The sequence below is a fragment of the Hemiscyllium ocellatum genome, chromosome 10, assembly GCF_020745735.1.
Source record: "Hemiscyllium ocellatum isolate sHemOce1 chromosome 10, sHemOce1.pat.X.cur, whole genome shotgun sequence".
Taxonomy (NCBI): Eukaryota; Metazoa; Chordata; class Chondrichthyes; order Orectolobiformes; family Hemiscylliidae; genus Hemiscyllium; species Hemiscyllium ocellatum.
This window is the reverse complement of record NC_083410.1, coordinates 89,767,934-89,840,022: the sequence shown is the minus strand read 5'-3', so window position 1 is coordinate 89,840,022 and position 72,089 is coordinate 89,767,934.

Here is a 72,089-nt window from a genome sequence, read left to right as displayed (position 1 = left end):
ATCACATTGAAAATAATGACCAGGAGATCAACTGTCGTCATAGCCACCAAATAAAGAGTGATCCCTTTGGAGAGACCACAACCTCCACGAATTAGAAGGACAATTGTCAGGAGGTTAGCTACAGAGGAAAGAGCAGAATCCACAGATTATTAATACAACAATGCTTGGAAGTTATGACACGAAACCAGGTCATTTTGTCCAATAAATCTACGTTGAGGTTCACACTGCACATGTGTTTCCTCCCACTGACTTCATCTTACAATATTGAGATATTATTTGTTTCAGCCTCATGTAGTTACTGAGATTTCCCATCAGGCAAACTCACAAATGTGTAGAAATATTGCACAGATTGGAAGGAAGAAAAAGTTTCTCAAACCAGAATCCCTTTGCAGAGATGGATTGAGTGAGTGCACTTCCCACCACATTGCCTTATGCCAATCTATAATTAAACAGAAGGGTGGGTCGGGGGGGAGGGGCTGCCTTCTTTGAATATTTACTAATTTACAAACACTGAAGCTCATTGTGAGTCCAATTGACCACAATTGTATGGGATCCATTTTCCTTTCTAGAGGTTGCACAGACAACAACAGTGTGGGTGGAGGGGTTTCCAGCAGTGTTATGTCAGGGGCACTGAGACAAAGGTTGGATGTAGTCAGTGATTTTCTGTGTGAAGGTGGAAGCATTGAGCTCCCATTTTGTTTCAGCAACTTTGTGTTGTTCCGTTGGTTAAATAAATAGCAGAGCAGAATACAGAGAGGACTTGTGGCCTCGGGGTAGGGGTGTTGTTATGTCTGAGACTCAAACAGGAGTCCAATGGCAACTGTCCCCATAGGGATTGTAAAAGTGGGAGGAGGTCACGGCAAGAAGGTTCAAGAGGGCAGATAGCCAGGGGCAGGTTGGCTCTGTATAACAAGGACAGAATGGACCTCGTTCTGTGTAAGGAAACCATTGAGAATAACTGCAGCCTGAAAGGAGAATGTACAATCAGTGCCTTGAGTCTGTAAACAGAGAACAAACTACATGCTGCATCTGGAGCCCCATGGTTTGTCTTTCCAGAGAGTCAGTGACTTCTCTCTGTGACTAATCAGTTCCATTTGTGTGTCTGGCTATTCAGTGTCTGTCGCTTAAAGGTTACTCATGGCTTTGACTATTTCATGAAAGTTACCAGCAATACCATTCCTGTAAAGCCAAAATAAATTATTCCCCGCATTCTCCCATATGGACTCAGTGTGATTTCTTACATTGTTCCTGCCTGCTGCACTGTAGCCTTCCCATGTGCTGCCAGTGGTCCTGGAGGCAGGCGGCTGACTCTCATATCCCTTTGTCTGGAATGGCCTTGGGGGTGGTCTTCTGTTTGGCTGAGTCTATCTGGACCCTGACATGGTGAGGCTCTCCTGCACAGTGTCAGGAACCTCCTTCATCACCATGGCTCTCTGAAGCACTGGTGTCAGTGGCAGAGGGTAGAGGAGTAACTGTCCCCATCAGGAGTGCCCTGACAGGTACTTTCCGATGGTGACTGCCTCTCCCCATGTCCCACTCTGAGGTTCACTTGGCTCTCCCGACCTTCCTGACTGAGGGGAAAATTGTCTCAGCAATGACTTGAGATATCTCCATCCTCTTTACTTTTTCACATTGAGCTCAGTGACAATACAATGCATCACATGAGCACAAACCCTAACACTCACCATAATCTGAACCCTAACCAAAACTTTAGACCTAATCCTAATCCTAATCCTAAAACTAAACAAACCGACACAATCCCGAAAGCTAACACTAACCCTCAACCCTAGCCTAATGTTCCCCTAATAGCAAAATAAAAACGAACGTGAACCATAACCCTATCCCTAACCATAACTGTAGACCTAACACTAACCCAAATCCTGGACCTAAACCTAACCCTTCAATCTAACTCCCACTCTAACTCTATTGCTATTCAGAGTGCATATTCCACAGCACCTGACTGATCAGCCCCAACCAGAGTTTGGGAGTGATTTTGACTGCGAAGATCATTCAGGTGTGTGAGCACGTGGACTGGGTACTATCCCATCAACCTGCCTGATCCCACTGACCAACATCAAATCCAGACCCATGTCCCAGCAACAGACCCAGACACATAACAATAAAAACCCAGTCCAAGAGAGCTTTGGGATCCAGAAATCTGAAAGTACCTGTTCCTCCCAGACAAGGACCATTTAGCACACGTCAGGTCACAGATTCCTCATGTCCTCATGGAACTAAACTAAAATTCACAAATTACAGCATGAGCTGTTTCTTGTAGGAACACCTGAAACTGGATCCAGCATGAGGAGAGAAAGAGGGAGGGTTTATACACTGAGAGATATATCAGGGGAAAGAACAGAGTGAAAGTGGGATTGAAAAGATAACACAACCTGCTTCCGCTTCTTACCAGGAACTCCGAAGATTGCGAGGAAATGGTAGTAAGTGAAAGCTGTCTGTTCAATTGTTGATAATTCCATTTTCAGAGAGGGGATAATGGCAATTGTTGTTGACAGATCTGAATCATCAGACATTCGTCTGTTATATAAAGCAACTAAATCTCCCCTGTGATTTTGTGCAGTTGCAGAGAGAGTGAAATTAGTTTGCAGTCTTTGAACAAACAGGCACAGTTAATTTAATAGATATTACACAATACAATCTTCACCTACACCTGAAGATTGAAGGAGAACAATTGGGCCAGGTCCATCTCAGGGCCCCTTGTTCGCTCTCTTAGTCCTCTCTACATGGATGCTCACACCATCCCTGCCTTGCCTTTCTAACTTTGTCCCCTCACCCACACAGTCAGAGAATCATAGAGCTGTACATCCACCTCGTCCATACCGACCAGACATCCCAAATTAATCTCATCCCATTTGTTAACATTTCACCCATATCTCTCTAAACCTTTCCTATCTGTGTATCATCTGGATGGCTTGTAAATCTAGTAATTGTACCAGGCTCCACCACGTCCTCTGGCAGCTTCTTCCATGCATCAACCACTCGCTCTGTGCAAATGTTGCCTCTTCGATCCATTGTAAATCTTTCCCCTCTCATCTCGAATGTATCCTCTATAGTTTTGCACTCTCCTACCCTCAGGAAACACCCTTGGCTCTGTAAACTTCTATAATGTCACCCCTCAGCCTGCAACTTCCAGGCAAAATAGCTCCAAGCTGTTCATCCTCCCCGATAGCTCAAACCCTCCAATCCTGGCAACATACCTTCAAATCACTTCTGAACCCTTTCAGGTTTCACAACATCCTCCTCTTAACAGGGAGACCAGAATTGAATGCAGTATTCCAACGACCTCCCAATTCCCACACTCAATGTATTGATTCATAAAGGCCAGCTTCCCAAATGCCTTCTTTACTATCCTGTCTACCTGTGGCTCTACTTTCAAGGAATTATGAACTTGCATTCCAAGGTCTCTTTGAACTGCAACACTCCTCAGAACTAGCCCTGATATGCCTTTCCAAACTGCAGCACCTCACATTTATCTACATTAATCTCCATCTGCCAACCCATCAGCCCAACTGATTAAGATCCCGTTGTATTCAGAGATCACCTTCTTAGCTTTCCACCACACCACCAATTTTAGTGTCACCTGCAAATTTACTAACCATACTTGCTGTGTACACATTCAAATTATTTATAATAATAACAAAAAGCAGTTGCCCCAGCACTGATCCTTGTGCATAATGCTTATCACAGGCTTCCAGTCTGAAACGCAACTCTCCACCACCACCCTCTGTCTCCCACCTTTGAGCCAGTTATGCAGCGAATGGTGAGTTCTCCCTATTCCATGTGATCTAACCTTACTAAACAGGTGCCTTGCAAAATGCCTTATTGAAGTCCATATGGATCACGTTCATCACTCTGCCTTCATCAATCCTTTACCTCACTTCTTCAAAAACTCAATCAAGTTAGTGAGACATGATTTCCCAAACACAAAGACATCTTGTGTGTCCGTAATTCGTCCTTGCCTTGCCAAATACATGTAAATGCTGTCTCTCAGGATTCCCTTAAACAACTTGTCCAACACCAATATAAGGTTCACCGGTCTATAGCTTTCTGGCTTTTCCTCACCACCTTTCTTAATAGCAGCACCATGTTGGGCAATCTCCAGTCTTCTGGCACCTCACCTGTGGCAACTGATGATACAAATCACTTCCCTAGCTTCCTACAGTGCTCGAGGTTACACCTGATCAGATCTTGGGAATGTATCCTTCTTTTTGCATGTTTAATTGTCCAGCAACCCATCCTCCGTTATTATTGTCAATTTGCAAGAAATTGCTCTTTATTTCCCCAAGTTCTCTAGTTTCCATATCCTTCTCCACAGTAAACAGTGATGCAAAATACTCAATTGGTATCTCCCTCCTCCCCTGTGGTTCCATGCATAGATGGCCTTGTTGATCTTTATGGGGCCCTAGTCTCGCACTAGTTACTCTTCTGTCTGTAATGCAGTTTTAGAATCCCTTTGGATTCTCCTTAACCCTACTTGCCAAAGCTATCGTGTGTCACCTTTTTGCCTTCCTGATTTCCCATTTCACTAAAAGGCTACTGTCCTCATACTCTTCTAGGGATTTACTCAATCCCTACTGTCTATACCTGACATATGCTACTTTCTTTTTCTTGACCAAACCCTCAATTTCTCTCGTCATTCAGCATTCCCTACTCCTCCCACCCTTATCCTACTCTGTTTAAATGAACCTATTGTCTCTGGACTCGTTGCATTTTTGAAGATTTCCCATTTTCCAGCTATCACTTTACTTGTGAATATCTGTCCCCAATCACCTTTTGACAGTCCTGGACTAATACTGTCAAAATTGGCCTTCCTCCAGTTTAGAACGCTAACATTTAGATGCAGTTTATTCTTTACCATCACTGCTTTACAATCATGGAATTATGATGACGAGCTCCAAAGTGAACCCCCACTGACACCTCAGTCACTTACCCTGCCTTATTTCCCAAAAGAAGGTCAAGGTTTCCTCCTTCTCTGGTCGGTACATCCACATGTTGAATGAGAAAAAAGGTTTTGACCACACTTAACAAATCCCACTCCATCCAAGCCTTTAACACCAAGACAGTCTAAGTCTATGTTTGGTAAGTTAAAATCCCCGAACATTACCATCCTACTATTCTTACAGATAACTGTGCTCTGAAAGTAAGTGGAGAGCCTGGAGATGCAGCCTGGTCCAGACCATGAGCTGGGTGTGTGGCCCTGAATGTACAGGGTCCTTGCTGCAGCGTTACAATGAGAGTTGTCAGTGAACACCAAGGGGCAACATTGAAGGGCAGAAGGGTTCTGTAAGTGGGCGCGATATATGACATGGGGATTTTTTGAGGCTGCCACATGTTGGAATTCAATGTCTGAGGTGGGGAGCCTGTGAGCAATGCCCATGGACTGTGCCCTGAGATGTTGGTTTCCAGTCTCCAACGTGAAGTTCTTTCAGAGCAAGTGGTGAGCTGCATCCATGAATGGATGAGGTTTTTTTTTTGTTTGACTTAAGTATGTTTGAGAGTCTGGAAGTTAGAAGTCAGTACTATTTATTGCACTTTAGAATTCAGAGTATCATTATAAAGCCCCCTCCAAAGACAGGACTGCTCCTTGTCCAACCTCATGACGTTGGAAATCTGTGTGTTTTCATCCAGGGTCCTATTATGGAGAATTGAAGACACCATTGTCAAATTACCAGCGACTCCCAGATTCCACAACTTAAAGAAAATAAAATCAGTTTATTTTTTAACTCGAAAAAATCGGACAGTGTATTTGGTTCAATGTTGGCGAAAGAATAAATTCAAACTCGATTGGGTTTTAATATCTCCTCAGATGCTGCCTGACCTGCTGTCCTTTTCCATTGCCACACTTTTTGACTCGCATAATTTCAACTGATTGGTTAAATGTGAATTGTGGTCAAAACAGCAACCAACTCAGGTATCCATTTCAAATCTGAATATTACATATTTTCAATTTTCCAGTATACTCTGCGATTGCCATCCACTCCATCAACACAGGTGTTTGCAATCTCTCAATTCAGAACAGCATTCACCCTCTCTTCAAGGTCCAGTACATGCCTTCAACTTCATAACAGATTGAACACCAGGATACTTTGAAATGATCTGCATCACCATGTGTGAAAAGTGCCTCTGGTTACTCAACGTCAGTGTTCTGAGCATTGAGTCTCTCCACGGCATACAAGATGAGAATTTCCTGCAGAATACTTTCCATGAAGTGGTTCCCCCTGAGAATACTGAAGGGGTGGCCTATCTGTCAGCGGGCTAGCCAGTAAAAAGTCACCCATCCTGTTAACGTATAATATGGTGATTTGAACTGAGCACCCCACTACACCGACAGGCTCAAAAGCAAAGTACGGGGAAAGATTTTGAAGCAGAGCACAATACAGACAGTTGCTATAACCACAGCTGTAGTCTTCTCCCTGTAATATATCTCGGTGAACTTTTGACAACAAATGAGGACAAAGCGAACTACAGTGAAAGTGACTGTCAGCCAGACAGAGAAGTCAAGGTCCACATAATTGGTCACCTCATTGATACTGTGTATAGGAGTGTAGTTGAGAAATGAGACTGGTAAGCAGCATCCAAGCATGGAAAACATTATCACATTGAAAATTATGATTAGTAGGTCTGCTGTTGTCATACCAACCAAGTAAAGGGTGATTCCTTTGGACAGACCACATCCTCCTCAGGACAGAAGGACAACCGTCAAGAGGTTAGCTACAAAGAACAGAGCAAAATCTCCAAATTAATGACAGAGCATTGCTTGGAGGTTATAGCTCAGCATCAGGTCATTTATTCTAACATACCTGTGTGGTGTTTATGCTCCACAAGAACCTGCACCCTCTCATATATCAAAATGTCATATAAATGTCATAGGAAATGCTGGAGAAACTCAGTAAATCTCATGGCATTTGTGGAGAAAGAAACAGAGTTAATGTTTCAAGTCCAGTCCAGTAAGACTCTTCTTCAAAAGACTTCCTCAGGTTTCCAGCATCTGCATTATTTGACTTTGATATCAAAATGTTACTTTCCTCTTCACTTCCACAGTGACGAGCCCCTAACTGATAAATTCACCATATCCTTATTAGGGTGGCGATACTGCACAGATTACAATGCAGTACATTCCTTCCCCAAACTGGGAAGTTTTATGAACATAACATGGGAGACAGGAACTTATAGACAGAAGAGCAAAGACTATTGAGTTTGCCTTCTCCCATCCTAATATTTGCATGTTCCAGGATAATGAGGTTGTTGATTAATCATAGCGATCAATCTTTGTCCATGGATTGACAGCAGACCCAGACATATATGACGCAAGGAAAACCCTCAGTGATAGAGTCCTCTCAAGGTTGGTTAATTTATCATTAATCTCCTCCTAAACACCTGATACTAAATGCCAAAATGTTTGCTGAGAGAGAATAAATTTAATAAATAGCAGAAAGAATTGTTAATTGAAAGAATATCCTGAAAGTGAACTCAGCGCAGAGAGAGAGAATGAGGTGTCGTACGTTGAAAGATACATCAAGAACAATAACAGAGTGAAAAAGTGATTCAGATAAAAGCAATCAGGTTTAGCTTCTTCCCAGGGACTCAGAAGATACTAAAAAATTATAGGAAATGAAAGTTGTCTGTTCGATTATCGAGAGTTCCATTAGACCGAGTTTTTCGAGAGCAGAGATGACAGAAATTAATGAAGACAGACCCTGAATCACCAGATGTTCTCTGTTTGTGACAGTTCCTTAAACATTTGGATGTTGTGTTTCTGAACAATAGAAATAGTCTGAGAAATGAACAACAAATAGGACCATGTTTCTGTTCCCCGAGACCATTTGCTCACCTCATATCCGCAGCATCAGTGCAGGAACTCTCCACATGCCACGATACATACAGAGGTTACTGCCATGTTGTTACAATACAGTTTAACACTGTTATTACTCATTTATCTGAGACTGTTTATTCTGCTCTGTTCACCTCTTTCAGGTCTTTTTGATTGAATTGATAAAAATGAATTTGAACATGAAATAAAACTGAAGTTTCAATTTGAGGAACTGATTTTCCCTGATCTTCATTTACTCATTAGAAAAGAATCTATTTGGCTTGGGCTGGTTTTATGAAAGAGTTATCCAGTCTTTCCCACTCCCCTGTTCATTCCCTGTAAATATTTCCTTTCCAGGTGTAACTGTGTCTCAATTGGGATCCCCTCTGTCTAAATCACAAGGCTCTGGGTTCCAGTCCCATATGATGAGGAAGCAATTCATCACTGAGAGGCTGGTGACCCAATATCATTCTCTCCCACAGGAGGCAGTGGAGGCCAAGTCACTGAATATCACCAAGAAAGAGATTGATAATGGTTCAGGTAATAAAAATATTAAGGAGTATGGGGACAAAGTAAGAATATGGCATTGGGATAGGGACGAGGTATGGTCATATTGAACAGTGTCCTGGATCTCCCAGTTTCTGTTTCAGAGCTTGTGGTGAAATGTCAAGATTGATCGTCCAGTGCAGAATTGAAGGAATACTTCACTTTTTGAGCTTCCATTTTCCATATGAAGCACTAAACAAGGCGAGTTGTTGTAAATGATCCCATGGCACTGCTTGAAGATTATGCTCAGAGGGAGACAAGCCTTGGTTTATATTCCTGCAGCCAACTCTGTTCCTGAGCTTCTGACTCTATCCCTCTGACAACTGTTTAATAATAAAGCAGGCTTCCTGTAAACAGAGTCATATTTGACTCATCTCTTGCTGAAACCCTCACTTGTTCCCATTGCCTCTTGACCTAACTAGACCAATGTACAGCTTGTTGGCCTCCCATGTTCTATTCTTCATAATCTTTTGGCCGTCAAAAACATTGCGGTCCATATTTACCTTGCACCATGTCCCATTCACTTATCAACTGACCTAAAACAACCCCCAAACACTTTTAAAAGTATCGTCTTTGTTTTCACGTCCCATGTAAATCCCAGTGGGAAATGGTGATGATGCTCACTTGTACCAATGGCAGAGACTCCACAAACATACCATTCTCAATGATGGTGAGCAGTGCAGTGGAGCACTGAGTTTAAACCCGCAGAGCACTGCAACTTCAATGCAACACCCAGAACAGCGATGATCCAGAGATGCAGAGCCGAAGGAAATCCATCACTTTACTGTTTGCCATCTTTTTCACTTTCATCATGCTGTGGATGCCAAATGTTGTATTTTCCTCATTTCCAGGATTAAAGAGCATCATTATGGAATGTCATTGTGAGCCAGATCAATCCACAGATCCATTACTGCACCACAGATATGTTTCTATTGCTGAGCTCCTGTACAACACACGCGTTTATGCATTGGCCCAGACTAAATTCAGACAAAAACTGAGAATTGTGATACCATATCCATTTATTACAATTATTGTCGATACAAAATAATCATTACATGATATAAAGAAACACAGATTCAATCATTTTTACTGAATTATATCTTAATTTCTGTCCTTGAAGCTTAATATTAAAAGTGACCATGAGGCAGTATTCTTCTCTCTGTGCCTGACGCCATGTTCTTCAATACACAAACACACTCACTGCACTGTCAGAGGTGAAGAGCCAATCAGATAGTTGTTGTGAAGCTGATGGCCTTTGGTATCCACAAAAAGTCATAACCCCCTTGGTATGCTTCCCTATATTGTTCAGAGCATTGAGTACAGGAGTTGGGAGGGCATGTTGCAGCTGTACAGGACATTGGTTAGGCCACTTTTGGCATATTGTGTTCAGGTCTGTTCTCCCTCCTATAGGAAGGATGCTGTGAAACTTGAAAGCATTCAGAAAAGATTTACAAGGGTGTTGCCAAGATTGGAGGATTTGAGCTACAGAGAGAGGCTGAATAGGCTGTGGCTGTTTTCCCTGGATCATCAGAGGCTGAGGTGTGAGCTTATAGAGATTCATAAAATCATGAGGGGCAGGGATCGGATCTTTTTTCCTGGGGTAGGGGAGTCCAGAACTAGAGGGCATAGGTTTAATGTGAGAGGGGAAAGGTTTAAAAAGGGCTTTAGGAGAAACATTTTAACACAGAGGAAGGTGCATGTTTGGAATGACCTGCCAGAAGAAGTGGTGGAGGTTGGCACAATTATAGCATTTAAAAGGCATCTGGATGGGTACATGAATAGGAAGGGATTAGAGGAATGTGGGCCAAGTGTTGGCAAATGGGGCAAATGGATGCATTGGACTGAAGGGTCTGTTTCCATGTTGTACATTTCTGTGGCTCTGTGACTCCATGAATGAGATAGTCATGGATCTTTATTGAGCAGGAGCAGATGCCCTCACAACACACTTTTGTTAAATCATTTGTTCACACAGTTTGGGGAACAATCTGATACTCATTTTCAAATCTCTTTGCACATACTGCCTCAACAGCAGCTGAGCTGGAGATGGATAATAATATTCCTTTACGGACCGTGCTTACATTGACCAACTTTGTTCATGTCGTTTAATGGAATTCTGGATGGTGATGAAGGGATATTTCACAGTATTCAGCATCTCCTCTCCGAACTTGCTCTGTGTGACTGCGTAAATAAATGTGCTGTTGCAGGATCTGGATAACTGAAGCATTGCTCCTATGAGATCTCCCACCCAATAACCATCTGATGTTAATGTATACCACCCAGTAAGTCACTGAATCGTGAGAATTATGACACAAGTGATCCATAACAGGATAAAACTGCCCAATATGGCAAAGAGCAAAATGATAGATCTTCTTCAATTCTTCATTTCTGGATCATTCGGCTTATCCCCGTTTTGTTGTCCTCTCAGCTTCCTGCGGACTGCACTAGCCAGAAGGATGTGTCTGACGGTGACAGCATTGAGCAGCAGGATCAAGAAGAAAGGGAGCACTGGAGTTAACATATGATTCCCCCAGTCAAAAGCTATCCATGCAGGGTACTGCATGTATTTACAGGTGATTATACAAAAGTATGTTTCATACTTAAAATGCAATGGGATTTTGTTTAATAAACTCAGTATACTGACAGTTGTGATAATGACAGCTGCATTTCTCTGAGTGCAGAATTTTGTCTTCAGTTTCTGGAAACAAATAGCCACCATCCGGTCAAAGGTGAAGGTGACTGTGAGCCAGACTGAGCTACTTACAGCTGTGGAACCAAGGACGTCTCTGATGCTACAACCAAGAGGGATGTAGAAGAATACAATGTGTAGATATAAGTAATTCATCTTGTACAGTATGTCCTGAATAACAACAACCAGCAAATCTGCGACAGCCATAACAATCAGGTACCAAGTGACACCTTTAGAAAGACCACACTTCCCTCGTGACAGTGTTATGATTGCGATTAGGTTAGCTGTAAATGTAAAAAAGGTGGCACCAAATTGTAGACTAAAAATGTGTGGAAGTAGTATAAGAGTTATAAAGTTACAATTTTACAGTTGACTTTATAGGGATTTTGTCTGAGTGAGTCAACAAGTAAGTTTCTTAATGAACAGTGTAGATACAAGTTGTGCAAAACTATAAAACTTAGTTTTAGGGAAGTGCAAGTAATGTCAGGGTTTTTGCAGGAATTCTTCATGTGCGGCACTTTGTCTTTTCCCTCCAGAATTTGAGACCATGTGCTTTGTCCTCCATTTTGACTAAACGCCTTCCATATTGTGTCATTCCAGTTCCCCCTTCACTCTGTTAGTTCCTCATTCCATTCCCTCCTCACTCTGGTTTAGACTCACTGTGATGTACTCTCAATCTTGAAAACTCACATCTGCCTCTCTTCATCAATCTCTCACCCTGCATCATAGCCTCTCACTAGGGATTACATTGTAACAAATTTACATTGGCAGCTTCCAATATAAACCTGGATTTAGGAATCTTGTGCAGTTGTGAGGCCATGAGTTGAGATCCACACACATGAGCACACATGGACAAGGGTTCATAGAATTATACAATCATAGAAGCCATATGGTGTGGAAATAGGCCTTTTGGCCCAATGAGTCCACAATGACCCTCCAAAGACAGAGAAAAGGACCAGTGTATTGCAGATGGAGCATCCCAAATGGAATACTGACCAGGGCAGGATGGGTAGATGTGTTTGGTGGGTGCCAGACCCACCCTCTTCTATATCGCTGTAACTCTCCATTTCCTACGGCTAATGCACCTAACCTCCACATCCCGAGCATCGCCAATCCACTCAACCTGCACATGTTTGGACATGGAGCTGTCAGAGTGTGCAGCAACCAAAAGGAAGGAGAATCCATGAAATGTTTCTGAAAAGGACAAAAGTACGGGGAAAGGAGAGCGAGAAATGGGTGTGAGTGGATCATTCTGACAGGAGCCAGGGCAGGTCTGAGAAGTTCAATGGTCATTTTTCTGTTGCCAGTTTCATAATTCAATGTTTTTGCTCCAGTGTTTGGTCTTTACTTTATCAAGTGTCAGTAAATCAGTTCTGTTTCTCTTCACCGCCATACATTAAACTCAGTGAGTTAATCTGTTTCCTCCAGTGGCTGGAACGAGTTACAACAACTCCGTCAGCGTCCTGGGCTCAGTGAGTGTCACTCACCTGGATTCATAAATGGCTTCACTGACTGAGTGAGCTCAGAGCGTTAATGAAACCTGTTTGATGCTGAAGGAAACTCAAATTCCCCACACAACAGGAATCTGGTGGATCTAATGTTTCTGCTCATTGATATTGAACCCATTTTCTATCCCATCCTTGGGGTCACTGGAGTTCTGTGTGAGTTATTGTAACTGTTGCTGATAATGTACTACACCTGTTGGTGTAGAATTTGTTGCATACTTATACATTTAGAGTTTTAGTTCAAATGCTATTGATCATTAACATCCCGTGATGTTTCTCCTTATTTTAGTCATAGTCTCATCACCAATTTGAACATGAAGCCAAACTGGGTTCCATCTGCTCCAGTCAAATTCTTTGCATTTAACTTATTTCAAGTGTTAAATCCTACATCAGGATGTATTTATTAATTTCCAGGACTATTCCATTTATTTCCAAGCTTCAGTGAGGATGCATTGTCTTTGGATGTTGTTTTGTACATTGAAGCAAAATGGGGAGATGCACCTTCACTGCAATGGAACGTGTGCTCTCTCACACCAAAGAATTGCACTCAGGAATGGACTATGTCAGGCCTTTTGCAACATCAGAACATCCTGAAGCTCCTCACACCCTGGAAAAGAGCAGGATAGAAGATGTTCTTTCCTCTCTTGTCCAGAGTAGCACAGTTGGTGCAGTTGGAGACTGATGTCTCGAGGGACCAGGGATTTTTGGGTCATTATTCCTTTCGCTGTGCTCTCTCCCTGTACTTGGAAATACATGGGTGTCTTTGACTACATCCTGACGGTGCTGTTCAAAATATTCCTGTGGCGCCAGGTTTTTTAGGAATACACTCATCTATCTATATCCAATTTTAGTCTCACAATGTCCTCATCACAAATTACTTTCCAACCCATCTTTGTACCATCAGCAAATGTAGCTACCATACTCTCATTCACGTCATACGTCTTTATCTCTGCATTTTAAACAGTTACAGCACCAGCACTGATCCCTGTGGCAAATCACATGATTAGATTAGATTCCCTACAGTATGGAAACAGGCCCTTCAGCTCAACAAGGTAAAAAACAATGACTGCAGATGCTGGAAACCAGATTCTGGATTAGTGGTGCTGGAAGAGCACAGCAGTTCAGGCAGCATCCGAGGAGCAGTAAAATCGACGTTGCGGGCAAAAGCCTTTCATCAGGAATACAGGCAGAGAGCCTGAAGGGTGGAGAGATAAGTGAGGAGGGTGGGGGTGGGGAGAAAGTAGCATAGAGTACAATAGGTGAGTGAGGGAGTGGATGAAGGTGATAGGTCAGGGAGGAGGGTGGAGTGGATAGGTGGAAAAGAAGATAGGCAGGTAGGACAAGTCATGGGGACAGTGCTGAGCTGGAAGTTTGGAACTGGGGTGAGGTGGGGAAAGGGGAAATGAGGAAACTATTGAAGTCCATATTGATGCCCTAGGGTTGAAGTGTTCCGACGTGGAAGATGAGGCGTTCTTCCTCCAGGCGTGTGGTGGTGAGGGAGCGGCGGTGAAGAAGGACCAGGACCTCCATGCCCTCGGCAGAGTGTGAGGGGGAGTTGAAATGTTGGGCCACAGGGCAGTGTGGTTGATTGGTGCGGGTGTCCCGGAGATGTTCCCTAAAGCGCTCTGCTAGGAGGCATCCCATCTCCCCAATGTAGAGGAGACCGCATCGGGAGCAACTCATACAATAAATGATATTGGTGGATGTGCAGGTAAAACTTTGATGGATGTGGTCCCAGGAGGATCAGTTCCACCACAGAACACACCAGATGGCCTCCTTCTTTAGAGAGCGCAATTTCCCTTCCCACATCGTTAAGGATGCCTTCCAATGCATCTCGTCCACATCCCGCACCTCCACCCTCAGACCCCACCCCTCGAACGGTAACAAGAACAGAACGCCCCTGGTGCTCACCTTCCACGCTACCAACCTTCGCATAAACCAAATCATCCGCTGACATTTCCGCACCTCCAAACAGACCCCACCACCAGGGATATGTTTCCCTCCCCACTCCTTTCCACCTTCCGCAAAGTCCATTCCCTCCGTGACTACCTGGTCAGGTCCACGCCCCCCCCCACCCCCCACAACCCACCCTCCCATCCTGGCACCTTCCCCTGCCACTGCAGGAATTGCAAAACCTGCGCCCACACCTCCTCCCTCACCTCTATCCAAGGCCCTTAAGGAGCCTTCCACATCCATCAAAGTTTTACCTGCACATCCACCAATATCATTTATTGTATCCGTTGCTCCCTATGTGGTCTCCTCTACACTGGGGAGTCGGGGGGCCTCCTAGCAGAGCGCTTTAGGGAACATCTCTGGGACACCCGCACCAATCAACCACACCACCCTGTAGCCCAACATTTCAACTCCCCCTCCCACTCTGCCGAGGAGATGGAGGTCCTGGGCCTCCTTCACCGCCACTCCCTCACCACCAGACGGCTGGAGGAAGAACGCCTCATCTTCCACGTCGGAACACTTCAACCCTAGGGCATCAATGTGGACTTCAACAGTTTCCTCATTTCCCCTTTCCCCACCTCACCCCAGTTCCAAACTTCCAGCTCAGCACTGGCCCCATGACTTGTCCTACCTGCCTATCTTCTTTTCCACCTATCCATTCCACCCTTCCCCCACCCCAGACCTATCACCTTCATCCCCTCCCCCACTCACCTATTGTACTCTATGCTACTTTCTCCCCACCCCCACCCTCCTCTCACTTATCTCTCCACCCTTCAGGGCTCTCTGCCTGTATTCCTGATGAAGGGCTTTTGCCCAAAACGTCGATTTTCCTGCTCCTCGGATCCTTCCTGAACTGCTGTGCTCCTTCAGCCCAACAAGTCCACACTGACCCTCTGAAGAGTAACCCAGCCAGACCCATTCCACTACCCTATATACACCCCTGACAAATGTACCTAACACTATGGGCAATTTAGCCAATTCACCTGACTTGCACATCTTTGGATTGTGGGAGCAAACCAGAGCACATGGAGGAAACCCACACAGACACTGGGAGAATGTGCAAACTCCAAACAGATCATCACTCAAGGCGGGAATCATACCCGGGTCCTGGCGCTGTGAGGCAGCAGTGCTAACCACTGAGCCACCACATATGAAATCTTGCCACCCAGAAAATGATTCACTTATGCCCACTCTCCACTTCATGTTATCTTGCTAATCTTCTGTCCATGCCAATACATTGCCTCTGGCACTATGAACCTTTGTTTTCCACAATAGCCTTTGACATGGCACTTTCTCAAATGCCTTCTGAAAATCTAGACATAGGACATCTTTCTTTATATCGAGCACATGGAGCTTCTTTGAAGAACTGCAATATATTGGGGAAACACAATGTCTTTTTCACAAAAACATGTTGACTCTGCCTGATTAGCATCAATTTCTCAAAATGCCCTGCCGTAAAATGTTTAATGATAGATTTTAACACTTTCCTGTGACAGATGTTACACTGATATCTTTGCCATTTCTTGCTGTCTAACTCCTTCCCATTTTCAATAAAGATGGTGCATTTGTTCTCTTCTAATCTCATGGAACCGCACCAGAATCTCAGGAAATTTGAAATATTAGAAACAGCGCATAAAATATATATAAAGACCTGCGGGTAAACATCAGCAGGACTCAGGGATTTGTGAGCCCACAGTTCCAACAATTTGCTCAGTCACACTTTGCTGTTGCTTTCACTTTTTCTGAGTTCATCCTTCCTTTCCTTTTCCTGGTTACAGCTAGTTTTTGGGATGTTAATTGTATCACTTGCATTGAAGACTGATGCAAAAAACCTGTCTATGGGACCAACTTTCATTTTGCCAACTATTTTTCTTTTATAAAGTACTTGTTTTAACACTTAACAGCTTTTATATTTCTAGCTATCTTTCTCTTATACTCTAAACTTTTCCTACTCATTAATCTCTCAGTGGTAATTTGATGCTTTTAATACTCTGTCCAGTCCTCTGCGTTGGTTCCCATCTTTGTGCAATGATATGCTTTTTCTTTAAGCTGTCAATACCTTAACCTGGTTGAGTTACCCTCACCCTCTCTTGTTGGATTGTGTCTATTATGTACATTCTGAAGAATCCCCTCACACATCTGTCACTGCATTTCTGTTGACCTTCCCCTTTCATAATTTGCCACCTTCATTTATCACAACTCAGCTGGGAGCAGAGTGTGGATAGTTGTGTCTCACTCTTACACAAGCTGTTGCAAAATGTAGAAATGTATAAAATCCTGATGAAGCCGCCAAAATCTGGTGAACACTGATTTGACTGACTGACTGACACTCAGGAAAATTCCTGCCAGGTTTTGTCTTTAACAAAAAAGTTACTGTTAATTATAACACAAAATTTTAACAAGAATAGAGAATAAGAAAGGATTGATAATCTACCACCATGTAATTTAAACTATGCCCTTTAAATGGGTGGCTCAATGGTTAGCACTGCTGCCTCACAGTGCCATGGTCCCAGGTTCGATTCCAGCCTCGGGTGACTGTCTGTGTGGAGTTTGCACATTCTCCCCATGTCTGTGTGGGTTTCCTCCGTGTGCTCCAGTTTCCTCCCACATCCAAAGATATGCAGGTCAGGTGAATTGGCCATGTTAAATTGTCCATAGTGCTAGGTGCATTAGTCAGAGGGAAATGGGTCTGGGTGGGTTACTCCTCAGAGGGTCGGTGTGGACTGGTTGGGCTGAACGGCCTGTTTCCACACGAGGAAATCTAATGTAAAATCCAAATACACTCACTCAGTCATGATACAGGCAGACAGAAGAGAAATTGTTAAACATGAACACATGGCAGCAAAAAGAACATCAACAGGGTAAGCAAAATGCAGTCGATCAGAAGTCTAGTTCATTAATTGATTTTGGCAACAAGTACATACCATTTTTGAAATGTTACTGTTCAGGGGCCTCTGCACCACTCACACAAATGTATTGCAGCCTTTCTCACAGACTCATAGAGTCATGGATGTGTGCAGCATTGAAACCGACCTTTCAGTTCAACTCATCTATGCTAACCAAATAGCCTGAATAAATCTTGTCCCATTTGCCAGCATTTGGCCCATATCCCTCTGAACCTTTCCTATAAATGCACCCATTCGGATGCCTTTTATATATTGTAATTGTACCAGTCTCCACCACATCCTCTGGCAGCTCATTCCATATACAAAGCACCTTCTGCATGAAAAAATTGCCCCGTAGTTCCCTTTTAAATCTTTCCTTTCACCTAAAACATATGCCTTCTAGTATTGGACTCCCCCACCCCGGGAGAAAACAAACAATTCTTGTCTTTTTACACTATCCAAGCCCCTCATGTTTTTTTAAACTTGGATAAGGTCACCCCTCAGCCTCCGATGCTCCAGGGGAAATAGCCCCAGCCTATTCAGCCTCTCCCTGCAGCTCAAATCCTCCAACCCAGGCAGCATCATTTTTAGCCTTTCCTTAACGCTTTTCAATTTTACAACATTCTTCCTCTAGCTGGGAGACCAGAATTGCAGGTCTGTGTTATCCCGCAGCTGTGTCTCAGTAATGACTATCAGATCTTACTTATTTATTTCTATTTGAACTCTCAGTTCATCTCTCTTGTTCCAAATGTTGTGCATGTTCAGACACTGAGCCTTCAGATCTGTACTTTTATTACTTTTGGAAACCTCCAGCCTTATCTATTGGTTTAGTCTTGGATACGCGCTCTATCTCTTCCTGCCATGGTCTGTTTATCATATGCGTAATTCGGAATTTTCTCACTTGTGTTATGGTCCAGATCAGACCTTCTCAGAATATATTAAGAAGATAGTCCAGACCCTAACAATTTCTTATCTTAAAGGTAAGTGTAAGGCATTGAATTGCAGATGTAATTTGATTGGTCAAGCTAATTGAAGTTAAACATGACATACTTTATTTTTACTTGACAGTTAAAATACAGACAAAATAAAAATGAAAGAATTGGCTTAACTTTAACACGATTGAAAGGCTTAAATTAATAGATATATTAACTACTGCTCATAAAATGTTCCAATATCATAACATCCCATAAAAACAGCCTTGGCAAAGGTATATTGAATAAAACAGATTGTCTCACATGCAATTCTAATAGCAGGAAGAGATCCCCAGTTTTTAGCTGTAACAGAGACAGAGGGACAAGAGCTTCAAGACCCCAGTTACCACAGAAAGGTAAAGCTAAAAGTCCTGGTGCAGTTGGAACTTGACCCCAACCATTCAGGCTGCTTCTATTATTCCAACTCTGTTGGGTTTGGAGCAGACTTTGCTGCACCTCTGTCTCAACCTTTCTTCATAAAAAAAAGTACAGAATGTATCATTTAAAGAATGCATCATCGCACCTCCCCACTTAAAAATACACCATTAATATACAAAGATGGCTTCATTTTTGAAAACCATTAGTCTGACATTATTAATACCCCAGGATGCATATACATTACACTGACTCTCAGCATTACTACAGTGCATTTCAGTCTGTTTTATCCCACAACAGGACAACTCTGTCTTCATTCATCAAAGTCATGACAACATGTCAGCAATTACGTATGTGATTTCCAAATTCAATGCCTGCAATAGCAAGTTGAATTGAAAGAACCTGGAATTTTGATCCATATTTTTTTCCAAAAACCTTAAGGGATTATGATCAGTATATACAATTGTCTCAGACACATTACTGATAACATAAGTGTTGAAACGTTGCAATGCCATCACCAAGCTCAAGGTCTCCTTCTCAATTGTGGAATATTTCTATTGATTATTCTTCAATTTTGGAAAAATGTCCAATAGATCTTTATATCTTCTTGTTATCTTCTTCCAAGTGTTCAGCATTGACACTCACATGACTCGCATCAATAGCTATTTTGAATTACTTCATGTGATTAGGTGTGGCTAACACTAGGGCAGTGGTTAACACAATTTTCAGGCTGTCAAATGTCTTCTGACAGTCTGTTGTCCAATGAACATTTCTGCACTTCTTCAATAATTCAGCCAGTGGAGCAACCATACGGCTAAAATTTGGCAAGAACTTCTGATGAAAACGATTCAGCCTCAGAACTAATAGTACTAACATCAGTGTAGATGGTATGGGAAACTCCCCAATAACCTTTGTTTTCACATCCCATGGGATGATCTGTCTGTGTCCAATAACATATCCCAAAAACATGACTTGGGCTTTTTGGAACTCACTCACTGGGTTTATCTCCAAGCTTACCTCCCAAAGTCCATTGAACAATTCCGATTGATGGTCCAAATGTTCCTTCCACATGTGACAAAAATCACCAGGTCATCAACACCACTGGACAACCCTGAAATGTCTTTGTTGATTCACCTTTGAAATGTGGCTAGCACATTTTTCATTGCAAATGGCATGACTTTAAACTGATACAATCCATTTGGCATCACAAAAGCCAGAATTTTCTTCACTCTTTCAGATAAAGGTACCTGCCAGTATCCTCTGTGCAAGTACAACTTAGAAATATAAGTTGCTTATCCCACCTGCTCAGTACAGTCTTCCAAACGTGGAATAGGATATGAATCAGACTTTGTGACAATCTGCACTTGATCATCGGGTACCATCTGATTTTGGCAGCATCACTATGGGTGAGTTCCATTCACTGCAACTTGCCTGATTATATTGTCTTTCAGCATGCGTTCACTCTTTTTTTGAACCTGTTCCAAATTTGGAGGGTTAAATCTATGAGCATGTTGTTTAATGGGAACAGCATTTCCTCTATCTACGTCATGCACAATCAGATTAGTACTTCCAAGCTTATTTCCACATATCACCCCATGTGTTTGCAATAACTCTTTCAGGTCATTTTAATTTCCCTCTGGAAGGTATCCAATGACCAATGTCTCAGTAATTAATTTCAGTAGCCGTCTCATCTCATGGCTAAAAAACTCATTGAAATGGACTGAATGTAGTTACTTCATCAGGTGCACTCCTAACTGCAAAAAGTACAAATAGAGTTTCTTTATCACAATCCTCTAAATCATTACTACTATAAGCCATCAACGTGGTCTTTAAAATTCTAATGGTCTCTGTGATTCTCAGTGGACTGAACTTGATAACTTCATTGTATAATTTTGATGTAATATCTGCCCCTTGATCGAATTGTATTTCTGTGAGTAGTCCACTTCTAGTTTTAAAAAAATTGAGTAAATATTCTACAATTCTTCAAGGCAAGATACTGCGTAATGGAATGCCTACTGGAAATCTAGTAGATACATCCATTACTGACACTTATGACAAGACTCACAAATTTTAACCAGTTCGTCATGCAGGCCAATAAAAATGCCTTTGTATTTTGACTTGAGTTCTTCTTACTTCCAAATAGCCTCCAACGGGAAATTCATGTGCTACCCACAACACCTCCTTTTTATAACCCACTGGTAATATAACTTGATGAATTTCTGCCCATTTCATATCCACCTCAATATGGCCTCCATTTCCTCATCAAGATGTCAGTTTTAACACAGTGACATTCTAGCACACATTGAGATTTTTCTCCTGTATGTGCCTTTTATTACAAATCTTTAGTTTTTCATCTTCCTGTTCGAATTCAGTTAATTGCTCTGAAATAAAAGTATCCACTTTTTTCTCCATTTGTTCGTGTTTCTTTTCTCAACTGTTTAATCAAACATGGTTTCTGATAATTGTACTTTTTCAAACTCCGCATCTTTATTCTTTGATTTCTCCTCTTACTTGAACCTGTGGCTTTGTGACCTTGTTAACACGCAGTCAGGAAAAATCCCAGGATATATTTCCTGTAACACCATATTTGTCTGGTTTTCCTCCGGCTTTTCAACCACAGTAGGCCTCACTCGCACCTGTGTTCAAGCTATATCATTCCCAAGGATAAATTGCATTCCTGGAGCCAAGAATTTCTCTATTACTCCAACCAACACTTCTCCATTTGCCACCTGACTCACCAACTTCACTTAATATAATGGAACACTGCTCTTCTCACCATGAATACCACATGTTACCACGTTTCTTGGCATTACTTCTTCTGCGACATACCACATATCTCCTCATCTCTCACCATCAAAGATTGACTTGCTCCTGTATCTCTTAAAAGTTAATTTCTTTACCTGCTCCTCCTAGCATACTGAAGTAAACCTTACCCTTGCAAGAAAATCCTTGAAAGCAATCTGGCAGTTTCTTCACAACCACCCCCTGAACAGGTTGCACATTCTAATACGGCTTTTTTAGCTTCCACATGGAACTATCTCCTTCACTCTTGTTACAGCAAACTGCTGGAATTCCCTCACTTTGATCATCGTGGGTCACCCAAAAGCAGGACTGCAGTAGGTCAATTTTAGTTCACTACCACCTTTTGATGGGCAATTCGAGACAGGCCCAGCCAGCAATGAGTCATTGTTGTAATGCAGCAGTGAATCTGTACACAGAGAGACCTCACATTCAACAATAAGAGAAGTGATCAAACAATCTGCTGACAGTGATGTGGGTTAGAGAATAAATATTAGCCAGAAGACCATGGATGACTTCACTGCTTGTCCTCAAAGGAGGGCTGTGGGAAATGTTACATGCAATGAGGAGCATGGACTGGTGTTGTGTTACCAGCTCATCTGAAGTGGAATTCTGTCAACCTCAGTCATGTGCTTGATCACATGACCCTGTGATACAGAGGCAGGAATATCACCACAGAGACAAGACTATTATTTACAGTTAACATTGAACAATGAGGAACAATTGTACGCAGGATGATATAGATTAATATGAACACTTTGCAAACTTTTTGTCCAGTCATGCAATGAAAAAGAATTTGATGCATTTAATAATTGCACGGAATGGAGACATTATTGCAATTCTCAACTCTTCTCTGAATTTAGACTGAGCCAATGCAAACACATGTGTTTGTACAGGAACTCAGCAGTTGAAACATATCGCCAGTATATTCTGCAATAAGTAAGGGATCCATATAATGGTCTGGTTCATAAAATGTATCTGTAATTCGAGAAATGAGGAAAAATATAGCGTATGGCATCCACATCACGATCAAAGTGCCAGAAATGGCGAACAGTAAAGTGATGGATTTCCTTCGGCTCTGCATCTCTGGATCGTCACTGTTCTGGGTGTTGCATTGACCTTGCAGTGCTCTGGGGTTTGATTCGCAATCACAATGTGTTGGACAGTCAGTGCATTGAGCAGTGAAATGAAAAAATATGGCAAAAATGGGTTAAAAATTGAATCAAGCCAGTCAAAGGTGATCCACCCTGGTAAGATAAAGTAGTCCGGTTTGAAATGAGCGCCCCACTCCACATTGTTAATTATATAGATTGGCTCAAAAGCATAGTATACGGGGATGTTTTTGAATGAGAAAATTAACATCATAATCGCTATAACCACAGCTGCAGTTTCCTCCCTGCAATACTTTGCTCTCAACCTCTGGCAACAAATGAGGACAAAGCGATCGACAGTGAAAGCGACCGTGAGCCAAACAGAGCAGTCAACAGCTGTGTAGTTGATCACCTCATTGATGGTACTTATTGAGGTGAAGTGCAGAAGTGAAAATGGAAAATAGTAGTCAAGCATATAGTAGATTATCACATTGGAAATAATGACCAGGAGATCAACTGCCGTCATACCCACCAAATAAAGGGAGATCCCCTTGGATAGACCACAGCCTCCACGAATTAGAAGGACAATTGTCAGAAGGTTAGCTACAAGAAAAAAAGCAGCATCCCCAGATTAGTAACACAACGTTGCTTGGAGCTTACAGCATGAAACCACCTTTTGGCCCAATGGGTTTACACTGAGGTTCACACTGCACGTGTTTCCTCCCACTGACTTCATCTTACAATATTGAGATATTATTTCTTCCATCCACAGGCATTTACTAAGATTTCCCTTCAGGCAAACTCACAAATGTGTAGAAATATTGCACAGATTGGACGGAAGCAAATTTCTTTCCCAACCAGAATCCCTTTACAGGAATGGATTGAGTGGGTGTTCCCCCCCACCACTTTGCCTTATGTCTGTCTATAACTAAACAGAAGGGTGGGTGTGGGTGGGGTTTGAGAATGGGCTGCCTCCTTTGAACATTGACAAACTTTAAAAAAATCGAAGCTCCTTTTCAGCTCAACTGACCACAATTGTACAGGATCCATTCTATTTTACAGAGATTGCACACACAAATCAGTATGGGGATAGGCTTTCCCAGCAGTGTGCTGTTAGGGGCTTTGAGACACTCTCCAGGGAGTCACTGACCTCTCTTTGTGACAAATCAGTTCCAGTTCTCTGATGGGTGTTCAATGTCGGCAGCATTCATGCCTCCAGCTCTTTGGAATCATTCATTTGAGTTTTTACTGAGTTTTAATGATCACCCGTGGCACTGAGCATTTGTGCCTCCAGCTCTTTGTAAGCATTAGACTGAGCTCTTTACAGTGGGCTGTAAGCTCCTGTACAACACGGTATGATGGTGGGAACATTGGAAAGGGTTTGGTGTGCTCACACCGACATCACTTTCACCACAGATGAGGTTCACCAGGCAGGAAGATGGCCACAGGAATCAGGAATCTTGCTGGATTCTCAAAACTGGAAGGTGTCATCGATTACAAGCATGTTGCTGCTGAGGTTTCAGTGAGATAACCAGGGACATTTGTAAATATTAAAGGGGCTCACTCTCTCACTGTCCAATTAGCAAGTATTGATAAGAGCGTCTCCAGATATGTGTGTGCATTCCAGGGAGGGGTCATGACTCATACAACCTTCAACGCCTCTCGGTTCCACAGTGGGCAATGTACCATAGCCATTGGAGAGATGGATTCTGGGAGGGAATGGCTGTCAATTGCAGAGATGGCTCGTGGACTCAGCGAAACAACACAAATCAGATGTTGTATCAGATTCATGCAAACTCCAAGTCTATCTGACAAAAGGATGACCATCCTGCTCAACATGACAATGTCACCTCAAGTTATGACCAGTGACTGGACCATTGTGTTTATGGCAAAGGGAAGGCAGGTACTGAAAAGGATGCTGGGACACACACCATCAACAAACCCTGGTTAGTAAACCTTCAAGTCAACATCCATCCCTAAGACCAGAAAAATGAATGAAAACAATAACTACACATCCAACCTCATGTGGATGTATATAATGAAGGTTATCAGCAATTTCATTCCTGTAAAGACATCATAAATTATCCACTGTGTTCTTCCATATGGACTCAGTGTGATTTCTTACATTGTTCCTGCCTGCTGCACTGTAGCCTTCCCCATGTGCTGCCAGTGGTCCTGGTGGCAGGAGACTTTCTCTAATATCCCTTTGTCTGGAATGGCCTTGGGGGTGGTCCTCTGTTCGGTTGAGTCTGGACGCTGACATGGTGAGGCTCTCCTGCACAGTGTCAGGAAGCTCCTTCATCACCATGGCTCTCTGAAGCACTGGCGTCAGTGGCAGAGGGTAGAGGAGTAACTGTCTCCATCAGGAGTGCCCTGACAGGTACTTCCCGATGGTCACTGCTCCTCAACATGTCCCACTCTGAGGCTCACTTGGCCCTCTGTACTTTCATAACTGAGAGACAATGACCTGGCAATGAGTTCAGGTAATTCCATCCTCTTTTCTCTTGCTCCTTGAGTTCTGTGACAATGCAATGGATCACAGTAACCTTAACTCGATCCCGGACTTTTACACACATCTTGAACCAAAACAAAACCCAAACCTCATCCTCACCTTCAAGCAAACCCTAACCTTAACCCTCATCCTCTACCTAATCCCAACTGTAACCCCAACTGAACCTGAAACCTAACCTGAACACGAAACAGAATCCCACTTCCAAACCTAATCCTCACCACATTGTTAACCATTACCCTAACCATAGACCTCAAACATTCTTTACCCTTTCCTGAATCCGAACCAAAATCCTAAACATAACCAAACCACAAATGCAACGATATATTGAGGGGTTCCTAACTTTAACAGTGAAACCTAACACTAACGCTAATGGAAATATTCAACCTAACATTAAACCCACCCTAACCCTAACCCTAAACCTAACCCTAACACTGGCCGTAATCTTAACATCTCCCCTAACCCGAACCCTAACTCGAGCACACAGTTTTAACCCTGATCCTAACCATAACCCAAAACATTTCCTCATACTAATCCTACACCTAACACTAATCTTAACACTAACCCAAACACTGCCCCGAACGTTATTGCAATTCAGAATGCGTATCCCACAGCACGTGATGAAGGTGCTGATTCAGAATCTGTGTCAGAATTGCCACTTTCCCAACCGGGGACACTGCATGCTCCTGTGAAACGTGATCACTGTGTTCCTGGCCTGGATCGTCTCCTCCACTGTCCATTTGATGTTGTACAAGCACTTCTAAAGCTCAGCCAATTGCACATCAAGTGTCTGTCACACAACAGACAGCTCCAGAGGCTCATCACCATCAGACTGGGGCACAGCATCTCGTTAGCTTCCACCATTGCTGTCAGTGTCTGAGGGCTGCACGATCAGCTTTCACCCGAGATTGGGATGGGCTTGTGACCACCCCCCAACCCCTACCCCTCAGCAGATATGCACAAACCCATCAAGATGTGATGCTTCATCAGACACAAGCCCAAAGCCCCTGTATAGCTCCCTGTTCCCCCTCAGTTGGCAACGCTGCTCACTGAGGAGTGGTTCTAGAGATCAACTGTTAATCTGTTATTAAAAAAAAGAGATTAATGATGATTACATCTTCATCTGTGATCATTTAATAGGACACACGCCCTCTCTGTGAAATCAGTTGAACAGTGTCACAAACATCTCCATTTCAGAGGAGATGCCAACAATCTCTCTCTGCCAATTGTGACAGTATCTCCCTTCTTCTACCCTTCCTTCCTGGAGTAAGCTTGGTCCTTCTGAATCTTACCTTGTGTACTCCCATTCCTGCCCGTTAGCCTACAGCCGCCCAATGGGTCTCCAGGCGAGTGACCAACTGCAACATCTCCTCCTCCAGCAGAGTCAGTTTAGCCACACCTCCACTGGTCCTCATTCTCTCAATCAGCCTCTTGCAGCATTGACCAGTCACGCCCACATCTACTGCCCACCTCTGCTAACATCTGCTCGATAACTGTGACACAGGGGAGGGCTCACTCCTCGACCTTAGGCCTGCCCTGGACAGGGTGGATGATGTCTCCACTTTGGCAAAGGGTTTGGCAAAAGATGGCGCTGTCACTGGAGACACCAGGGTTTAAGTTCACAGTCTAACCTGCGCCCTCAACAATAAAGATTTGGAACTCTCAATGCTGCCTCCCTACAGCTGAAGGATATTTATACAATCCCACTTCCCCTCAGCTGCCTGCTCATGCCCACAGCCCTGTACAATGATGGCTGGAGCTGACTTGCTGTTCACAGCCTGACCCTTCTGCCAGTGGACACCTGCCCTCACCGTGCGCTTCACTGAGGAGGCCCCTAGCACCATGTGACTTGGGTGACCAGCTCTTGGTCCCACTGTGATGATCATTCATGTGTGTGAGCACGCGGACTGGCACTATCCCATCGACCTGCCTGATCCCACCGACCAACATCAAATCCAGACCCATCTCCCAGCAACAGACCCAGACACATGGCAATAAAAACACAGTCGGAGAGAGCTTTGGGATCCAGAAATCTGAAAGTACCTGTTCCTCCCAGACAAGGACCATTTAGCACACGTCATGTCACAGATTCCTCATGTCCTCATGGAGCTAAACTAAACTTCGTAAATTACAGCATGAGCTGTTTCTTGTAGGAACACCTGGAACTGGATCCAGTATGAGGAGAGAAAGAGGGAGGGTTTATACACTGAGAGATATATCAGGGGAAAGTCTCGTCGACTATTGAGGAGTCTATAGTACAATCCCAATAATGTGACCATCCCTTTCTTTTTTTCAGTTCCACCCACATAACTTGTCTGAATGTACTCCCAGGAATATCCTCCCTTCATACAGCCGTAATGTTCTCCCAAATGAAAATCACCACTCGCCCTCCTCTCTTTACCCCCTTTCTATTCTTCCCACAGCATCTGTACCCTGGAACTTTAACCAACCAATCTTGTCCTTTCATAAACCACATCTCTGTATTCACTTTGATATTGCAGTTCCATGTTCCCACCTAGGCCCTGGGTTCATCTGACCTCTTGCATTTAAATAAATGCAGTTTAATTTATCAGTCCTACTTCCACTCTCTGCTTTGACATTTTTCTTTTCCCAACTGCACCAATCTCAGACTGATCTCTTTTCTCACTATCGCCCTGAGTACCACCCCACCCCTTACTAGTTTAAATCCTTCTGAGCAGCTTGAGCAAATCTCCCTGCTAGTATATTAGTCCTCTTCCAATTCAAATGCATTCATCCTTTTTGTATAGGCCACTCTTAATTCAGAAGTGATTCTAATGATCTGGAAATGTGAATCCTTCTCCCCTGCTCCAGCCCCTCAGACACACTTTCATCTGCTTTATCCGCCTATTCCTACCCTCACTAGCCCATGAGACTGGTAGTAGTACATATATTACTACCCTCAAGGACCTACCTTTTAATTGCTGCCCAACTTTCTATATTGTCTCCTCAGAATCTTGTCCTTTTCTCTTCCTATGTCGTTAGTTCCAGTGGGTACAACAACCTTCTGCTGGTCCCTCTCACCTTTGGGAATATTCTACATCCTCTCCTGCATATCCTTGATTCTGGCACCAGGGGAGTAACACAGCATTCTAATGACTCGCCGTCAGCTACAGAAACATCTCTCTGTCTGTGATTCTGATTGGTGAGTCCCCTATCACAATTGATCATTTGGAACCCGATGTATCCCTTGGTAAATTAGGGCCAGTCTCAGTACCAGAAACCTGGCTGTCAGTGCTACATTCCCCAGAGAGGCCCTCACCCCAGGCATTTTCCAAAACAGCAGACTTGTTTGAGATGGGGACAGCCACAGGAGACTCCGACACTACCTGCCTGCCCCTCCTCCCTTTCCCGGCACTAACCCATCTCCCTAACTGGATCTGCAGTTTTCCTACCTTCCTCCAACTGCCATCCGTCACACCCCCAGCTCCTGCAAATTCCTCATTGCCTCGAACTGCTGTTCCAACTGATCCATGCAATCCAAAAGGATTCACAACAAAACATACCTCCTATAGATATAATAATTAGTAAAATGGAAACTCTTCCAAATCTCCCACATCCGACAGGAAAAGCACATCACTCCACCAAAGGCCACCTTTGCAGCTTAACAATCTACATTCCCAGAAAATAAGACAGACTGACTGCTCTAAAACACCGCTCCAGGCTAACATGGTACATATGTTGTATTATTAAAGTTTGATCAAGAGACAGATCTCAATAAAATCTAAAATAAAAAAGAACATCAATTCGCTATTGTAATTTTAAAAAACAAACAGTAAGGTCACACTTTAAAAACAGACACTTATCTGCTCCCCAGTGTGACCTCCCCCAGACTGGGTTCTCCAAAGGTCAGCTGTGAATTTCACTATTTGCTTGTTTTTCTTAAAAGGAACTCCAATGTACAGAGAAACATGTTTCAAAACAGCAGAAGCAGTCAGCCGTGTGGGGTCACTGCTGGGTCACATGGCTGTGTGGGGTTACTGCTGCATCAAACAGCCTTGTGGGGTCTCTGCTGGGTCACACTGAGCTGTGCGGCGTCACTGCTGGGTCACACAGCCATGTGGGGTCACTGCTGGGTCACACTGAGCTGTGTGGGGTTACTGCTGCGTCAAACAGCCTTGTGGGGTCTCTGCTGGGTCACACTGAGCTGTGCGGCTTCACTGCTAGGTCACACAGCCTTGTGGGGTCACTGCTGGGTCATATGGCTGTGCGGGGTCACTGTTGGGTCACATAGCCTTGTGGCATCACTGCTGGGTCACACTGAGCTGTGCGGGGTCACTGCTGGGTCACACAACCTTGTGGGTTCACTGCTTGGTCACATGGTTGTGCGGGGACACTGCTGGGTTAAACAACCTTGTGGGTTCACTGCTGGGTCACACGGCTGTGCGGGGTCACTGCTGGGACACATGACCTTGCAGGGTGATGGTTGGGTCACATGGCCAAATAGAGTCACTGCTGGGTCACATGGACTTGCGGGGTCACTGATGGGTCATATATGGCTGTGCAGGGTTACGGATGGGTCAAATGTCCACGCAGGTCAGTACTGACTCACACCGGGTTGTGCGGGGTTATGTCTGCGTCTCCTCAATGCACTGAGTCAGTAACAACCTGCTGACTAATACCCCATTTAGATTTGTCTTTGGCCATGCCTGTATGAAAATAACATTTTTTCTGTATTTGTGATTGTAAATTAAAATAGGAAAAGGACTGTTTTACAACAAAAGACTGAGAAAGGTATTGCTGTACTTTTAAAAAGTGAGTTAGTGAAACTCATTGTCAGTGGAGTTTGCACTGTTGCTTTTCACTGGGGAATAAGAGATGAGGAGACGCTGGCTCTGTGTACAAAGTGAGATGCAGCCAGCAGGAGGTTGCTGATTGGTTTGTGGAGTTGTTTCTGTTTGTGGATACCAAAGGCCATCAGCTTCACAACAACTATCTGATTGGCTCTTCACCTCTGACAGTGCAGTGAGTGTGTGTGTGTATTGAAGAACATGGCGTCAGGCACAGAGAGAAGAATACTGCCTCATGGTCTCTTTCAATATTAAGCTTCAAAGACAGAATTTAAGATATAATTCAGTAAACATGATTGAATCTGTGTTTCTTTATTTCACGTAATGATTATTTTATATATCCAATAATTGTAATAAATGGATATGGTATTATGTTTCTCAGTTTTTGTCTGAATTTAGTCTGGGTCAATGCATAAACACATACGTTGTACAGTCGTTCAGCAGTAGAAACATATCTGTGGTGCAGTAATGGATCTGTGGATTGATCTGGCTCACAATGGCATTCCATAATGATGCTCTTTAATCCTGGAAATGAGGAAAAATACAACATTTGGCATCCACAGCATGATGAAAGTGAAAGAGATGGCAAACAGTAAAGTGATGGATTTCCTTCGGTTCTGCATCTCTGGAGCATTGCTGTTCTGGGTGTTGCATTGACCTTGCAGTGCTCTTCGGGTTTAAACTCAGTGCTCCACTCCATATTGTGAATTATATTGTTATGGACTAGGCCAGACCACTCAAAACATTCTTAAGTGGGCACCACAATTCGGTTAGTACTTCCCAGTTTATTTCCACATATCTGCCCATGTGATTGTAATAACTCTTTCAGGTTATTTCGATTTTCTTGTGGAAGGTAACTCAACAATTTATTCCAACTTTTGACAACTTCCTCATTGTCCAATTTGATTTGAGGAATGTCCAATTCAGAATCCTCGGAACTTGGTTCATCCTTCTGTGCTGTAATCATTAACACCTTCTCCTCTTGCTTTCCTTCCCCATCAAAATACCTTTTGAGCATATTCACATGACACACTCTGTGAGATTTCTTCCTGTCGCAGGTCCTTGTCAAGTAGTTCACCTCACTCAATTTCCTCTCGATTTTATATAGTCCAATAAACTTTGCTTTTAAATGGTCATCTGTTACAGGAAGTAATACCAATACCTTATCCTCAATTGCAAAATTGCAAATTTGTAATTTCTGATCAGCTTCCTGTTGCATTGTATGCTGGGATACTTTTAAATGCTGTCTAGCCAACTCTCCAGCTCTATTTAATCGTTCTCTACAATTTAGCACAAAGTCCAAATGGGTGGTCTCTGAATTCTGACTTATTAATTTCTCCTTAATCAATTTTAACGGTCCTCTTACTTCATGCCTAAAAATTAATTCAAATGGACTGAATTTGGTTGATTCATTTGGTGCATCTCTGATCGCAAGAAGTACTCCCTTCTCCCAATCATCTGGATAATCCTGACCATAAGCCCTCGACATGGTCTTTAGTGTTTGATGCCATCTCTCGTGCTCCTGTGATTCTGGATGGTATGCAGTAGATTTGAATTGCTTTATTCCCAAATTATCCATAACCTCTTTGAATAGTTTGGATGCAAAGTTTGATCTTTGATCTGACTGGATCTCTATTGGGAGTCCATATCAATTAAAAAAAAATGTAAGGAATTCTTCTACAACGCTTTGAGCTGTGATGTTGTGAAATGGCATTGCCTCTGGAAATCTAATTGATGCATCCATTATTGTTAATAAATATTTATTCCCACTTTTTCGTTTGAGGTAGGGGGAAGACACAATCAGTCAAAGACTCCTGTGAAAGGTTCCTCAAATTCTGGAATAGTTATTAAAGGTGCAGGTGATATTACTGCCTGTGGTTTTCTGAATAGCTGACGTGTATGACACATCTGGCAAAATTCAACTCCATCCTTGTGTAGTCCAGGCCAGTAAAATTGTCTTTGTATTTTAGCCTGTGTTTTCCTCACCCTTAAATGAACTCCAAGTGGTAGCTCATGTGCCACCCACAGTACCTCCTTTCTATACCCTACTGGCAAAACAATTTGATGAACCTCTGCCCATTTCTCATCTGCTTGAATGTGCGATGGTCTCCATTTCCTCCTTCAGACATCATTTTTGTAAAATAATAGCACACAGGGATGCATTCACTCTCTGTTTATGACCTTTGACATAACTGCTTTAAATTCTCATTTCGCTGCTGTAACTCAACCAGTTGAGCAGAGCTAAAGATACTGGCTTGTTCACTTAGTTGCCCCTGCTCTGTCCCACTATTTGCTCAAGAAAAACTCTGATAAATCTATGTCAGTTTCCTTTTCTGTGCCTTTTGAACTTTCCTGCTTCAGCTTGTGCCTCTGTGATCATGTGACCACACAATCAGGGAAAATTCCTGGATAAACATTTTCGATGTCTTCAGTTGCCTCCATCTCCACTGTCTTTTCAACTATAGTAGGCAGCACACCTAGCAGTGAATCAGCAATATCATTTGCAAGGACAAATTGTATTCCCGCATCTGAGAGTTTGTCCAGACCTCCAACCACAAATTCTCTTCTCTGGACTCTCTGGCCTCACTTTACATAACTGGGCACTTTTTGTCTCACCATTAATTCCTGTGACCAATAGTTTCTGGCAATGGTCCTTCCGGTGTATATATTTCCTCATCCTTCAGCATTACAGACTGAGAGGAACCTGTATCCCTTAATACTGTAACCTCCTTACCTACTGCTCCTGGCCTATGTGAATAAACTTTACCCTTGCATGGATATTTTTTAAGCAGATCTGGCACTTCCTCCTTAACCAACCTCTGATCATCTTGTACACTCTGAGGCAGTTGTCTCACCTTCCTGGTGCTTTTTGTTACAAGTCCAACAAAACCGCCCAGGCTTGTCTGGTTTTCCTACATCAAGCTTTCTCCTGGCCCACCAACACTGTGATTTTGTGTGGCCCACTTTATTACAATGAAAACACAGGAACTCTTTAACTTCTTTGTCCCCCTCAAGGGTTTCTTTTTTACCCCGTGGTAAGTTATCCGTATGATCTTCACTGAGATCTACCTTTCCCATTCCAAGTGAAAATTACTTTTTGTCCCAATTTCTATCCCTCACGGACTGAAATTGATTCTGGAAGCCAAACCAACTTCTATGGACCAGCTCATAACCATCAGCTCCTCCAGATGGCAAGCTTGCCATTGTAACTCTCTACTCTTCCACATGAGTTGACACTACTTCCTCACTAAGGCTACCCTCAACTTTTATCTCCAGCCTTTTAAACTGACTTTCCTTTCTAAGTGTCAGTTTCTGAAGTTCAAATGTTCTCTTTTTTCTTTCTCTCTGCCTATCTCTCTTTTCCCTCTCTCTACTGCTCTCTCACTTTCCCCTCTCTCTGCTGCTCTCTCATTTTCCCCCCTCTCTGCTACTCTCTCATTTTCCCTCTCTTCTGCTTTTAATCGTAAATCAAAGTGTTCCATTTCTGCTGCATTTTCCTTATCTCTCACCTCTAACTCGAGCTGCATCATATGCAATTGAATTCTTGCCATCTCTATAGATTCTGATGGTTTCTCTGACAAGTTTAAATGTTGAGCTCTCCTTTCCTCACAGAAGCAGACAGCTCCAATCCCAGCTGGTCTGCTCATTCCTGCAGCTTGGTCTTATTCACCTTTTGCAAAAACTTCCAAAGTCACCACATCCACTTCCAGAAAATCTTTGGCGACTGAAAGAGCCATTCCTGTCCCAAGCTTTGTCCACTCAACCAAACCAAATAAAGAGTCTAGCACCTGCCACTCGCTGTTTAAAATCCCACAAAGAGCCCCCAGTCTGTTATGGACTAGGCCAGAGCACTCCAAACATTCGTAAGCAGGCGGCTCTGGGAGATGGATTGAAGCAATTGCCAAGTGACGCTGCAGCAGGACCTGAGGAATCGTTGCTGCAGCAGATAGTAACACAAAGCTGATGATGGAACAAAGGAAAGAACTACTCTGAACCTGAATGAATCCATGATAACAAATAATGACATCACGGAGCTATGAAGAAGGAGTTGTGCTCTGGAACATAAAGTGAAGCTTGAAATCAGTGAAGCAATTGATCTTGCGAGAAGGAACTGGACATCTCTTGTCCTGAATGGAAGAATTAAGACAAAAAGTATTTGTGAACTGACGAGAAACAAGTGATCATTGATTACTTGAAATTCTTGTAGTAAATATAATAGATATTATTCATCAAAGCACTGCAGACAAAGAAAACCACAATTTCATATCTCTCCTTTTTGCTAAAGGTTGAATAAAGAGAACTAAATGACAATTAAAGGACAATTCTGCATTTAAACAGGATGAGGTCCATTTGGATGTTTGGATCGTTGAGGTGCTTTTGAAAAATATGGACTTCCAAAGGAAAAAATGTCCCTGCAGACATGGAAGAGAATCAGAAGCGAACCTGAACAGGTCAGCACGGAGATGACAACGTAGTGTCTGTTTTTAAAGAAGTATACATGGAGCTACTGAATTTAGACAGGAAGAGTATTATGATGGCAAATTTCTTTTCGGTTTATAACACACAGCTGCTGTGAAAGGAGAGGGTCTGTCAGAAATAAGCAAATTCTTGATAAATCTAACTGACCAAACCAAGTGAGCAATTTTCTCAGAAGAGGATGGAAAAGCTGTAAAGATTACAGAAAAAGAGAACTGTGATTTGCTGTGCTGGGAAAAGGAAAGTGAAGCCCAGCAGTTCTGGTCTCCTTCCGATTGGAACAATGTTGTGAAACTTGAAAGGGTTCAGAAAAGATTTACAAGAATGTTGCCAGGGTTGGAGGGTTTGAGCTACAGGGAGAGGCTGAATAGGCTGGGGCTGTTTTCCCTGGAGCATCGGAGGCTGAGCGGTGACCTGATAGATGTTTATAATATCATGAGGGGCACGGATGAGATAAACAGACAAAGATTTTTTCCCTGGGGTGGGAGAGTCAAAAACTGGAGGGCAGAGGTTTAGGGTGAAATGGAAAAGAGAGAGAAAGGACCTAAAGGGCAACGTTTTCAAGCAGAGGGTGGTGTGTGTAAGGAATGAGCTGCCAGATGAAGTGGTGGAGGCTGGTACAATTGCAACATTTTAAAGGGTTCTAGATGGGTAGATGAATAGGAAAGGTTTAAGAGGGATATCGGCCAAGTACTGGCAAATGGGACTTGATTAGGTTGGGATATCTGATCGGCATGGACGAGTTGGACCGAAGGATCTGTTTCGGTGCTGTACACCTCTATGATACTATGACTTTAAATACCTTAAGAGCTGTCGAACCATTGCCCTGTGCAATGTTAGTGTGTGTCTCACAGACTGCAGAGTTTGCCCCATTGGTCAGAAGGTCATGTTATATACATAAACAACAAAGGGGGATCACACAAATATATCAAGTGTCCAATCACAAGTAACAAGGTCCACAAGTCCTTTGCACGAAGCAAGCAATGCAGATTACCAACAGAATGGTAAACATTCAAATAAAGTCCATAACCAGCTCATTCATGCCTGAGGCTGATTCCACTCCGATCCCAATGATGCATTGTTCTGTCAGGATTTATTGCACAGCCCTTTGAATGTCCTCATCCCCGGCCTCATCTCCACCCTCAGCAGATTGTTGTTGGTCCCATTTTGTCTGGAGCCAGGACATCTCCCCCTTTTGTTGTTAGCTGTTGGGAGGTGCACAGCATATGGCAATGATGCAGGACAGCCTTTCTGGACTACACTGCAATTCTCCACCAGAACAATACAGGCATTGGAACCTCATTTTAATGAGGCCTGAGCCTATGCCAATATGGCCCTGATCATATGCAGAATTAGCCAATTTACCTGTCTTTTTGACCCAGGTTGACAGAAAGCATGGACTTGGTGTGTGTACTTAACAAGATTATTTACTACAAATAAATAGATTCTAACAGAAGAGAAATAATTATGAACTGCTGATAAACAAAATCTAATCCACCAATGAACTCCCATCTATGTATACAAACAAACAGACAAAATGCATTGGTGTTCTGGTTAGAGGGAAAAGCTGGGTAGGTAGTTTAATGGTCACTGTGCACAGGGTTTGCTGAGATGATTATTTGTTTTTCTAGTTGTTTTCACTATTTTGAAGTAGGCACAGGGTGACTGGTTCATAATTATATAGGTCACTGACATATTAACAGCCACAGCTGCACAGAAACAGGAAAGGAGAATAAAATTGGCTTCTTCAGGCTGAGATTTTTTTTATTGCAGCCCTCTCACCTCCAATATAAGGTCCAATAAATCCTGACCAATCATTCACACCTACAAGTTGTTCAGATACTTCCTTTTTTAAAGTTTGTGAGGTTTCCTGGCTCTACCTTCCAGGTAATCCATTCCAGATTCCCATCACCCTCTGGGAGGAAGAAGTTTTCCTCAAGTCCTCCTGAACCGTCACACCCAAAAAGTATGCCTCCTTGTTTCAGACCTTTCACCTAAGGGCAGTAGCTGCTTCCTCTCCACCCTGCCCACACCGTTTGGCTCATTGAGTATGTGTTCATCAAAAATAATCATCTAACTCTTCTGTTATGGACCAGGCCTGACCCCTGCAAAACACTTCAAGAAAGTAACCCAGACCATAAATTTGCTCGTTGCTTTCAGCAGATGCAACGCGGATATTCCAGGAGGGATGCCGTTGATCAAACCATTCAGTTATAAATAAAACAGAATTATTTCCAAGATTACCAAATGAAACACAAACAAAAGAGAACAGAATACTGACTTAACCAATCTGAAAAACCAGCAGGTTATCCCAAATTAATGATGCTGTTCCCAATCCTTGCAACCATCCCCATAAACACCCCATGGCACAGAAGGTAACATCATCCCAGGGTCTTCCAGGAGAGATGTCAGAGAGAGAGAGGAGCATCAGCCTATACTTGCTTCTTTAGATCCAGCAGCTTTTACAATGACCTGACTGCTTTCAGTGATCAGCCAGACCAAAACCAAACCAGAGTGACACTGAGCTGGGAGAACGGGCCACTCGCCTTGCATTGCACAAGTGTTTTTTTTTAAACTTAAGAGCCTTTTGTCTGAGGCAGTATCTGTGAGCTATCATCAAACTGTCCCTAAAACCCTTCAAACACAGACTTTTCCGAACCTGAATGTTTATGACATCTTGAAAAAAAAACCCAAGGACAACGTAACCTTGTTAAAGGAGCAGCATAATCACAACTGAATGGACAAAACATTGGCAGATGGAACATAATGTGGGAAAATGTAAGCTATGCATTTTGGCAGGAGGAGTAGAAGAGCTGAAGACTACAGGAAGCTGCAGCACATCGGGATTGTTGTATGAATCACAAAAATCAAGCATCTACGTTCAGTAGGCCATAGTGAATCAAATGGACTGTTGGGCCTTTATTTCACAGGGAATGGAGAATAAAAAAAAGGATGCTAAAACTGGGCAGGCCACAGCTGGAATCCTGTGAACCCTTTTGGTCCCCTTATCTAAGGAAAGATATCCTGACATGGGGGGAGGGGGGGGCAGTCAAGAAAGAAGGTTCACAAAAGGGGACCAATGAAGAGGAGCTGATGGTGTCGTGGTGATGTCACTGGGCTGTTCATCCAGAAACCCAGGGAATGTTGTGGGGAGTTGGGTTCAAATCCTGCTGGATGGTGGCAGCTGAGAGAATTTTAATTCAATTTTTAAAATCTGGAATTAAGAGTCTTATGATGACCATGTATCCATTGTTGATTGTTGGAAAATCCATCTGGTTCACTAATGTCATTTAAGGAACAAACTGGTGTCCTCACCAGGTCTGGGTGACATGTGACTGCAGACCCACAGTAATGGTGTTGACTCCTAATTTCCCTCTGGGAATTGGGGATGGTCAATGAATGCTGGCCGACCCAGAAACACCCACATCCCGTGAGTGAATAAAAATCTCGGTTGATTCTCAGTATGGAAACAGTCTCTAATGAGAAGAGGTTCAGTACGTTGGGCTTGTGCTCATTGGAGTTTTGAAGAATGAGAGATCACCTTATTGAAACATACACAATTCTTAGGGGGATTGACAGGGTCGATATGGAGAGGGGGCTTCCCCGGTGGGAGGGTCGAGAAGCAGAGGGCACAGTCTCACAGTGAGGGTCACTCATTTAATACAGGGATGAGGAGGAACTCTGACTGTCAGAGAGCAGTGAATCGATGGGATTCTTTATCACACAGGGCTGTCGAGGCTGGGCCATTCAGTATGTTCAAGGCTGAGATAGACACATTTCTAATCAGGAAGGGAATCAAGGTTTTGGGAAATGGCAGGAACATGGGGTTGAGGATTATCAGATTGGCTGTGATCTCATTCAGTGGCAGACCAGACTCAATGGACAAAATAGACAAATTCTGCTCCTACGTCACATGGTCATTGTTTAAAAAAAAAGGGAGTGCCCACTTAGACAGAAATGAGGAAACTTTTTTTCTTTTAGATCTTCGTGAGTCTTTGGAATTCACCTCCTCAAAAGGAAGTGGGTGTAGGATCTTTCAATGTCCAAAAGGCAGACAGAGAGAGATTTTTGATGACCAATGGTAGGAAAGATTATCATTCTGTTATTGGAAGGATATTATTAAACTGGAGAGAGTTCAGATGGATATACCAAGATGTTTCTGGGAATGGAGAGTTTGAAATACGAAAATACTGGAATGACTGGGACCTTCTCCCTTTGAGCTTAGGAGTTTGAAGGGTGATCTTATTGAGGTTTATAAAGTCATGAAGATCATCAATAAGGAGAATGACAAGGGTCTTTTCCCTCGGGTAAGGCAAGTTCAAAACTGGGGGGCCATATTTTAAGGTGAGAGGGGAAAGATTTAAAAAGGAAATAATGGATAACCTTTTCCACAATGAGTGGTTCGTGTATAGAAAGAAATGCCAGAGAAAGTGGTGGATTCAGGTACAGTTACAATCTTTGGAAGATATTTGGATTAGTTCATGAAGAGGAAAGGTTTGGAGGGATATGGGCCAAGCAGAGGCAAGTGAGACTGGTTTAGTTTGGGAACATGGTCAGTGTGGACTGGTTGAACTGAAGGGTCTGTCTCCATGCAGTTAGATCTTGTCTGCTGAGGCGTGAAGAGGGTAACAGCAGAGTGTGAGGTGTACACCTGTATGGACTGGGGAAGGGTCACATTAGAAGCTGCCTGGACTAACAAATAGACGTTAGTTAAATTCAGTGCAGGGAGGGAGGCCACAAGCAACAGGATCCAATTTATTGGAATAATAGGCCAGCAGGCGATGACAGTCACCATGCTGCTGAGCGAGGACACCAGCGACACCTTCATCTATTCCACTGACATCCAACTGAAAGGGTCTGCCATATACCGGGCGGCCTGGAGCTGAGGCTGCAGCTAAGGCATCTTTGAGGACGTCAAATGACTGCTGAACTTTAAGGGGAGCATTAGGAGAGAAATAAGGAGGAAGATCCTTAGAAAAAGCTGTAACTTTTTTTATTCACAGTATTTACTGTGGAAAAGGATATGGAAGATGTAGACTGTAGGGAAATAGATGGTGTCATCTTGCAAAATGTCCATATTACAGAGGAGGAAGTGCTGGATGTCCTGAAATGCATAAAAGTGGATAAATCCAGGACCTGATCAAGTGTACCCTAGAACTCTGTGCGAAGCTAGAGACATGATTGCTGGGCCTCTTGCTGAAATATTTGTATCATCGATAGTCATAGGTGAGGTGCCGGAAGACTGGAGGTTCACTAACGTGGGTGCCATTGTTTAAGAAGGATGGTAAGGACAAACCAGGGAATGATAGACCGGGGAACCTGACATCGGTGATGGGCAAGTTGTTGGAGGGAATCCTGAGGGACAGGATGTACATGTATTTCGAAAGGCAACGACTGATTATGGATAATCAACATGGTTTTTGTGGTTGGGAAATCATCTCTCACAAACTTGATTGAGGAAGTAACAAAGGATTGATGAGGGCAGAGCGGAGGATGTGATCTATATGGACTTCAGTAAGGCGTTCAACAAGGTTCACAATGGGAGACTTATTAGCAAGGTTAGATCTCACAGAATACAGGGAGAACTAGCCACTTGGATACAGGATTGGCTCAAAGGTAGAAGACAGAGGGTGGTGGTGGAGGGTTGTTTTCAGACTGGAGGTCTGTGACCAGTGGAGTGCCACAAGGATCGGTGCTGGGTCCTCTACTTTTTCTCATTTACATAAATTATTTGGATGCAAGCATAAGAGGTACAGTTGGTAGGTTTGCAGATGACACCAAAAGTGGAGGTGCAGTGGACAGCGAAGAGTGTTACCTCAGATTACAACAGGATCTGGACCAGACGGGCCAATGGGCTGACAATTGGCAGATGGAGTTTAATTCAGATAAATGCAAGGTGCTGCGTTTTGGAAAAGCAAACCTTAGCAGGACTTATATACTTAGTGGTAAGGTCGTAGGGAGTGTTGCTGAACAAAGAGACCTTGGAGTGCAGGTTCATAGCTCCTTGAAAGTGGAGTCGCAGGGAGATAGGATAGTGAAGAAGACATTTGGTATGCTTTCCTTTAATGGTCAGAGTACTGAGTATAGGAGTTGCGAGGTCATATTGCAGCTGTACAGGACATTGGTTAGGCCACTGTTGGAATGTTGTGTGCAATTCTGGTCTCCTTCCTATCAGAAGGCTGTGTGAAACTTGAAAGGGTTCAGAAAAGATTTACAAGGATATTTCCAGGTTTGGAGGATTTGAGCTATAGGGTGAGGTTTAACTGGCTGGGGCTGTTTTCCCTGGAGCGCGGAGGCTGAGGGGTGACCTTATAGAGGTGTTTACAATTATGAGGGGCATAGATTGGATAAATAGGCAAAGTCTTTTCCCTTGGGTCGGGGAGTCCAGAACTAGAGGGCATAGGTTTAGGGTGAGAGGGGAAAGATATAAAAGAGATCTGAGGGGCAACTTTTTCACACATAGGGTGGTACGTGTATGGAATGAGTTGCCAGAGGAAGTGGTGCAGGCTGGTACAATTGTACCATTTAGGAGGTATGTAAATAGGAGGGATATGGGACAGGTGCTGGCAGGTGGGACTCAATTGGATTGGGATATCTGGTCGGCATGGACGGGTTGGACCGAAGGGTCTGTTTCCATGCGGTACATCTCTATGATTCTATGACTCTATGGCTAGTTCTCCCTGTATTCTGTGAGATCTAACCTTGCTAATAAGTCTCCCATTGTGAACCTTGTTGAACGCCTTACTGAAGTCCCTATAGATCACATCCTCCGCTCTGCCCTCATCAATCCTTTGTTACTTCCTCAATCAAGTTTGTGAGAGATGATTTCCCAACCACAAAAACCATGTTGACTATCCATAATCAGTCGTTGCCTTTCGAAAGTTAGAAGCCATTGCCTGCAAAAATGGACCAGCCCTAAAAATGTGAGGGAAGGGGTGCGGTGAGGCTCTCCCAAATTCAAGTTGCTTCATTTCCAGTTGAGTGTTAACCCTTTCCAAAGCTTCCCATCGCATTCCTGGGAATTGTAAACATTGCACGACTGTCACAACTACTTCCCCTTTTCTCACAGACGAAGGCAACACCGAATCCAAAAGCTTGCCTTGCTCACGTTTTGTAAAACTCTCAAAGTGGTCCCTTTCACCCCCAGGAAACTCTGAGTGACTGAACGAGACTTTATTACACAAGGCACACTCTGTTTAAACCAACCAAAGCCAACACCCGAAATTAAAGTCGCTAACACTTACCACTCACTGCCTTTGAGTATAATAATCCTAAACCCATCCTGGATTTAGAGATTTCAATCTTGACAGGAGCCCCCAGTTTGTTACGGACCAGACCAAATCCCCCTCAAAATATTCAGAAGATTGTTCATTCGCGAACAGTTTCTTATTTTGAAGGTCAGTGTAAGGTTTCACATTCGACATGCGATTTGACGGGTCAAACTCCCGGATTTAAAGCAGAATGCATTTTATTATCCACTATAGCTAAAATAAACAAAAGAAAGAAGGAATTGGAATAACTTAACTCTATTGGAAAACTGAACAGAATAACAGCTACAGAAACTATTACTAATGAATATAGTGGGATCCGATAAGCAGAGCTTTGGCAAAAGGCAAATTCAGAAAACAGATTGTCTCACATGCAACTCCTGCAGCAGACAGAAAACCCCAGCTTTTGGCTGTGACCAAGAGGGGTATAAAATAATTCCCACTCTTTCAAAACCCCAATAACAACTGCTGAATGCTAACCTAATGATCCTGGTTCTGTGGGAGTTTGACCACACCCATCCTGGTTGCTTCTATTGTTCCAACTTTAAAGAAATACCCGTGGCCTCACACACTGTTTACTCTCGTGATTCTGTTTCCTACTCAATGCCTCTTTCTCAAAACTTTTCCTCCAAAAAAGGACAAAATAACCTCTTAAAGCCACTGAATCATCACAGTTCACTTTCTGTTCCCCAGCTCCACTGGAAATGTTTCCCATGTGTTGGTGGGGCAGTGCCCAGCGTGGGAACGGCTGGGTAACCCTGGATTTGGTTCACGTCAGCGATGCCAGTCTTTTCATGGGCTCAGTGTTCTTAGTCATGTGGATGTCCACTCGAAGTGGTTGGATGTGCTGAAAGCTCATTCCTCAAATACAGGGACAACAACAGAAAAACTGCCCGTCTTTTTTGAATACACAGACTCCCAGAAGTGTGGATCATAGATAACAGGCAGGTGTTTACCAGCAGGGAACTTGAGTATTTCCTGAAGTCAAATGGTATTCAATATAAACGCACCACTCCAGAACATCAATCATCCAATGATCTGTCAGGGAGGTCAGTCCAAACTTTGAAGGCAGGCTTAAAGAAACAGCCTACAGCTTCACTCGATACCACACTGTCCCGGTTCCAGTTTGATTATGGGACAATTCCTCATGGAACTACAGGGATAGCTCCAACAGAGTTACTAATGTGATGAAGACTCCTGACCAAGGTGAATCTGATCTTCCGGGCCCTGGGGTGGGGAGGGTGAAATGGCATCAGGAATGTCAATGCGGGATACAAGCCTCTGTTAAGTGAGAGATACAGCTCACTTCAGGAGACAAAGTTGAGTGGATGAGCCACAGGAATGTTCCTGCATGGGTAAGAGGCAGAGTTAACGTGAGGTCAGATCCAGTGATGGAAAAAGTTCATGTCGGTGTAACGGTCCTGAACAAGCACGTGGACCATATGAAAGTTGTCAACTCACAAATAAGTCACAGAGCCATAGAGATGTACAGAACACAACCTTCAGTTCAACCTGTGCATGCCAATCCGATATCCGAAATAAATCCAATCTCATTTCCCAGTATTTGGGCCCTATCCTCGAAATCCTTCCTGTTGTTATACTCATCCAGATACCTTTCAAATGTTGGAATTGTACCAGCCTCCACCACTTCCTCTCGCAGCTCATTCCCTCTTTGTAAAAATATTGCCCCTTAGGTCTCTTGTAACTCTTTCCCCTCTCAGCTTAAAACTATGCCCTCTAGGTATGGACTCTCCTATTCCAGGGAAAATACCTCGTCTATTTACTCTATCCATGCCCCTCATGATTTTATAAACCTCTATAAGGTCACCCTCTCAGGCTCCAACTTCCCAGGGAAAATATCCCCAGTCACTTCAGCTTTTTCCAAGAGCTCAAACCCTCCACCCTGCCAACATCCTTGTAAATATTTTCAAGTTTCACAACATCTTCCCGATAGCAGGGAGACCCAGAACTGCACACAGTATTCCAAAAGTGGGCTAACCAATGTCCTGTAAAGCTGCAAGATGTCCTCCCAGCTCGTTTACTCAATGCACTGACTGATAAAGGCAAGCATACCATACATCTTCTTCACTATCCTGTTTACCTGGGACTCCACTTTCAAGGAATTGTAAACATACTCTCCAAGGTCTCTGTGTTCAGCAACACTCCCCAGGACCTTACCATTAAATGAATAAGGCCTGCCCTGATTTGGTTTTCTAAACTGCAGCACATCACATTTCTCTGAATTAAACTCCATCTGCTACTCCTCAGCCCATTGACCATTTTGATCAAGAACCTTTTGCAATCTGAGCTAACATGCTTCGCTGTCCACTGCACCTCCGATTCTGGCGTAATCTGCAGACTTACTAACCATACACTACATTCACACCCAAATCATTGACACAAATGATGAAAAGCAGTGGTCCCAGTACCGATCCATGTGGCACACCGCTGGTCATATGCCTCCAGTCTGAAAAGCAAGCCTCCACCATCTCCCTCTGTCAGAGCAAAACGTGCCGGGCTCCTCAACAACCGATCCCACTGTCTGGAACCCGGGTATTCTCCCTGACCATTAGGTGTTGGAGACTCCTCGGAATCTGATATGGACACAGTGGATGTTGCCTCCTTGATGTCTTTGCCCCCTGAAGCAGAGAATGAGCTTCTTCTGAGACTCTCTGGACACAAGAGGCAAAGCTACTGTGTGTTACCCGCTGTCCGCCCATGTCAGAGGCAGAGTTGGAGGAACCTGAATCAGTGCTAAAGACCCTTAGGAGGACCCACAAAAAATAGAACTGGCTTATGTCTTTGGACTCAGAGGGGACGGTGTAGTGATTGTAACGAGGGCAGTCAGTTCGACACAGAGAATATGAGTTCCCTGATTGGGGCTGTCAATCTGGTCCAATCCGGGAGCCCTGTCTGACAGACAAGAACAGGGGGGTGGGGTCAGACATTCTGCTGACTCTGAGAGCTGGCTCTGAGGGAGCTGGATCAGTGTCAAGGACTCTCCATGTATGAATAAAGGGTGACTTGGTGAATGCATACCGGCCTCTGTGGAGCTATTTCAGGTGTGGTTCTATTTAAAAGGGTCATGACAGTTTGATCAATCATCCCTTTTACTTATATTCTATTGATGTTTATGATGGATCGATATTGTAATGGCTGTTTTGTGTGTTGATCTGGATCCTTTTGTGATAGTTAGCATTAAGCCTTGTGTACCAGACCTCTTTCAGTTTGATCCTTATCTATTTGTCCTCCTCTAACTGAATGCACATTTCCTATATTTCCCCATAATGCTCCACACTGTATGCACTCTACATCTTAGTTGGTCTCACCAGGATGGGAGGCAGCTTTTTAAATTACATCATTATGGAAATGGTCACATGAGAGGGGATGTGGTAAATCAAAAGGAAAATATGAGATAACAGAGGAAGGTAACAGCGTAGGAATAATAATCAGTGAGTGACAGGCTAAACAGGCATTCAAATGTAAAATCAAATAAGGCAAGAAACTCAAAAAATAGGAAAAGGGACAGGCAATAAATGCTGGGCCCAGTCAGAGAGACACAAATCCTGGGAGTGAATAAAGAAACCTGCACAACTCACAAAGTACTTTAAAAATGAGTCATTGCTGTCATGTAGCAGTGAGTCTGTACACAGTGAGACCTCACATTCAACAATAAGAGAAACGATCAAACAATCTGCTGTAAGTGATGTTGGTTAGAGGATAAATATTAGCCAGCAGACCATGGATGACTTCACTGCTTGTCCTCAAAGAAGGGCTGTGGGAAATGTCACATCCAATGAGAAGCGTGGACTGGTGTTGTGTTCCCAGCTCATCTGAAGTGGAATTGTGTCAGCCTCAATCATGTGCTTGATCACATGACCCTGTGATGCAGGGGTGACAATATCACCACAGAGCCAAGATTATTAGTTGGAGTTAGTGTCGACAGAGAAGGACAGAATTGTCGCGTTCAGTGGAATGATGTGAATGCTGTGCAATTGTGTTTCAAGTCACTTGTTTTTAAAAAAATTGACACATTGAATACTTGCAAGAAATGGATACATTATGGCATTTCTCAACTTTTCTCTGAATTTAGACTGAGCCAAGGCATAAACCAATGTGTTTGTGCACGAACTGAGCAGTTGAAACATATCTCCAGTGTAGTCTGCAATAAGTAAGGGATCAGTATAATGATCAGGTTCATAAAACATATCTGTAATTCTGGAAATGAGGTAACACACAGTATATGGCATCCACAGCACGATGAAAGTGCCAGAAATGGCTAATAGCAAAGTGATGGATTTCCTTCGGCTCTGCATCTCTGGATCGTCGCTGTTCTGGGTGTTGCGTTGACCTTGCAGTGCCCTGCAGGTTTGATTGGCCATCACAATGTGGCGAACAGTCAGTGCGTTCAGCAGTAAAATGAGAAAGTATGGCAATAGTGGGTTTAAAATTATGTCAAGCCAGTCAAAACTGATCCATCCAGACAAGATAAAGTAGTCTGGTTTGAAATGAGCGCCCCACTCTACATTTTATTGTGGAGATTGGCTGAGAAGCAAAATATAAGGGAATATTTTGGAAAGTGAACACCACACACACAGTCACTATCACCACAGCTGCAGTTTCCTCCTTGCAATACTTTGCTCTCAACCTCTGGCAACAAATGAGGACAAAACGATCAACAGTGAAAGCGACCGTGAGCCAAACAGAGCAGTCAACAGCTGTGCAGTTGATAATCACATTGGTGGTACTTATTGAGGTGAAGTGCAGAAATGAAAACGGGAAATAGTAGGAAAGCATGTAGTAGATTATCACATTGGAAATAATGACCAGGAGATCAACTGTCGTCATACCCACCAAATAAAGAGTGATCCCTTTGGAGAGACCACAGCCTCCACGAATTAGAAGGACAATTGTCAGGAGGTTAGCTACAGAGAAAAGAGCCGAATCCACAGATTATTAACACAACAATGCTTGGAAGTTATGACACGAAACCAGGTCATTTTGTCCAATAAATTAACGTTGAGGTTCACACTGCACATGTGTTTCCTCCCACTGACTTCATCTTACAATATTGAGATATTATTTGTTTCAGCCTCATGTAGTTACTGAGATTTCCCATCAGGCAAACTCACAAATGTGTAGAAATATTGCACAGATTGGAAGGAAGAAAAGGTTTCTCAAATCAGGATCCCTTTGCAGAGATGGATTGAGTGATTGCACTTCCCACCACATTGCCTTATGCCAATCTATAATTAAACAGAAGGGTGGCTCGGGGTGGGAGGGGCTGCCTTCTTTGAATATTTACTAATTTACAAACACTGAAGCTCATTGTGAGTCCAATTGACCACAATTGTATGGGATCCATTTTCCTTTCTAGAGGTTGCACAGACAACAACAGTATGGGTGGAGGGGTTTCCAGCAGTGTTATGTCAGGGGCACTGAGACAGAGGTTGGATGTAGTCAGTGATTTTCTGTGTGAAGGTGGAAGCATTGAGCTCCCATTTTGTTTTAGCAACTTTGTGTTGTTCCGTAGGTTAAATAAAAAGCAGAGCAGAAGACAGAGAGGACTTGTGGCCTCGGGGTGGGGGTGTTGTTATGTCTGTGACTCAAACAGGAGTCCAATGGCAACTGTCCCCATAGGGATTGTAAAAGGGGGAGGAGGTCACGGCAAGAAGGTTCAAGAGAGCAGATAGCCAGGGGCAGGTGGGCTGTGTATAACAAGGACAGAATGCACCTCGTTCTGTGTAAGGAAACCATTGAGAATAACTGCAGCCTGAAAGGAGAATGTACAATCAGTGCCTTGAGTCTGTAAACAGAGAACAAACTACATGCTGCATCTGGAGCCCCATGGTTTGTCTCTCCAGAGAGTCAGTGACTTCTCTCTGTGACTAATCAGTTCCATTTGTGTGTCTGGCTGTTCAGTGTCTGTCGCTTTAAAAGTTACTCATGGCTTTGACTATTTCATGAAAGATACCAGCAATACCATTCCTGTAAAGCCAAAATAAATTATTCCCCGCATTCTCCCATATGGACTCAGTGTGATTTCTTACATTGTTCCTGCCTGCTGCACTGTAGCCTTCCCCATGTGCTGCCAATGGTCCTTGTGGCAGGCGGCTGACTCTAACATCCCTTTGTCTGGAATGGCCTTGGGGGTGGTCCACTGTTTGGCTGAGTCTGTCTGGACCCTGATATGGTGAGGCTCTCCGCACAGTGTCAGGAACCTCCTTCATCACCATGGCTCTCTGAAGCACTGTTGTCAGTGGCAGAGGGTAGAGGAGTAACTGTCCCCATCAGGAGTGCCCTGACAGGTACTTCCCGATGGTGACTGCCCCTCCACATGGCCCACTCTGAGGTTCACTTGGCCCTCCCGACCTTCCTGACTGAGAAAAAAATTGTCCCAGCAATGACTTGTGGTATCTCCATTCTCTTCTTTTTCACATTGAGCTCAGTGACAATACAATGGATCACATGAGCACAAACCCTAACACTCACCGTAATCCGAACCCTAACGTGAACTTTAGACCTAATCCTAATCCTAACCCTAAAAGCAAACAAACCGACACTATCCCGAAAGCTAACACTAACCCTAAACTCCAGCCTAATATTCTCCGAATAGTAAAATAAAACCGAACGTTAATCATAACCCTATCCTTAAAGTTAACCTTTCCTCGAAACTAAAACAACACCCGAGCTATAACCCTACTGCTAAAGATTATTCTAACACTAACCCAAAATCTAATTCTATCCTCAAAACCAACCTTAGCGCTAACCCTCACTCTAATCCTAATCAAGCATTAAATTAAACCAACTGCTAACTACAACCCTCACCAAAACCCTCGCCCTAATCTGAAACTAAATCCCGAATTAAATCCTAACCTAACCAGAACCCTTACCTAAACCCGAACCCTTCTCTCATCTGAACCCTCATCCGAATCATAATTCAAACGTTGATCCTAACCCTGACCTGAATCCTAATTCGAATCTCAAATTCCATCCTAATTCTAACCCTACTGTAAATCTAACCCAAATCCGAACCACAACGTTAACCAGAAAGCTAAACTGGAGACATGAGCCTCGCCCTAACCATAACTGTAGAGATAACACTAACCCAAATCCGGGATCTAAACCTAACGCTTCAGTCTAACTCCCACTCTAACTCTATTGGTATTCAGAGTGCATATTCCACAGCACCTGGCTGATCAGCCCCAACCAGAGTTTGGGAGTGATTGTGACTGCGAAGATCGTTCAGTTGTGTGAGCATGTGGACCGGGTACTATCCCATCGACCTGCCTGATCCCACTGACCAACATCAAATCCAGGCCCATGTCCCAGCAACAGACCCAGACACATTGCAATAAAAACACAGTCGGAGAGAGCTTTGGGATCCAGAAATCTGAAAGTACCTGTTCCTCCCAGACAAGGACCATTTAGCACACGTCAGGTCACAGATTCCTCATGTCCTCATGGAACTAAACTAAACTTCACAAATTACAGCATGAGCTGTTTCTTGTAGGAACACCTGAAACTGGATCCAGCATGAGGCGAGAAAGAGGGAGGGTTTATACACTGAGAGATATATCAGGAGAAAGAACAGAGTGAAAGTGGGATTGAAAAGATAACACAACCTGCTTCAGCTTCTTACCAGGAACTCCGAAGATTGTGAGGAAATGGTAGTAAGTGAAAGCTATCTGTTCAATTGTTGGTAACTCCATTTTCAGAGAGGAGATAGTGGCAATTGTTGTTGACAGATCTGAGTCATCAGACATTCGTCTGTTATATAAAGCAACTAAATCTCCCCTGTGATTTTTTGCGGTTGCAGAGAGAGTGAAATTAGTTTGCAGTCTTTGAACAAACAGGCACAGTTAATTTAATAGATATTATACAATACAATCTTCACCTAAACCGGAAGATTGAAGGAGAACAATTGGGCCAGGTCCATCTCAGGGCTCCTTGCTCGCTCTCTTATTGATCTCCATACGGATGCTCACAACATCCCTGCCTTGCCTTGCCTTTCTCACTTTGTCCCCTCACCCACACAGTCAGAGAATCATAGAGCTGTACAGCATGGGAACAGATCTTTTCATCCACCTTATCCATACCGACCAGACATCCCAAATTAATCTCATCCCATTTGTTAACATTTCACCCACATCCCTCTAAACCTTTCCTATCTGTGTATCGTCTGGACAACTTGTAAATCTAGTAATTGTACCAGGCTCCACCACATCCTCTGGCAGCTTCTTCCATGCATCAACCACCCGCTCTGCGCAAATGTTGCTCTGAGATCCATTGTAAATCTTTCCCCTCTCATCTCGAATGTATCCTCTCTACTACCCTCTCCTACCCTCAGGAAAAGACCTTGGCTCTGTAAACTTCTATAATGTCACCCCTCAGCCTGCAACACTCCAGGCAAAATAGCTCCAAGCTGTTCATCCTTCCCTGATAACTCAAACCCTCCAATCCTGGCAACATACCTGTAAATCACTTCTGAACCCTTTCCGGTTTCAAAACGTCCTCCTCTTAACAGGGAGACCAGAATTGAATGCAGTATTCCACTGACCTCCCAATTCCCACATTCAATGTACTGATTCATAAAGGCCAGCTTCCCAAATGTCTTCTTTACTATCCTGTCTCCCTGTGACTCTACTTTCAAGGAATTATGAACTTGCATTCCAAGGTCTCTTTGAACAGCAACACTCCTCAGAACTAGCCCTGATGTGCCTTTCCAAACTGCAGCACCTCACATTTATCTACATCAATCTTCATCTGCCATCCCATCAGCCCAACTGATTAAGATCCCGTTGTATTCAGAGTTCACTTTCTTCGCTTTCCACCACGCCACCAATTTTAGTGTCACCTGCAAATTTACTAACCATACTTGCTGGGTTCACATCCAAATTATTTATAATAATAACAAAAAGCAGTGGCCCCAGCACTGATCCTTGTGCATAATGCTGATCACAGGCTTCCAGTCTGAAAAACAATTCACCACTACCACCCTCTGTCTCCCACCTTTGAGCCAGTTATGCAGCGAATGGTGAGTTCTCCCTATTCCATGTGATCTAACCTTACTGAACAGGTGCCTTGCAAAATGCCTTATTGAAGTCCATATGGATCACGTTCATCACATTCATTAATCCTTTACCTCACTTCTTCAAAAACTCAATCAAGTTAGTGAGACATGATTTCCCAAACACAAAGACATCTTGTGTGTCCGTAATCAGTCCTTGCCTTGCCAAATACATTTAAATGCTGTCCCTCAGGATTCCCTTTAACAACTTGCCCAACACCAATGTCAGGCTCACTGGTCTATAGCTTTCTGGCTTTTCCTTACCACCTTTCTTAATAGCAGCACCATGTTGGGCAACCTCCAGTCTTCTGGCACCTCACCTGTAACAACTGATGATACAAATCACTTCCCAAGCTTCCTACTGTGCTCTAGGTTACACCCGATCAGATCTTGGGAACGTATCCTTCTTTTTGCATGTTAAATTGTCCAGCAAACCATCCTCCGTTATTATTGTCAATTTGCAAGAAATTGTTCTTTATTTCCCCAAATTCTCTAGCTTCCATATCCTTCTCCACAGTAAACACTGATGCAAAATACTCAATTGGTATTTCCCTCCTCCCCTGTGGTTCCATGCATAGATGGCCTTGTTGATCTTTATGAGGCCCTCGTCTCGCACTAGTTACTCTTCTGTCTGTAATGCAGTTTTAGAATCCCTTTGGATTCTCCTTAATCCTACTTGCCAAAGCTATCGTGTGTCACCTTTTTGCCTTCCTGATTTCCCACTTCACTAAAAGTCTACTGTCCTCATACTCTTCTAGGGATTTACTCAATCCCTACTGTCTATACCTGACATATGCTACTTTCTTTTTCTTGACCAAACCCTCAATTTCTCTCATCATTCAGCATTCCCTACTCCTCCCACCCTTATCCTACTCTGTTTAAGAGGAAGGTATTTTTTTCTGGACTCATTTTATAGCATTTTTGAAGATTTCACATTTTCCAGCTATCTCTTTACTTGTGAATGTCTGTCCCCAATCACCTTTTGACAGTCCTTGACTCAGACTGTCAAAATTGGCCTTCCTCCAGTTTAGAACGCTAACATTTAGATGCAGTTTATTCTTTACCATCACTGCTTTACAATCATGGAATTATGATGACGAGCTCCAAAGTGAACCCCCACTGACACCTCAGTCACTTACCCTGCCTTATTTCCCAAAAGAAGGTCAAGGTTTCCTCCTTCTCTGGTCGGTACATCCACATGTTGAATGAGGAAAGTTTTTGAATACACTGAACAAATCCCACTCCATCCAAGCCCTTAACACTAAGACAGTCTCAGTCTATGTTTGATAAGTTAAAATCACCGAACATTACCATCCTACTATTCTTATAGATAACTGAGATCTGTTTTCAAATGTGCTTCACAATTTCCTACTGACTGTTGGGGGGACGACAGTACAATCCCATTAAGGTGATCATTCCTTTCTTACATATCAGCTTCATCCATATAACTTCCCTGGATGTACTCCCTGAATTCTCCTCCCTCAGGACAACTGTAATGTTATCCCGAATCAGAAACATCACTCTCCCTCCTCTCTTACCCTCATTTCTGCCCTTCCTATAGTATCGATACCCTGTAACGTTAAGCTGCCAGTCCTGTCCAACCGTGATCCATGTCTCTGCAATAGCTAGATTACCCCAGTCCCATGTTGCTAACCAGGCTCTGAGTTCACCTGCCTTACCTGAGAGACCTCCTGCATTGAAATTAATGCAATTTAATTTGTCAGTCCTACCTCCATTCTCTGCTTTGTTCCTGCCTGCCCTGTTTGACTTGCTCTTTTCCCCAACTGCACCAATCTCAGACTGACTTTGTTTCTCACCGTCTCTCTGACTAGTGTAAATCCTCCAGAGCAGCACTCGTAAATCTCCCCACCATTATATTGGTCCCTTTCCAATTCAGGTGCACACTATTATTTGTATGCAAGTTACTTATACACCAGAAGAGATTCCAGAGATCCAAAAGAGTGAATCCTTCTCCCCTGTGTGAATCCCTCAGCTACACCTTCATCTGCTCTATCCTATTCCTACTCTCATTAGCACATGCTACCAGGAGTAATCCATATATTACTACCCTCAAGGACCTATGTTTTTTAACCTTGTGCCTCATTTCCTGTATTTTCTATACAGACCCTTGTCCTTTTGTCTTCTTGTGCTGTTGGTTCCAATCTGTACAATGACCTCCTGCTGGTTCCTCTTCCCTTTATGAAAATGCTGCACCCTCTCCAAGATAACCTTGACCCTGGCACCAGGTGGGAAACACACCATGTCCCGTTGTCAGCCACACAAATGTCTGTCTGTGCCTTTGACGGCAGGTTTGCTTCAAGGTTCACAATATTTCTGTCGTGTCTTCCCCTTGGTGCAGACACAAAGCCAAATAGGTTGTCATGGTTTCCAGCCGTCATCAGCCAAGGGAGCGGACATGTTGCTGTGCAGCACTGCACTACATCGACCTTATACCCACACCATGTGACAACAATGTCCAGTTTGTATGAATGGTGTCATCCAAAGTGGAATAAAATGAATGGGATGATATAAGTATCATTAATTGTCACACGTTCGAACAGATGAGACACACGTAGACACAAGACTTCTGTGGTGACATTTCTTCTCTCTTCAGTGAACTAATATGCCCTATCTTCTTTGCTAGACCTTGCTCTTTTCCCTGTAAACATAAATTAACTGAGGCCTTTGGTGAAGTACAACAGATCCTGTTTTCAGCAAACTCCAGATTTGGCCTTCCTCTCCTTAAATATGTTCCTTGTTGTAACCAAAATGTACTTGTTTATGTTTACAGAATAGCCACATCTTCAATAATTATCTCCATAGCAACCTCAGGACTGTCTTGCTTCTGGAAGCCTCCCAGCTGGGTCAAAGGTTTAAACATTCTTCATCAGCTCACACAGGCACCATGGAACAAACTCAAAGCTAACAACCTCTAATCTACCTTAAACTGAACCAAATCTCCACATTTTTAGTATTTAATATAATCCACAATAGAGTCAGCTGTAACAATGTGTGTCTTTATAAATAAATAAACATATAAATATTGCTTTATTCACAGTAAATTTTGTTTTACCCGGCACCATGTGAACTGGCACCCTCAATAAACCAGTAACAAGTATATCCCTGAAATTCCTGATGTATCATCACAATCTCCACAATGTTTGAGTCATCATTTGAGTGTCAGAGTGAGAAGGCTGTCTGCTGGTAAGTTTTATTTAAGACTACGTTACATTATCATTTAAATGATTGATGCTGTAAATAAAGGAGAACAGTGATGTGATACACCCTGCATTATATTCCTATAACTCAGTGTGTGTTTTTACATTGATGATGTGAACCTCTTGATCAACCGGAATATTAGATCAACCGGTTCCTTCCTGGTCCCATCGGTGCCGGGTAATAAACCGTTCGCTGTCCTGGTCTGGAATACACAAAGGAAACTTTGGAAGGTGAAGCAGGAAGTCAGGGTTGAAGTGGAGACCAAGCAGGTTAATCAGTCGAGAAGCAGTGAAAATGGATTTCAATTGTGTGGAGAACTAAAGAATTTGGGATTATTCCCTTGCTTAAAGTTATGAGAATTTTTGTGAAATTACAGAGCAAAAATATACTTGGAGTCATGAGTCAATAACCAGAGGTCAGACAAAAATCTCTTCACCCATTCCATTCTTAATTTCTCTCCTGTACTTTCTGTATTCTGCTTGGATCGTGACTGAATGATGAAGCTGTCAGTGTGGAGCTGCCCTGCACAGTTGCTGATATTTGCCCCAGGAATGGCAGACAGGGGGAAATCGGTACCCCACACTGCGGGCAAGCTCCTGCTGGATGGGGTGCTCTTGACACAGGACTTTCTCCAGCTCCAGGGGCAGGAGAGGAGACCCCAAAACCAGACCATGTCAGCCCTGTCTGAGGTTCCCACCCGGGTCAGTGCAGCCTCAGCCGCCTGGAGGAATATCCAGCGCTGTCCGAAGAAGGTCAATGTCCTTCTCCACTCTGCCATGTTACGTTGCACCATCTTCTCTCTAATATCTCACTCTCACTCTGTTTCTGCTCCTGTACCCACCACCCACGAAGGCTCATCCTTTCCCACTCTCACTATTGTCTACAACATCTTCTCCACTGGTAGTTATCCAGCCCAACCCCCAACATCACTAATCCTGCGTGCCCTCTGCACTGCCTACTCACTCAGTCAGGGCACCTTCCCACCCGCACCAACAGCAACAGCTGTGCCACCAACTTTCATCTCCCTTAATACCTGCCTCACTCTCAGTCCAGGAGGAGAACAGCCCAAACAGGACAGGAAGTCTCAAGGCGGGAGGCAGGCTGCCTGCCATTCGATAGCTCTCCCATGATAAGGAGTTGCTCCTGACTCTGACTGCCCTGAAATGGACCGGGACTGGTACTGGAGGCTGTCCCTGACTTACTGCACAGGGCCCCTGAGAGAAAGCTCTCCAACTTGAATTGACTGGAGCCTGCTGACAACTCTGACAAGCTTCCTGGCTTTGTGTCTGTGCTCAATGGCAAGGTCAGACAGCAGTGTATGAGTCTGGCTGAGAGAGAAAATGAGCAGAAAATGTGAGCCAAAGTAATGGGAGGAGGGTTGTTTGAGCATCCAGGTCAGCTCCGAGTGAGTAAGTGCTCTGAGAGTAAGTGGAGAGCCTGGAGATGCAGCCTGGTCCAGTCCATGAGCTGGGTGTGTGGCCCTGAATGTATCGGGTCCTTTCTGCAGCGTTACAATGAGAATTGTCAGTGCACACCAAGGGGCAGCATTGAAGGGCAGAAGGGTCCTGTAAGTGGACTCGATATGTGACATGGATTTTTTGAGGCTGCCACGTGTTGGAATTCAATGTCCGAGGTGGGGAGTCTGTGAGCAATGCCCATGGACTCCGCCCTGAGATTTTGGTTTTCACTCTCCAACGCGAAGTTCCTTCAGAGCAAGTGGTGAGCTGCATCCACGACTGGATGAGGTATTTTTTGTTGTTTGACTTAAGTATGTTTGAGAGTCTGAAAGTTAGAAGTCAGTCCTGTTTATCGCAATTTAGAATTCAGAGTATCATTATAAAGCCCCTCCAAAGACAGGACTGCTCCTTGTCCAACCTCATGACGTTGGAAATCTGTGTGTCTTCATCCAGGGTCCTATTATGGAGAATTGAAGACACCATTGTCAAATTACCAGTGACTCCCAGATTCCACAACTTAAAGAAAATAAAATCAGTTTTTTTTAACTCGAAAAATGAACATTAAAAAACAATTATTGAGTACTCAAAGCCTCCTTTTCTCTTAACTGCTTACTATCTGCCTCCAACTCTATAACTATATGCTGTTCAATAAGACACTCATTAAAATACATCAACTTCATTTCAAAACCCCTGCACAGCCACTCTCATCTTCTGTGACTTTCTCCTCCCAGTTGAGGATTTCCCTGAGTCCTTCTGTCCTTTAACACGAGTATGTTTCACATGTAAAGGTAGATTTGATGGTGAGTGTTTCCTCATTTCTTGGACAGCAAGGTGTTAGCTCTCCATGCGTTTCTTTCTCGACAGTAATTGCTCTCTGACCAATTTTCAAAATGGCCGTATTTTGTACCCACTCAACATTGGATAGTCTATTTGGTTCAATGTTTGCGGAACAAAAAATTCAAACTCAATTGGGTTTTAATATCTCCTCAGATGCTGCCTGACCTGCTGTCCTTTTCCAGTGACACACTTTTCGACTCGCATAATTTAAACTGATTGGTTAAATGTGAATAGAGGTCAAAGCAGCAACCAACTCAGATATCCATTTCATATCTGAATATTACATATTTTCAATTTTCCAGTATACTCTGTGATTGCCATCCACTCCATCGACGCAGGTGTTTGGAATCTCTCAGTTCAGAACAGCATCCACTCTCTCTTCAAGGATACTTTGAAATGACCTGCATAACCATGTGTGAAAAGTGCCTCTGGTTACTTAAAGTCAGGGTTCCGAGCATTGAGTCACTCCACAGCATACAGGATGAGAATTTCCTGCAGAATACTTTCCATGAAGTGGTTCCCCCTGAGAATACTAAAGGGGTGGCCTATCTGTCAGCGGGCTAGCCAGTGAAAAGTCACCCATCCTGTTAACGTATAATACGGTGTTTTGAACTGAGCACTCCACTACACCGACAGGCTCAAAAGCAAAGTACGGGGAAAGATTTTGAAGCAGAGCACAATACAGACAGTTGCTATAACCACAGCTGCAGTCTTCTTCCTGTAATACATCTCCGTGAACTTTTGAAATCAAATGAGGACAAAGTGAACTACAGTGAAAGTGACTGTCAGCCAGACAGAGCAGTCAAAGTCCACATAGTTGATCACCTCATTGATACTGTGTATAGGAGTGTAGTCGAGAAATGAGAATGGTCAGCAGCATCCAAGCATGGAAAACATGATCACATTGAAAATTATGATCAGTAGGTCTGCTGTTGTCATACCAACCAAGTCAAGGATGATCCCTTTGGACAGACCACATCCTCCTCAGGACAGAAGGACAATTGTCAGGAGATTATAGCTCAGCATCAGGTCATTTATTCTAACATACCTGTGTGGTGCTTATGCTCCACTAGAACCTGCACCCTCTCATATATCAAAATGTCATATAAATGTCATAGGAAGTGCTGGAGAAACTCTGTAAATCTCATGACATTTGTGGAGAAAGAAACAGAGTGAATGTTTCAAGTCCAGTCCAGTAAGACTCTTCTTCAAAACACTTCCTCAGGTTTCCAGCATCTGCAAGATTTGACTTTTACATCAAAATGTTACTTTCCTCTTCACTTCCACAGTGATGAGCCCCTAACTGATAAACTCACCATATCTGTATGAGGGTGGCAACACTGCACAGATTACAATGCAGTACATTTCTCCCGCAAACTGGGAGGTTTTATGAACATGACATGGGGCACAGGAACTTATAAACAGAAGAGCAAAGACTATTGAGTTTGCCTTCTCCCATCCTGATATTTACATGTTCCATGATAATGAGGTTGTTGATTAATCATAGCGATCAATCTTTATCCATGGATCGACAGCAGACCCAGACATATATGACGCAAGGAAAACCCTCAGTGATAGAGTCCTCTCAAGCTTGGTTAATTTATCACTAATCTCCTCCTAAACACCTAATACTAAATGCCAAAAAGTTTACTGAGAGAGAATAAATTTAATAAATAGCAGAAAGAGTTGTTAATTGAAAGAATATCCTGAAAGTGAACTCACCGCAGAGAGAGACTGAGGTGTCGTACGTTGAAAGATACATCAAGAACAAGAACAGAGCGAAAAAGTGATTTGGATAAAAGCAATCAGGTTTAGCTTCTTCCTAGGGACTCAGAAGATGTCGGGAAATTATCGGAAATGAAAGTTGTCTGTTCGATTATCGAGAGTTCCATTAGACCCAGTTTTTCGGGTGCAGAGATGACAGAAATTAATGAAGACAGACCCTGAATCACCAGATGTTCTCTGTTTATGACAGTTCCTTAAACATTTGGATGTTGTGTTTCTGAACAATAGGAATAGTCTGAGAAATGAAAACAAATAGGACCATGTTTCTGTTCCACGAGACCATTTGCTCACCTCATATCCGCAGCATCAGTGCAGGAACTCTCCACATGCCACGATAGATACAGAGGTTACTGCCATGTTGGTACAATACAGTTTAACACTGTTATTACTCATTTATCTGAGACTGTTTATTCTGCTCTGTTCACCTCTTTCTGGTCTTTTTGATTGAATTGATAAAAATGAATTTGAACATGAAATAAGACTAAAGTTTCAATTTGAGAATCTGATTTTCCCTGATCTTCATTTACTCATTAGATAACATCTATTTGGCGTGAGCTGGTTTTATGAAAGAGTTATCCAGTCATTCCCACTCCCCTGTTCATTCCCTGTAAATATTTCCTTTCCAGGTGTAACTGTCTCAATTAGCATCCACTCTGTCTGAATCACAAGGCTCTGGGTTCCAGTCCCATATGATCAGGAAGCAATTCTTCACTGAGAGGCTGGTGACCCAATGTCATTCTCTCCCCCAGGAGGCAGTGGAGACCAAGTCACTGAATATCACCATGAAAGAGATTGATAATGTTTCAGGTATTAAAAATATTAAGGAGTATGGGGACAAAATAAGAATATGGCATTGGGATAGGGACGAGGTATGGTCATATTGAATAGTGTCCTCGTTCTCCTAGTTTCTGTTTTTGTGCTTGAACAGAAATGTCAGGACTGAGGTCCAGTGCAGAATTGCAGGAATACTTCACTTTTTGAGCTTCCATTTTCCATATGAAGCACTAAACAAGGCCCTCTCTACCTTGTCGAGTTGTTGTAAAAGAGCCCATGGCACTGCTTGGAGATTATGCTCAGAGGGAGACAGAAGCATTGGTTTTGATTCCTGCAGCAAACTTTGTTCATGAGCTTCTGACTCTATCCCTCTGACAACTGTTTAATAATAAAGCAGGGTTCCTGTAAACAGTCATATTTGACTCATCACTTGCTGAAACCCTCACTTGTTCCCATTACCTCTTGACTTAACTACACCAATGTACAGCTTGTTGGCCTCCCATATTCTACCCTTCGTAATCTGATGTCCGTCAAAAACATTGCGGTCCATATTTACCTTGCACCATGTCCCATTCACCCATCAACTGACCTAAAACAACCCTCAAACACTTTTAAAAGTATCGTCCGTGTTTTCACATCCCATGTAAATCCCAGTCGGGAATGGTGATGATCACTTGTACAATAACCAAAGGAAGAAACTCCACAAACCTCCCCATCCTCAATGACAGTGCTCTAATGGGGCACTGAGTCAGTAACAACCTGCTGACTAATACCCCACTTGGATTTGTCTTTGGCCATGCCTGTCTGAAAATAACATTGTATATTCTTGTATTTGTGATTGCAAATTGAAATGGGAAAAGGACTGTTTTACAAAAAAGACTGAGGAAGGAACTGCTATACTTTTAAAAAGCGAGTTACTGAAACTCATTGTCAGTGGAGTTTGCACTGTTGCTTTTCACTGGGGAATAAGAGATGAGGAGACGCTGGCTCAGAGTACAAAGTGAGATGCTGCCAGCAGGAGGTTGCTGATTGGTTTGTGGAGTTGTGACTATTTGTGGATCCTAAAGCCAGGACATCTCCCCCTTTTGTTGTGAGCAGTTGGGAGTTGCACAGCACATGGCAATGATGCAGGACAGCCTTTCTGGGCTACACTGCAATTCTCCACCAGAATAATCCAGGCATTGGAGCCTTATTTTAATGAGGTCTGGGTCTATTCCAATATGACCCTGGTCATATGCAGAATTATACAGAATACTCCAATTTACCTGACCTTTCAACCCAGGTTGACAGAAAGCATGGACTTGGTGTGTGGACTTAACAAGTGTTATTCTTTACTACAAATAAATAGATTCCAAATGCAGAAAAATAATTATGAACTGCTGATAAACAAAAATTTAATCCACTAATGAACTCCCATCTATGTACACAAACAAACAGATAAAACACACTGGTGTTCATGTTAGAGGGAATAGCTGGGCAGGTAGTTTAATGGTCACTGTGCACAGGGCTTGCTGAGATGATTTTTTTTCTTTTTCTAGTTGCTTTCACTTGTTTGAAGGAGGCACAGGGTGACTGGTTCATAATTATATAGGTCACTGACATATTAACAGCCACAGCTTACAGCAACATGAAAGGAGAAATAAATTGGCTTCTTCAGACTTGAGATATTTTTTATTGCAGCCCTCTAACCTCCAATATAAGGTCCAATAAATCCTGACCAATCATTCATACCGACAAGTTGTTTGTGAGGTTTCCTAGCTCTACCTCCCAGGTAACCCATTCCAGATTCCCACCACCCTCTGGGAGGAAGAAGTGTTCCTCAAGTCCTCCTGAACCCTCACACCCAAAAATTATGCCTCCTTGTTTCAGACACTTCATCTAAGGGCAACAGCTGCTTCCTCTCCACTCTGTCCACACCGTTTGGCTCATTGAGTATGTGTCCATCAAAAACTATCATCTAACTCTTCTGTTATGGACCAGTCCAGACCACCTCAAAGCATTTCAAGATAATAGACCAGATCATAAATTTGCTTGTTGCTTTCAGCAGGTGTAACGCACATATTCCAGGAGGGATGCCATTGATCAAACCATTCAGTTATAAATAAAACAGAATTATTTCCAAGATTACCAAATGAAATACAAACAAAATAGAACAGAATACTGAGAGACTTAGCCAATCTGAAAAACCAGCAGGTTATCCCAACGTAATGATGCTGTTCCCAAGCCTTGCAACCATCCCCATAAACATACCATGGCACAAAAGGTAACATCATCCCAGAGTCTTCCAGGAGAGATGTCAGAGAGAGAGAGAGGAGCATCAGCCTGTACTTGCTTCTTTGGGTCCAGCAGCTTTTACAATTACCTGACTGCTTTCAGTGATCAGCCAGACCAAAACCAAACCAGAGTGACACTGAGCTGGGAGAACGGGCCACTCCCCTTTCATTGTACAAGTGTTTGTTTTTAAACTTCAGAGCCTTTTGTCTGAGGCAGTATCTGTGAGCTATCATCAAACTGCCCCTTAAAACACTTCAAACCCAGACTTTTCTGAACCTGAATGTTTATGACATCTTGAAAAAAAACAAAGGGCAACATAACCTTGTTAAAGGAGCAGCATAATCACAACTGAATGGACAAAACATTGGCAGATGGAACATAATGTGGGAAGATGTAAGCTATGCATCTACGTTCAGTAGGCCAGAGTGAATCAAATGGACTGTTGGCCTTTATTTCACAGGGAATGAAGAATAAAAAATAGGGATGCCTTGCTAAAACTGGCCAGGCCACAGCTGGAATCCTGTGAACCCTTTTGGTTCCCTTATCTAAAGAAAGATACCCGACCTGGGGGGAGGGGGGCAGTCAAGAGAAGCTTCACTAAAGGGGACCAATGAAGAGGAGCTGATGGTGTCGTGGTGATGTCACTGGGCTGTTCATCCAGAAACCCAGGGAATGTTGTGGGGAGTTGGTTTCAAATCCTCTGGATGGTGGCAGCTGAGAGAATTTTAATTCAATTTTTTACATCTGGAATTAGGTGTCAGATGATGACCATGTATCCATTGTTGATTGTTGGAAAACCCATCTGGTTCACTAATGTCATTAAAGGAACAAACTGGTGTCCTCACCAGATCTGGGTGACATGTGACTCCAGACCCGCAGTAATGGTGTTGACTCTTAGTTTTCCTCTGGGAATTGGGGATGGACAATGAATGTTGGCCGACCCAGAAACACCCACATCCCTTGAGTGAATAAAAAACTCGGTTGATTCTCAGTATGGAGATTCTCCTCTTATGAGGAGAGGTTGAGTATGTTGGGCTTGTGCTCATTGGAGTTTTGAAGAATGAGAGATCACCTTATTGAAACATACACAATTCTTAGGGGGATTGACAGGGTCGATATGGAGAAGGGGCTTCCCCGGTGGGAGGGTCGAGAAGCAGAGGGCACAGTCTCACAGTGAGGGTCACTCATTTAATACAGGGATGAGGAGGAACTCTGACTGTCAGAGAGCAGTGAATCGATGGGATTCTTTACCACACAGGGCTGTCGAGGCTGGGCCATTCAGTATGTTCAAGGCTGAGATAGACACATTTCTAATCAGGAAGGGAATCAAGGTTATGGGGAAAAGGCAGGAACATGGGGTTGAGGATTATCAGATTGGCTGTGATCTCATTCAATGGCAGAGCCGACTCAACGGGCAAAATAGCCAAATTCTGCTCCTACGTCACATGGTCATTCTTTAAAAAATAAGGGGGTGCTCACTAAGACAGAAATGAGGAAGCTTTTTGTCTTTTAGATCTTCGTGAGTCTTTGGAATTGTCCTCCTAAAAAAGGCAGTGGGTGTAGAATCTTTCAATGTCCAAAAGGTAGATGGAGACAGATTTTTGATGACCAATGGGAGGAAAGATTATCATTCTGTTATTGGAAGGATATTATTAAACTGAAGAGGGTTCCGATGGATATACCAAGATGTTTCTGGGAATGGAGGGTTTGAAATATGAAAATACTGGAATGACTGGGACTTTCTCCCCTTGAGCTTAGGAGTTTGAAGGGTGACCTTATTGAGGTTTATAAAGTCATGAGGATCATCAACAAGGAGAATGACAAGGGTCTTTTCCCTCGGGTTAAGCAAGATCAAAACTGGGGGGCCATATTTTTAAGGTGAGAGGGGAAAGTGTAAATAGGAAATAATGGATAACCTTTTCCACAATGAGTGGTTCGTGTGTGGAATGAACTGCCAGAGAAAGTGGTGGATTCAGGTACAGTTACAATGTTTGGAAGATATTTGGATTAGTTCATAAAGAGGAAAGGTTTTGAGGGATATGGGCCAAGCAGAGGCAAGTGGGACTGGTTTACTTTGGGAACATGGTCAGTGTGGACTGTTTGAACTGAAGGGTCTGTCTGCATGCGGTTAGCTCTTGTCTGCTGAGGTGTGAGGAGGGAGACAGCAGAGTGTGAGGTGTACACCCGTATGGGCTGGGGAAGGGTCCCATTAGAAGCTGCCTGGACTTACAAGTGGACAGCAGTTAGGATTTGGGTGCAGGGAGGGAGGCCACAGGCACCTGAATCCAGTTTTTGTAATAATTGGCCAGCAGGCGATGACAGTCACCATGCTGCTGAGTGAGGACACCAGTGGCACCTTCATCTATTCCACTGACATCCAACTGAAAGGGTCTGCCATATACCGGGCGGCCTGGAGCTGAGGCTGCAGCTAAGGCATCTTTGAGGCCGTCAAATGACTGCCTGGCCAAGTCAAATAGCTGAACTTTAAGGGGAGCATTAGGAGAGAAGTAAGTAGGAAGGTCCTTAGAATAAGTTATAACTTTTTTTTATTTACAGTATTTACTGTGGAAAAGGATATGGAAGATATAGACTGGAGGGAAATAGATGGTGTCATCTTGTAAAATGTCCATATTACAGAGGAGGAAGTGCTGGGTGTCTTGAAATGCATAAAAGTGGATAAATCCAGGACCTTATCAAGTGTACCCTAGAAATCTGTGGGAAGCTAGAGACGTGAATACTGGGACTCTTGATGAGATATTTGTATCATCGATAGTCACAGGTGAGGTGCTGGAAGACTGGAGGTTGGCCAACGTGGTGCCATTGTTTAAGAAGGGTGCTAAGGACAAGCCAGTGATTGATAGATTGGTGAACCTGACGTCGGTGATGGGCAAGTTGCTGGAAGGAATCCTGAGGGGCAGGATGTACATGTATTTGGAAAGGCAAGGACTGATTATGGATAGTCAACATTGTTTTTGAGGTTGGGAAATCAAGTCTCACAAACGTGATTGAGTTTTTTGAGGAAGTAACAAAGAGGATTGATGATGGCAGAGTGGTAGATGTGATCTATATGGACTTCAATAAGGCGTTCAACAAGGTTCACAATAGGAGACCGATTAGAAATACAGGGAGAACTAGCTATTTGGATACAGGATTGGCTCAAAGGTAGAAGACAGAGGGTGGTGGTGGATGTTTGTTTTTCAGAGTGGAGGTCTGCGACCAGTGGAGTGCCACAAGGATCGGTGCTGGGTCCTCTACTTTTTGTCATTTACGTAAATGATTTGGATGCAAGCATAAGAGGTACAGTTAGTAAGTTTGCAGATGACACCAAAATTGGAGGTGTAGTGGACAGCGAAGGGTGTTACCACAGATTACAACAGGATCTGGACCAATGAGCTGAGAATTGGCAGATGGAGTTTAATTCAGATAAACGCAAGCTGCTGCATTTTGGGAAAGCAAACCTTAGCAGGACTTATACACTTAATGGTAAGGTCGTAGGGAATGTTGCTGAACAAAGAGACCTTGGAGTGCAGGTTCATAGCTCCTTGAAAGTGGAGTCGCAGGTAGATAGGATAGTGAAGAAGGCATTTGGTATGCTTTCCTTTCTTGGTCAGAGTACTGAGTACAGGAGTTGGGAGGTCATATTGCAGCTGTACAGGACATTGGTTAGGCCACTGTTGGAATGTTGTGTGCAATTCCGGTCTCCTTCCTATCAGAAAGATGCTGTGAAACTTGAAAGGATTCAGAAAACATTAACCAGGATGTTTCCACTGTTGGAAGATTTGAGCTAGAGGGAGAGGCTGAACAGGCTGTGGCTGTTTTCCCTGGAGCGTGGAGGCTGAGGGTGACCTTTTAGAGGTTTACACAATTATGAGGGGCATGGATAAGATAAATAGGCAAAGTCTTTTTCCTGGGGTTGAGGAGTCTAGAACGATAGGACATAGGTTTAGGGTGAGAGGGGAAATATATAAAAGAGACCTAAGGGGCAACTTTTTCACACAGAGAGTGGTACACGTATGGAATGAGCTGCCAGAGGAAGTGGTGGAGGCTGGTACAATTGCAACATTTAAGAGGCATTTGGATGGGTATATGAATAGGAGGGATATGGGCCGGGTGCTGGCAGGTAGGACTCGATTGGGTTGGGATATCTGGTCGGCATGGACGGGCTGGACCGAAGGGTCTGTTTCCATGCTGTACATCTCTATGACTCTATGACTCTATTTAGAAGCCATTGCCTGCAAAAATGGACCAGCCCGAAAAAGGTGAGGGAAGGGGTGCAGTGAGGCTCTCCCAAATTCAAGCTGCTTCATTTCCAATTGAGTTTTGGCCCTTTCCAAAGCGTCCGATGGCATTCCTGGGAATTGTAAACATTGCACGACTGCCGCAACGACTTCCCCTTTTCTCACAGTCGAAGGCAACACCAAATCCAAAAGCTTGCCTTGCTCACGTTTTGTAAAACTCTCAAAGTGGTCCCTTTCACCCCCAGGAAACTCTGAGTGACTGAACGAGACTTTATTACACAAGGCACACTCTGTTTAAACCAACCAAAGCCAACACCCGAAATTAAAGTCGCTAACACTTACCACTCACTGCCTTTGAGTATAATAATCCTAAACCCATCCTGGATTTAGAGATTTCAATCTTGAAAGGAGCCCCCAGTTTGTTATGGACCAGACCAAGCCCCCCTCAAAATATTCAGAAGATCGTCCAAATGCGAACATTTTCTTATTTTGAAGGTCAGTGTAAGGTTTCACATTCGACATTGACTGGTCAAACTCCCGGATTTAAAGCAGAATGCATTTTATTATCCACTATAGCTAAAATCAACAAAAGAAAGAAGGAATTGGAATAACTTAACTCTATTGAAAAACTGAACAGAATAACAGTTACACAAACTATTACTAACGAATATAATGGGATCCCATAAGCACAGCTTTGGCAAAAGGCAAATTCAGAACACAGATTGTCTCACATGCAACTCCTGTAGCAGACAGAAAACCCCAGCTTTTGGCCGTGACCAAGAAGGGTATAAAATAATTCCCACTCTTTCAAAACCCCAATAACAACTGCTGAATGCTAACCTAATGATCCTGGTTCTGTGGGAGTTTGACCACACCCATCCAGGTTGCTTCTATTGTTCCAACTTTAATAAAATACCCGTGGCCTCACACACTGTTTACTCTCGTGATTCGGTTTCCTACTCAATGCCTCTTTCTCAAAACCTGTCCTCAAAAAAAAGGACAAAATAACCTCTTAAAGCCACTGAATCATCACAGTTCCGCAGCTCCACTGGAAATATTTCCCATGTGTTGGTGGGGCAGTGCCCAGCATGGGAACGGCTGGGTAACCCTGGATTTGGTTCACGTCGGCGATGCCAATCTTTTCATGGGCTCAGTGTTCTTAGTCATGTGGATGACCACGCGAAGTGGTTGGATGTGCTGAAAGCTCATTCCTCAAATACAGGGACAACAACAGAAAAACTGCCCACCTTTTTTGAATACACAGACTCCCAGAAGTGTGGATCATAGATAACAGGCAGGTGTTTACCAGCAGGGAACTTGAGTATTTCCTGAAGTCAAATGGTATTCAATATAAACGCACCACTCCAGAACATCAATCATCCAAAGATCTCTCAGGAAGGTCAGTCCAAACTTTGAGGGCAGACTTAAAGAAACAGCCTACAGCTTCACTCGATACCACACTGTCCCGGTTCCAGTTTGATTCTGGGACAATTCCTCATGGAACTACAGGGATAGCTCCAGCAGAGTTACTAATGTGATGAAGACTCCTGACCAAGGTGAATCTGATCTTCCGGGCCCTGGGGTGGGGAGGGTGAAATGGCATCAGGAATGTCAATGCGGGATACAAGCCTCTGTTAAGTGAGAGACAGCTCACTTCAGGAGACAAAGTTGAGTGGATGAGCCACAGGAATGTCCCTGCATGGGTAAGAGGCAGAGTTAACGTGAGGTCAGGTCCAGTGATGGAAAACGTTCATGTCGGTGTAACGGTCCTGAACAAGCACGTGGACCATATGAAATTTGTCAACTCACAAATAACTCACAGAGTCATAGAGATGTACAGAACACAACCTTCAGTTCAACCTTTGCAAGCCAATGCGATATCCGAAATAAATCTAGTCTCATTTCCCAGTATTTGGGCCATATCCTCTAAATCCTTCCTGTTCATCAACTCATCCAGATACCTTCCAACTGTTGGAATTGTACCAGCCTCCACCACTTCCTCTGGCAGCTCATTCCAAACACATACCACCCTCTTTGTGAAAATATTGCCCCTTAGGTCCTTTTTAACTCTTTCCCCTCTCAGCTTAAACCTATGCCCTCTAAGTATGGACTCTCCTCTTCCAGGGAAAATCCCTCGTCTATTTACTCTATCCATGCCTCTCATGATTTTATAAACCTCTATAAGGTCCCCCTCTCAGGCTCAAACTTCCCAGGGAAAATATCCCCAGTCACTTCAGCTTTTCCCAAGAGCTCAAACCCTCCAACTCTGGCAACATCCTTGTAAATATTTTCAAATTTCACAACATCTTCCCTATGGGAGGGAGTCCAGAACTGCACATAGTATTCCAAAAGTGGACTAACCAATGTCCTGTAAAGCCACAAGATGACCTCCCAACTCATTTACTCAATGCACTGACTGATAAAGGCAAGCATACCATACATCTTCTTCACTATCCTGTTTACCTGGGACTTCACTTTCAAGGAATTGTAAACCTACACTCCAAGGTGTCTTTGTTCAGCAACACTCCCCAGGACCTTACCATGAAATGAATAAGGCCTGCCATGATTTGGTTTTCCAAACTGCAGCACATCACATTTCTCTGAATTAAACTGCATCTGCTACTCCTCAGCGCATTGGCCATTTTGATCAAGAACCTTTTGCACTCTGACCTTCCATGCTTCGCTGTCCATTGCACCTCCAATTCTGGCGTAATCTGCAGACTTACTAACCATACACTACATTCACACCCAAATCATTTACACAAATGATGAAAAGCAGTGGTCCCAGTACCGATCCATGTGGCACACCGCTGGTCACATGCCTCCAGTCTGAAAAGCAAGCCTCCACTATCCCCCTCTGGCAGAGCAAAATGTGCCGAGCTCCTCAACAATCGATCCCACTGTCTGGAACCCGGGTATTCTCCCTGATCATCAGGCATTGGATACTCCTCAGAATCTGAGATGGACATGGTAGATGTTGCCTCCATGATGTCCTTGCCCCCTGAAGAAGAGAATGAGCATCTTCTGAGACTCTCTGGACACAAGAGGCAAAGCTACTGTGTGTTACCCGCTGTCCGGCCGTGTCAGAGGCAGAGTTGGAGGAACCTGAATCAGTGTTAAAGCCCAGCCCCCCCAAGAGGACCCACAAAAAATAGAACTGGACTATGTCTTCGGACTCAGAGGGGAGGGTGTACTGATTGTAAAGAGGGCACTTAGTTCGACACAGAGAATATGAATTCCCTGATTGGGGCTGTCAATCTGTCCAATCTGGGAGCCCAGTCTGACAGACAAGAACAGGGGGGTCAGACATTCTGCTGAATCTGAAAGCTGGCTCTGAGGGAGCTGGATCAGTGACAAGGACTCTCCACGTGTGAATAAAGGGTGACTTGGTGAAGGAATACCGGTCTCTGTGGAGCTATTTCAGGTGTAGGCTGATTTTAAAAAGTCATGATAGTTTGATCATTCATCCCTTTTACTTATATTCTATTGATATTTTATGGTGGATCGATATTGTAATGGCTGTTTTGTGTGTTGCTCTGGATCCTTTTGTGATAGTTAACATTAAGCCTTGTGTACCAGTCCTCTTTTAGTTTGATCCTTATCTATTTGTCCTCCTCAAACTAAATGCACTTTCCCTATATTTCCTTCCTCCCCATAATGCTCCACACTGTATGCACTCTACATCTTAGTTGGTCTGACCAGGATGGGAGGCAGCTTTTTAAATTACATCATTATGGAAATGGTCACATGAGAGGGGATGTGGTAAATCAAAAGGAAAATATGAGATAACAGAGGAAGGTAACAGCGTAGGAATGATAATCAGTGAGTGACAGGCTAAACAGGCATTCAAATGTAAAATCAAATAAGGCAAGATATTCAAAAAATAGGAAAAGGGACAGGCAATAAATGCTAGGCCCAGTCAGAGAGACACACATCCTGGGAGTGAATAAAGAAACCTGCACAATGCACAAAGTACTTTAAAAATGAGTCATTGCTGTAATATAGCAGTGAATCTGTACACAGTGAGACCTCACATTCAACAATAAGAGAAACGATCAAACAATCTGCTGACAGTGATGTTGGTTAGAGGATAAATATTAGCCAAAAGACCATGGATGACATCACTGCTTGTCCTCAAAGGAGTGCTGTGGGAAATGTTACATCCAATGAGGAGCTTGGACTGGTGTTGTGTTACCATTTGAAGTGGAATTCTGTCAGCCTCAGTCATGTGCTTGATCACATGACCCTGTGATGCAGAGGTGACAATATCTACGCAGTGCCAGGACGATTACTTGGAGTTTGTGTAGATCTAGGAGGACGGAATTGTCGTGTTCAGTGGAATGATGTGAGTGCTTTGCAACTTTGTTTCAAGTCACTTATTTTTAAAAAATTGACACATTGAATAATTGCAAGAAATGGATCAATTATGGCATTTCTCAACTTTTCTCTGAATTTAGACTGAGCCAAGGCATAAACCAATGTGTTTGTACAGGAACTGAGCAGTTGAAACATATCTCCAGTGTAGTCTGCAATAAGTAAGGGATCAGTATAATGACCTGGTTCATAAAACATATCTGTAATTCTGGAAATGAGGAAAAACACAGTACATGGCATCCACAGCACGATGAAAGTGCCAGAAATGGCAAATAGTAAAGTAATGGATTTCCTTCGGCTCTGCATCTCTGGATCGTCGCTGTTCTGGGTGTTGTATTGACTTCGCAGTGCTCTGCGGGTTCGATTGGCCATCACAATGTGGCGAACAGTCAGTGTGTTGAGCAATAAAATGAGAAAATATGGCAATAGTGGGTTTAAAATTGTGTCAAGCCAGTCAAAACTGATCCATCCTGACAAGAGAAAGTAGTCTGGTATGAAACGAGCGCCCCACTCTACATTGTTTATTGTGGAGATTGACTCAAAAGCAAAATATAAGGGAATATTTTGGAAAGTGAACACAACACACACAGTCACTATCACCACAGCTGCAGTTTCCTCCCTGCAATACTTTGCTCTCAACCTCTGGCAACAAATGAGGACAAAGCGATCAACAGTGAAAGCGAATGTGAGCCAAACAGACCAGTCAACAGCTGTGACGTTGATCACGACATTGATGCTCCTTATTGAGGTGAAGTTTAGAAATGAAAATGGGAAATAAAAGTAAAGCAAGTAGAAGGTTATCACATTGGAAATAATGACCAGGAGATCAACTGTCGTCATACCCACCAAATAAAGAGTGATCCCTTTGGAGAGACCACAGCCTCCACGAATTAGAAGGACAATTGTCAGGAGGTTAGCTACAGAGAAAAGAGCAGAATCCACAGATTATTAACACAACAATGCTTGGAAATTATGACACGAAACCAGGTCATTTTGTCCAATAAATCTACGTTGAGGTTCACACTGCACATGTGTTTCCTCCCACTGACTTCATCTTACAATATTGAGATATTATTTGTTTCAGCCTCATGTACTTACTGAGATTTCCGATCAGGCAAACTCACAAATGTGTAGAAATATTGCACAGATTGGAAGGAAGAAAAAGTTTCTCAAATCAGGATCCCTTTGCAGAGATGGATTGAGTGAGTGCACTTCCCACCACATTGCCTTTTGCCAATCTATAATTAAACAGAAGGGTGGCTCGGGGTGGGAGGGGCTGCCTTCTTTGAATATTTACTAATTTACAAACACTGAAGCTCATTGTGAGTCCAATTGACCACAATTGTATGGGATCCATTTTCCTTTCTAGAGGTTGCACAGACAACAACAGTGTGGGTGGAGGGGTTTCCAGCAGTGTTATGTCAGGGGTACTGAGACAGAGGTTGGATGTAGTCAGTGATTTTCTGTGTGAAGGTGGAAGCATTGAGCTCCATTTTGTTTCAGCAACTTTGTGTTGTTCCGTAGGTTAAATAAAAAGCAGAGCAGAAAACAGAGAGGACTTGTGGCCTTGGGGTAGGGGTGTTGTTAAGTCTGGGATGCAAACAGAAGTCCAATGGCAACTGTCCCCATAGGGATTGTAAAAGGGGGAGGAGGTCAAGGCAAGAAGGTCCAAGAGGGCAGATAGTCAGGGGCAGGTGGGCTCTGTATAACAGGGACAGAATGGACATAGTCCTGTGTAAGGAAACCATTGAGAATAACAGCAGTCTGAAAGGAGAATGTACAATCAGTGCCTTGAGTCTGTAAACAGAAAACAAACTACATGCTGCATCTGGAGCCCCATGGTTTGCCTCTCCAGAGAGTCAGTGACTTCTCGCTGTGACTAATCAGTTCCAATTGTGTGTCTGGCTATTCAGTGTCTGTCGCTTTAAAGGTTACTCATGGCTTTGATATTTCATGAAAGTTGCCAGCTTTACCATTCCTGTAAAGCCAAAATAAATTATTCCCTGTGTTTTCCCATATGGACTCAGTGTGATTCCTTACATTGTTCCTGCCTGCTGCACTGTAGCCTTCCCCATGTGCTGACAGTGGTCCTGGAGGCAGGCGGCTGACTCTAATATCCCTTTGTCTGGAATGGCCTTGGGGGTGGTCCACTGTTTGGCTGAGTCTGTCAGGACCCTGACATGGTGAGGCTCTCCTGCACAGTGTCAGGAACCTCCTTCATCACCATGGCTCTCTGAAGCACTGGTGTGAGTGGCAGAGGGTAGAGGAGTAACTGTCCCCATCAGGAGTGCCCTGACAGGTACTTTCCGATGGTGACTGCCCCTCCCCATGTCCCACTCTGAGGTTCACTTGGCCCTCCCG